Genomic DNA, 72,089 nt, shown 5'->3' on the forward strand with positions numbered 1-72,089 from the left:
ACTGGCATCTCCTGGGTAGAGCAAAGAATGCTGCTAAGATTCATCAATAAACAAGACAGCCTCCCACAGCAAAGAGCTATCCAGCCGCAAATGTCCAAAGAGCCTAGGTTGAGAAAACCTAGCATAGAGCAGTATAGGGATACAGTGTAAGGAACTCAACTCCGCCTGGTCCTAAGATGGTGGAAGATTTATCAGGGGAGCAGGTGATGCTTGAAGTTTCAGGAAAAATGAGTAAATAGCATCCTGAGTATCCAAAAGAACCAATAGGTGAGAGTCACATGAAATAGTCTATTGTACAGATATCTGTAATTTGATCTAAGCTGAAGGTGACTCTTCAATGAAGTGGAACCATTGATGGTATTAATCAGAGAGGTGTCGGCTCATGCACTCAATAGTTTGTTATATTAGTGTTGAGCAGAAGATCTCAAACTTCATTTGGGGTATGAATAAAAAATACAGATTCCAAATCTACCAACATACACACACATGCACAAATATCCTGATGCAGGAACACAGTAGGTCTAGGGTAGAGCCCTGAAACCAGTACTTTTTATAAGTACTCCGTGCAATTCTAAAGCAGGTAATCCAACTCCTCACTGGTATACAGAATATATTTGACAGTGGTAAAATTGCAAACTCAAAGAAAATAAAAAGGAATTTCAGAAAGAGACTAACTAAGTAGACTAATTCTTTTCTCTGTTCTGAACTGGGTGCTTATATAGGAATCTACTGCTTTAGTACAAGTCACATGGCAGGAGAGCTACTCTTCCTGGATTCCTGGGATGAGAGAAGCACTGAAGAAGTGCACACTCCATGTGACACTTTCTGGGCAGTTCTTGGGGATCCCAATTGCTTCTCCAACTTGAAAAATTCTATGTCCCCAAACCTTGCAGACACAGAAGTACTTGCTTCCTGTCCCCAAAGAGACTCATCCCTGGGATTGCCCATCAGTCATACCATGAGAGCTTGGGTAGTTTTGTTAGCTCTTTCCCTTAGTCGTCTCATCTATGTTCTCTGATAACGATATGGGAAATTATAGAAGCCCAAATAGGATTTTTAAAATAGAAAGAAAAGAATAGTAAAGAATCTACAAGACAGGACCCTGAAATCTGACAGATGGGACTCAGAGGTTGGGTGTCTTGCCCAAGGCCACAAAGAGGAAAAAAGCTTCAAACTCATTCATGTTGATGTATGGCAAAACCAATACAATATTGTAAAGTAATTAGCCTCTAATTAAAGTAAATTTACCATGTCCCACAGGTTTTGGGTTGTTGTGTTTTCATTTTCATTTGTTTCTGTGCAAATTTTTATTTCTTTCTTGATTTCTTCTGTGATTTGTTGGTTATTCAGCAGAGTGTTGTTCAGCCTCCATATGTTGGAATTTTTAATAGTTTTTCTCCTGTAGTTGAGATCTAATATTACTGCATTGTAGTCAGAAAAGATGCTTGGAATGATTTCTATTTTTTTGAATTTACCAAGGCTAGCTTTATGGCCGAGGATGTGATCTATCCTGGAGAAGGTTCTATGTGCGCTTGAGAAAAAGGTGAAATTCATTGTTTTGGGATGAAATGTCCTATAGATATCAATTAGGTCTAACTGGTCTATTGTATCATTTAAAGTTTGTGTTTCCTTGTTAATTTTCTGTTTAGTTGATCTATCCATAGGTGTGAGTGGGGTATTAAAGTCTCCCACTATTATTGTGTTATTGTTAATGTTTCCTTTCATACTTGTTAGCATTTGTTTTACATACTGCGTTGCTCCCATGTTGGGTGCATATATATTTATAATTGTTATATCTTCTTCTTGGAAACTATAAAACTCCTAGAGGAGAACATAGGCAAAACACTCTCTGACATACATCACAGCAGGATCCTCTATTACCCACCTCCCAGAATATTGGAAATAAAAGCAAAAATAAACAAATGGGACCTAATTAACCTTAAAGGCCTCTGCACATCAAAGGAAACTATTAGCAAGGTGAAAAGGCAGCCTTCAGAATGGGAGAAAATAATAGCAAATGAAGCAACTGACAAACAACTAATCTCAAAAATATACAAGCAACTCCTACAGCTTAACTCCAGAAAAATAAATGACCCAATCAAAAAATGGGCCAAAGAACTAAATAGACATTTCTCCAAAGAAGACATACAGATGGCTAACAAACACATGAAAAGATGCTCAACATCACTCATTATCAGAGAAATGCAAATCAAAACCACTATGAGGTACCATTTCACACCAGTCAGAATGGCTGAGATCCAAAAGTCTACAAATAATAAATGCTGGAGAGGGTGTGGAGAAAGGGGAACCCTCTTACACTGTTGGTGGGAATGCAAACTAGTACAGCCACTATGGAGAACAGTGTGGAGATTCCTTGAAAAACTGGAAATAGAACTGCCTTATGATCCAGCAATCCCACTGCTGGGCATACACACTGAGGAAACCAGAAGGGAAAGAGACACATGTACCCCAATGTTCATTGCAGCACTGTTTATAATAGCCAGGACATGGAAGCAACCTAGATGTCCATCAGCAGATGAATGGATAAGAAAGCTGTGGTACATATACACAATGGAGTATTACTCAGCCATTAAAAAGAATACATTTGAATCAGTTCTAATGAGGTGGATGAAACTGGAGCCTGTTATACAGAGTGAAGTAAGCCAGAAGGAAAAACATAAATACAGTATACTAACGCATATATATGGAATTTAGAAAGATGGTAACAATAACCCTGTGTACGAGACAGCAAAAGAGACACTGATGTATAGAACAGTCTTATGGACTCTGTGGGAGAGGGAGAGGGTGGGAAGATTTGGGAGAATGGCATTGAAACATGTAAAATATTATGTATCAAACAAGATATCAGTCCAGGTTCGATGCACGATACTGGATGCTTGGGACTAGTGCACTGGGACGATTCAGAGGGATGGTATGGGAGGCAGGAGGGAGGAGGGTTCAGGATGGGGAACACATGTATACCTGTGGCAGATTCATTTTGATATTTGGCAAAACTAATACAATTATGTAAAGTTTAAAAATAAAATAAAATTTACAATATTGAAAAAAAAATAAAATCTAAAATAAATAAATAAATTTAAATTAAAAAAAAACTCAGATTTTCTGATTTTCAGTTTATGGTTGCTTTCATTGCACAAGAGTGAAGAGTCAGAAATGTTAATTTTGTTGTGGAAACGATCCAAAACCTTACCCTGTAACCCTAGAAAGAAAGAACAAGTCATATCAGAACTGTAAAGAAAATTTTCCAAACTAAGTTTACCTTAGAAAATAAATAGAAATAAATCAGAGGAGAGAGGCCCCGCTGAGATCACGGAACCCCTCAAGTTAGAAGTCATCCAGAGATGCCAATGGCAAACTTACTGACCAGGCTCTGTAGTCCGTTGGAGTTCAAAGTGGACTTGGAGCCCTCAGTGAGAAGGAGGAAAGAAAATGCGTTTTCATCCTTTGGCCATGTGCTATCTTAGGGTCTTTAGTTTTACCAAGTTTTACAATTGCCTTCACAAAGACAATAATGCCTGTTTCCTATGTAGTTTATTTAAGTAAACAAGAAGGAGACAGAAAGTTACCTTTGTGAAACAAGACTTTAAAATTTCTATCTAAAGAAAGAAAGCAAGAGATCTGTTCTTTGCACTGTTCCATAAGATAAGTTCATTAAGATAAATAGTTCTAGTTTGACCTCAGTTCTGCTTGGCAAATGGCTCCCTTTCCCACCACCCACCCACGTCGTGAACATCAAAGTTTTTAAGTGAATAAAAATGTTTCCAAACAGTTTCTTGAACTGATCCTATTCTCATCAATGGGTCACTACAGAGGTTCTGTGGGAAGGTGATTGTATGTTTTTTCTGGCAAAACCAGCTTGTCCAAACCCAGAGTTTATTCTGTTGTGACTGTAAATTCCTATGAGCAACAGAAAGAGTGCATATCATCTGAACACAGAAACGATAATGCACAGGAATTAGGAGGTAATCTTTAAACAGGCTTTGGTTCTAGTTTCACCTATTTCCAAATGGTGACTTCCCCAAACAAGTCACTTAATCTCTTCATTTGTATATCAACACTGTCTGACATCTACTTGTTGGATTACTTATGAGTATTGAATAAAAAATAAACCTATAAAAAGTATATAAGAATAGAATACAAATTAAGTGTTCAATAAATATGTGTTTCTTATTAGGTAAAGCCATTGCAGAGCCTACAGGAGGCCCACCACCCAAAGAATCCTGGAAAAATGCAAATAATAAATGAATAATTATTTAGTTACAACTAAATAACTAATGTACTTAGCACTAAATATCTGGACACTTTGAAGCAATCCATTTGAATAATATCTCAGCTTTCAAGTTTATATCTGACTTCAGTGTAGAGTCATCCTTGTATTTGTTTACTTATTTGGCAAAAACTTTCCTTACTCATTCACACAATTACTGATGCTATTTTTAGGAACTAATGAGGGATTTTCTAGTTAACCTGATCCTGGTAAATCCAATGTGAAAGCTTGCTTACACTGAGTGAGGCCCCAAACAGGACATTTCTAAAGAAATCCAGAATGGACTGGGACTGCCTTTATCAGTTTAGTTCAGTTCAGTCGCTCACTCGTGTCCGACTCCTTGTGACTCCAAAAATTGAAGCACACCAGGCCTCCCTATCCATCACCAACTCCCGGAGTTCACCCAGACTCATGTCCATCGAGTCAGTGATGCCATCCAGCCATCTCATCCTCTGTCATCCCCTTCTCCTCCTGCCCCCAATCCCTCCCAGCATCAGAGTTTTTTCCAATCAATCAACTCTTCACATGAGGTGGCCAAAGTACTGGAGATTCAGCTTTAGCATCATTCCTTCCAAAGAAATCCCAGGGCTGATCTCCATCAGAATGGACGGGTTGGATCTCCTTGCATTCTTTCTTAATATTGAGCTTTAAGCCAACTTTTTCACTCTCCCCTTTCACTTTCATCAGGAGGCTTTTGAGTTCTTCTTCACCTTCTGCCATAAGGGTGGTGTCATCTGCATATCTCAGGTTATTGATATTTCTCCGGGCATTCTTGATTCCAGCTTGTGTTTCCTCCAGTCCAGCATTTCTCATGATGTACTCTGTATATAAGTTAAATAAGCAGGGAGACAATATACAGCCTTGACGAACTCCTTTTCTTATTTGGAACCAGTCTGTTGTTCCATGTCCAGTTCTAACTGTTGCTTCCTGAGCCGTATATAAATTTCTCAAGAGGCAGATCAGGTGGTCTGGTATTGCCATCTCTTTCAGAATTTTCCACAGTTTATTGCGATCCACACAGTCAAAGGCTTTGGCATAGTCAATAAAGCAGAAATAGATGTTTTTCTGGAACTCTCTTGCTTTTTCCATGATCCAGCAGATGTTGGCAATTTGATCTCTGGTTCCTCTGCCTTTTCTAAAACCAGCTTGAACAACTGGAAGTTCACGGTTCACATATTGCTGAAGCCTGGCTTGGAGAATTTTGAGCATTACTTTACTAGCGTGTGAGACGAGTGCAATTGTGCGGTAGTTTGAGCATTCTTTGGCATTCCCTTTCTTTGGGATTGGAATGAAAACTGACCTTTTCCAGTCCTGTGGCCACTGCCGAGTTTTCCAAATTTGCTGGCATATTAAGTGCAGCACTTTCACAGCATCATCTTTCAGGATTCAAAATAGCTCCACTGGAATTCCATCACCTCCACTAGCTTTGTTCCTAGTGATGTTTTCAAAGGCCCACTTGACTTCACATTCCAGGATGTCTGGCTCTAGGTCAGTGATCACACCATCGTGATTATCTGGGTCGTGAAGATCTTTTTTGTACAGTTCTTCTGTGTATTCTAGCCATCTCTTCTCAATATCTTCTGCTTCTGTTAGGTCCATAGCATGTCTGTCCTTTATTGAGCCCATCTTTGCATGAAATGTTCCCTTAGTATCTCTAGTTTTCTTGAAGAGATCTCTAGTCTTTCCCATTCTGTTGTTTTCCTCTATTTCTTTGCATTGATCGCTGAAGAAGGCTTTCTTATCTCTTCTTGCTATTCTTTGGAACTCTGCATTCAGATGCTTATATCTTTCCTTGTCTCCTTTGCTTTTCGCTTCTATTCTTTTCACAGCTATTTGTAAGCCCTCCGCAGACAACCATTTTGCTTTTTTGCATTTCTTTTCCATGGGGATGGTCTTGATCCCTGTCTCCTGTACAATGTCACGAACCTCATTCCACAGTTCATCAGGCACTCTATCTATCAGATCTAGGCCCTTAAATCTATTTCTCACTTCCACTGTATAATCATAAGGGATTTGATTTAGGTCATACCTGCATGGTCTAGTGGTTTTCCATACTTTCTTCAACTTAAATAAGGAGTTCATGATCTGAGCCACAGTCAGCTTCTGGTCTTGTTTTTGCTGACTGTATAGAGCTTCTCCATCTTTGGCTGCAAACAACATAATCTTATTTCAGTGTTGACCATCTGGTGATGTCCATGTATAGAGTCAATTGAGGAAATATGTCAGATCAGCCTCCTATCTTAACACTCAGTCCAAGGTCATTCAGTGTCGTTGAACTGAGCAAACTAATTTCTTTCAACTGGGTAGGCAATTTCCCCAGTGCCTTTCAGTTGTTCCCCTTCCCCCAGTATCTTTCAACTGGGGACCAGATACCTATTCAGATCAGATCAGTCGCTCAGTCGTGTCTGACTCTCTGCGACCACATCAATCGCAGTACACCAGCCCTCCCTGTCCATCACCAACTCCCGGAGTTCACTCAGACTCATGTCCATCAAGTCAGTGATGCCATCAAGCCATCTCATCCTCTGTCATCCCCTTCTCCTCTTGCCCCCAATCCCTCCCAGCATTAGAGTCTTTTCCAATGAGTCGACTCTTCGCATGAGGTGGCCAAAGTACTGGAGTTTCAGCTTTAGCATCATTCCTTCCAAAGAAATCCCACGGCTGATCTCCTTCAGAATGGACTGGATGGATTTCCTTGCAGTCCAAGGGACTCTCAAGAGTCTTCTCCAACACCACAGTTCAAAAGCATCAATTCTTCGGTGCTAGCCTTCTTCACAGTCCAACTCTCACATCCATACATGACCACAGGAAAAACCATAGTTTTGACTAGATGAACTTTTGTTGGCAAAGTAGTATCTCTGCTTTTGAATATGCTATCTAGGTTGGTCGTAACTTTCCTTCCAAGGAGTAAGCATCTTTTAATTTCATGGCTGCAGTCACCATCTGTAGTGATTTGGAGCCCAGAAAAATAAAGTCTGACATTGTTTCCACTGTGTTTCCAAGGCAGGCTTCAGCAATATGTGAACCGTGAGCTTCCAGGTGTTCAAGCTGGTTTTAGAAAACGCAGAGAAACCAGAGATCAAATTGCCAACATCTGCTGGATCGTCGAAAAAGAGAGTTCCAGAAAATCATCTATTTCTGCTTTATTGACTATGCCAAAGCCTTTGACTGCATGGATCACAATAAACTGTGGAATATTCTGAAAGAGATGGGAATACCAGACCACCTGATCTGCTCTTGCGAAATTTATATACAGGTCAGGAGGCAATAGTTAGAACTGGACATGGAACAACAGACTGGTTCCAAATAAGAAAAGGAGTTCGTCAAGGCTGTATATTGTCACCCTGCTTATTTAACTTATATACAGAGTACATCATGAGAAACGCTGGATTGGAAGAAACACAAGCTGGAATCAAGATTGCCCGGAGAAATATCAATAACCTGAGATATGCAGATGACACCACCCTTATGGCAGAAAGTGAAGAGGAACTCAAAAGCCTCTTGATGAAAGTGAAAGAGGAGAGTGAAAAAGTTGGCTTAAAACTCAACATTCAGAAAACGAAGATCATGGCATCTGGTCCCATCACTTCATGGGAAATAGATGGGGAAACAGTGGAGACAGATACCTATTATAGACCACCAAATAGAACTCAAGATCATCAACCTACAAGCGAGATGCAAGAACCAAGAGAGACTCACTCTAAATCATCTGAACTCGCTGAGAAGTTGGATGGGCACAGAAGGTCTCTATTGGTACAACCTCGGCTTCTTCATAAAGTTCATAAGAGGGCAACAAGTCTGCTCTGGGTCTCTTTGTTGATTGCCAAAGTTGTCAAAAAAAAAAAGCACCATGTGAGAGCTGTGAGTTAAGTTTTACTTGAGACATAATGAGAACTATAGCCCAGGGTTCAGCCTCTCGGATATCTCTGAGGAACTGTTCTGAAAAGTAGGCAAGGGATGTCAATATATATGTGATTTTAGTGAAGGGGGATACGTGAAGTCAAGCAAACACTTTGGCAGAGGGTTTCCACTAGTCTCAGAAAGATTGCTGCTATTCATGTGGAACAGATGTCCAATAATAGTCTTAGTGATTTTCTAGATATAAGTAAAAGCAAGAAATTGGGCTAATAAAATCTTCTCCTGAAAATATCCAACTATGCAAAAACCAGAGCAACGAATGCTTCATTCCTAATCTCTGCCCTGAACTCCTTGCAAGGTCTATTGAAGGGCAGTGACTGCAGTAACTGGGGACTCTTGTAGTGCCAGGTGGCGAGTGACAATTTTTAGTTGGCAAAGGAAAAACAAAAAGGTTCGTTTTATAGATGAAGGAATGTTTTATAGTAATTTAATTGGCTCCTATAGCTGAACCATTTCTTGGTTAGAAGTTTGGGCATAAGTTCAGTTCAGTGCAGTCACTCAGTCGTGTCCGACTCTTTGCTACCCCATGAATCACAGCACACCAGGCCTCCCTGTCCATCACCAACTCCCGGAGTTCATTCAGACTCACGTCCATTGAGTCAGTGATGCCATCGAGCCATCTCATCCTCTGTCGTCCCCTTCTCCTCCTGCCCGCAATCCCTCCCAACATCAGAGTCTTTTTCAATGAGTCAACTCTTCACATGAGGTGGCCAAAACGCTGGAGTTTCAGCTTTAGCATCATTCCTTCCAAAGAAATCCCAGGACTGATCTCCTTCAGAATGGACTGGTTGGATCTCCTTACAGTCCAAGGGACAATCAAGAGTCTTCTCCAACACCACAGTTCAAAAGCATCAATTCTTTGGTGCTCAGCTTTCATCACAGTCCAACTCTCACATCCATACATGACCACTGGAAAAACCATAGCCTTTACTAGTCGGACCTTTGTTGGCAAAGTAATGTCTCTGCTTTTCAATGTGCTATCTAGGGTGGTCATAATTTTCCTTCCAAGGAGTAAGCGTCTTTTAATTTCATGGCTGCAGTCACCATCTGCAGGGATTCTGGAGGCCCCCCAAAATAAAGTCTGACACTGTTTCCACTGTTCCCCCATATATTTCCCATGAAGTGATGTGACCAGATGCCATGGTCTTCGTTTTCTGAATGTTGAGCCAAGCCAGCTTTTTCACCCTCCACTTTCACTTTCATCAAGACGCTTTTGAGTTCCTCTTCACTTTCTGCCATAAGGGTGGTGCCATCTGCATATCTGAGGTTATTGATATTTCTCCCAGCAATTTTGATTCTAGCTTGTTTTTCCTCCAGTCCAGCGTTTCTCATGATGTACTCTGCATATAAGTTAAATAAGCAGGGTGACAATATACAGCCTTGACGTACTCCTTTTCCTATTTGGAACCAGTCTGTTGTTCCATGTCCAGTTCTAACTGTTGCTTCCTGACCTGCATATAAATTTCTCAAGAGACAGATCAGGTGGTCTGGTATTTCCATCTCTTTCAGAATTTTCCAGTTTATTGTGATCCACACAGTCAAAGGCTTTGGCATAGTCAATAAAGCAGAAAGAGATGTTTTTCTGGAACTCTCTTGCTTTTTCCATGATCCAGCAGATGTTGGCAATTTGATCTCTGGTTCCTCTGCCTTTTCGAAAACCAGCTTGAACATCAGGAAGTTCATGGTTCACATATTGCTGAAGCCTGGCTTAGAGAATTTTGAGCATTACTTTACTAGCGTGTGAAATGAGTGCAATTGTGCGGTAGGTTGAGCATTCTTTGGCATTCCCTTTCTTTGGGATTGGAATGAAAACTGACCTTTTCCAGTCCTGTGGCCACTGCCGAGTTTTCCAAATTTGCTGGCATATTAAGTGCAGCACTTTCACAGCATCATCTTTCAGGATTTGGAATAGCTCCACTGGAATTCCATCACCTACACTAGCTTTGTTCATAGTGATGTTTTCTAAGGCCCGCTTGACTCCACATTCCAGGATGTCTGGCTCTAGGTCAGTGATCACACCATCGTGATTATCTGGGTCATGAAGATCTTTTTTTGTACAGTTCTTCTGTGTATTCTAGCCATCTCTTCTTAATGTCTTCTGCTTCTGTTAGGTCCATAGCATTTCTGTCCTTTATCAAGCCCATCTTTGCATGAAATGTTCCCTTAGTATCTCTAGTTTTCTTGAAGAGATCTCTAGTCTTTCCCATTCTGTTGTTTTCCTCTATTTCTTTACACGGATCACTAAAGAAGGCTTTCTTATCTTTTCTTGCTATTCTTTGGAACTCTGCATTCAGATGCTTATATCTTTCCATTTCTCCTTTACTTTTCGCTTCTATTCTTTTCACAGCTATTTGTAAGCCCTCCGCAGACAGCCATTTTGCTTTTTTTCATTTCTTTTCCATGGGGATGGTCTTGATCCCTGTCTCCTGTACAGTGTCATGAACCTCATTCCATAGTTCATCAGGCACTCTATCAGATCTAGGCCCTTAAATCTATTTCTCACTTCCACTGTATAATCATAAGGGATTTGATTTAGGTCATACCTGCATGGTCTAGTGGTTTTCCATACTTTTTTCAATTTAAATCTGAATGTGGCAATAAGGTGTTCATGATCTGAGCCACAATCAGCTCCTGGTCTTGTTTTTACTGACTGTATAGAGCTTCTCCATCTTTGGCTGCAAAGAATATAATCAATCTGATTTCGCTGTTGATCATCTGGTGATGTCCATGTATAGTCAATTGAGGAAATGTGTCAGCCTCCTATCTTAACACTCAGTCCCAGGTCATTCAGTGTCATTGAACTGAGCAAACTAATTTCTTTCAACTGGGTAGGCAATTTCCCCACTGTCTTTCAGTTGTCCCCCTCTCCCCAGTATCTTTCAAATGGGGGCCAGATACCTATTATAGACCACCAAATAAAACTCAGGATCATCAACCTACAAGCGAGATGCAAGAACCAAGAGAGACTCACTTTAAATTCATTCGAACTCTCTGAGAAGGTGGATGGGCACAGAAGGTCTCTATTGGTATCAACCTAGGGTTCTTCATAAAGTTCAGAAGAGGGCAACAAGTCTGCTCTGGGTCTCTTTGTTGATTGCCAAAGGTGTCAACAACAACAAAAAAAGCATCATGTGAGAGCTGTGAGTTAAGTTTTACTTGAGACAAAATGAGAACTATAGCCCAGGGTTCAGCCTCTCGGATATCTCTGAGGAACTGCTCTGAAAAGTAGGCAAGGGAGGTCAATATATATGTGATTTTAGTGAAGGGGGATACGTGAAGTCAAGCAAACATTTTGGCAGAGGGTTTCCACTAGTCTCAGAAAGATTGCTGCTATTCATGTGGAACAGATGTCCAATAATAGTCTTAGTGATTTTCTAGATATAAGTAAAAGCAAGAAATTGGGCTAATAAAATCTTCTCCTGAAAATATCCAACTATGCAAAAACCAGAGCAACGAATGCTTCATTCCTAATCTCTGCCCTGAACTCCTTGCAAGGTCTATTGAAGGGCAGTGACTGCAGTAACTGGGGACTCTTGTAGTGCCAGGTGGCGAGTGACAATTTTTAGTTGGCAAAGGAAAAACAAAAAGGTTCGTTTTATAGATGAAGGAATGTTTTATAGTAATTTAATTGGCTCCTATAGCTGAACCATTTCTTGGTTAGAAGTTTGGGCATAAGTTCAGTTCAGTGCAGTCACTCAGTCGTGTCCGACTCTTTGCTACCCCATGAATCACAGCACACCAGGCCTCCCTGTCCATCACCAACTCCCGGAGTTCATTCAGACTCACGTCCATTGAGTCAGTGATGCCATCGAGCCATCTCATCCTCTGTCGTCCCCTTCTCCTCCTGCCCGCAATCCCTCCCAACATCAGAGTCTTTTTCAATGAGTCAACTCTTCACATGAGGTGGCCAAAACGCTGGAGTTTCAGCTTTAGCATCATTCCTTCCAAAGAAATCCCAGGACTGATCTCCTTCAGAATGGACTGGTTGGATCTCCTTACAGTCCAAGGGACAATCAAGAGTCTTCTCCAACACCACAGTTCAAAAGCATCAATTCTTTGGTGCTCAGCTTTCATCACAGTCCAACTCTCACATCCATACATGACCACTGGAAAAACCATAGCCTTTACTAGTCGGACCTTTGTTGGCAAAGTAATGTCTCTGCTTTTCAATGTGCTATCTAGGGTGGTCATAATTTTCCTTCCAAGGAGTAAGCGTCTTTTAATTTCATGGCTGCAGTCACCATCTGCAGGGATTCTGGAGGCCCCCCAAAATAAAGTCTGACACTGTTTCCACTGTTCCCCCATATATTTCCCATGAAGTGATGTGACCAGATGCCATGGTCTTCGTTTTCTGAATGTTGAGCCAAGCCAGCTTTTTCACCCTCCACTTTCACTTTCATCAAGACGCTTTTGAGTTCCTCTTCACTTTCTGCCATAAGGGTGGTGCCATCTGCATATCTGAGGTTATTGATATTTCTCCCAGCAATTTTGATTCTAGCTTGTTTTTCCTCCAGTCCAGCGTTTCTCATGATGTACTCTGCATATAAGTTAAATAAGCAGGGTGACAATATACAGCCTTGACGTACTCCTTTTCCTATTTGGAACCAGTCTGTTGTTCCATGTCCAGTTCTAACTGTTGCTTCCTGACCTGCATATAAATTTCTCAAGAGACAGATCAGGTGGTCTGGTATTTCCATCTCTTTCAGAATTTTCCAGTTTATTGTGATCCACACAGTCAAAGGCTTTGGCATAGTCAATAAAGCAGAAAGAGATGTTTTTCTGGAACTCTCTTGCTTTTTCCATGATCCAGCAGATGTTGGCAATTTGATCTCTGGTTCCTCTGCCTTTTCGAAAACCAGCTTGAACATCAGGAAGTTCATGGTTCACATATTGCTGAAGCCTGGCTTAGAGAATTTTGAGCATTACTTTACTAGCGTGTGAAATGAGTGCAATTGTGCGGTAGGTTGAGCATTCTTTGGCATTCCCTTTCTTTGGGATTGGAATGAAAACTGACCTTTTCCAGTCCTGTGGCCACTGCCGAGTTTTCCAAATTTGCTGGCATATTAAGTGCAGCACTTTCACAGCATCATCTTTCAGGATTTGGAATAGCTCCACTGGAATTCCATCACCTACACTAGCTTTGTTCATAGTGATGTTTTCTAAGGCCCGCTTGACTCCACATTCCAGGATGTCTGGCTCTAGGTCAGTGATCACACCATCGTGATTATCTGGGTCATGAAGATCTTTTTTTGTACAGTTCTTCTGTGTATTCTAGCCATCTCTTCTTAATGTCTTCTGCTTCTGTTAGGTCCATAGCATTTCTGTCCTTTATCAAGCCCATCTTTGCATGAAATGTTCCCTTAGTATCTCTAGTTTTCTTGAAGAGATCTCTAGTCTTTCCCATTCTGTTGTTTTCCTCTATTTCTTTACACGGATCACTAAAGAAGGCTTTCTTATCTTTTCTTGCTATTCTTTGGAACTCTGCATTCAGATGCTTATATCTTTCCATTTCTCCTTTACTTTTCGCTTCTATTCTTTTCACAGCTATTTGTAAGCCCTCCGCAGACAGCCATTTTGCTTTTTTTCATTTCTTTTCCATGGGGATGGTCTTGATCCCTGTCTCCTGTACAGTGTCATGAACCTCATTCCATAGTTCATCAGGCACTCTATCAGATCTAGGCCCTTAAATCTATTTCTCACTTCCACTGTATAATCATAAGGGATTTGATTTAGGTCATACCTGCATGGTCTAGTGGTTTTCCATACTTTTTTCAATTTAAATCTGAATGTGGCAATAAGGTGTTCATGATCTGAGCCACAATCAGCTCCTGGTCTTGTTTTTACTGACTGTATAGAGCTTCTCCATCTTTGGCTGCAAAGAATATAATCAATCTGATTTCGCTGTTGATCATCTGGTGATGTCCATGTATAGTCAATTGAGGAAATGTGTCAGCCTCCTATCTTAACACTCAGTCCCAGGTCATTCAGTGTCATTGAACTGAGCAAACTAATTTCTTTCAACTGGGTAGGCAATTTCCCCACTGTCTTTCAGTTGTCCCCCTCTCCCCAGTATCTTTCAAATGGGGGCCAGATACCTATTATAGACCACCAAATAAAACTCAGGATCATCAACCTACAAGCGAGATGCAAGAACCAAGAGAGACTCACTTTAAATTCATTCGAACTCTCTGAGAAGGTGGATGGGCACAGAAGGTCTCTATTGGTATCAACCTAGGGTTCTTCATAAAGTTCAGAAGAGGGCAACAAGTCTGCTCTGGGTCTCTTTGTTGATTGCCAAAGGTGTCAACAACAACAAAAAAAGCATCATGTGAGAGCTGTGAGTTAAGTTTTACTTGAGACAAAATGAGAACTATAGCCCAGGGTTCAGCCTCTCGGATATCTCTGAGGAACTGCTCTGAAAAGTAGGCAAGGGAGGTCAATATATATGTGATTTTAGTGAAGGGGGATACGTGAAGTCAAGCAAACATTTTGGCAGAGGGTTTCCACTAGTCTCAGAAAGATTGCTGCTATTCATGTGGAACAGATGTCCAATAATAGTCTTAGTGATTTTCTAGATATAAGTAAAAGCAAGAAATTGGGCTAATAAAATCTTCTCCTGAAAATATCCAACTATGCAAAAACCAGAGCAACGAATGCTTCATTCCTAATCTCTGCCCTGAACTCCTTGCAAGGTCTATTGAAGGGCAGTGACTGCAGTAACTGGGGACTCTTGTAGTGCCAGGTGGCGAGTGACAATTTTTAGTTGGCAAAGGAAAAACAAAAAGGTTCGTTTTATAGATGAAGGAATGTTTTATAGTAATTTAATTGGCTCCTATAGCTGAACCATTTCTTGGTTAGAAGTTTGGGCATAAGTTCAGTTCAGTGCAGTCACTCAGTCGTGTCCGACTCTTTGCTACCCCATGAATCACAGCACACCAGGCCTCCCTGTCCATCACCAACTCCCGGAGTTCATTCAGACTCACGTCCATTGAGTCAGTGATGCCATCGAGCCATCTCATCCTCTGTCGTCCCCTTCTCCTCCTGCCCGCAATCCCTCCCAACATCAGAGTCTTTTTCAATGAGTCAACTCTTCACATGAGGTGGCCAAAACGCTGGAGTTTCAGCTTTAGCATCATTCCTTCCAAAGAAATCCCAGGACTGATCTCCTTCAGAATGGACTGGTTGGATCTCCTTACAGTCCAAGGGACAATCAAGAGTCTTCTCCAACACCACAGTTCAAAAGCATCAATTCTTTGGTGCTCAGCTTTCATCACAGTCCAACTCTCACATCCATACATGACCACTGGAAAAACCATAGCCTTTACTAGTCGGACCTTTGTTGGCAAAGTAATGTCTCTGCTTTTCAATGTGCTATCTAGGGTGGTCATAATTTTCCTTCCAAGGAGTAAGCGTCTTTTAATTTCATGGCTGCAGTCACCATCTGCAGGGATTCTGGAGGCCCCCCAAAATAAAGTCTGACACTGTTTCCACTGTTCCCCCATATATTTCCCATGAAGTGATGTGACCAGATGCCATGGTCTTCGTTTTCTGAATGTTGAGCCAAGCCAGCTTTTTCACCCTCCACTTTCACTTTCATCAAGACGCTTTTGAGTTCCTCTTCACTTTCTGCCATAAGGGTGGTGCCATCTGCATATCTGAGGTTATTGATATTTCTCCCAGCAATTTTGATTCTAGCTTGTTTTTCCTCCAGTCCAGCGTTTCTCATGATGTACTCTGCATATAAGTTAAATAAGCAGGGTGACAATATACAGCCTTGACGTACTCCTTTTCCTATTTGGAACCAGTCTGTTGTTCCATGTCCAGTTCTAACTGTTGCTTCCTGACCTGCATATAAATTTCTCAAGAGACAGATCAGGTGGTCTGGTATTTCCATCTCTTTCAGAATTTTCCAGTTTATTGTGATCCACACAGTCAAAGGCTTTGGCATAGTCAATAAAGCAGAAAGAGATGTTTTTCTGGAACTCTCTTGCTTTTTCCATGATCCAGCAGATGTTGGCAATTTGATCTCTGGTTCCTCTGCCTTTTCGAAAACCAGCTTGAACATCAGGAAGTTCATGGTTCACATATTGCTGAAGCCTGGCTTAGAGAATTTTGAGCATTACTTTACTAGCGTGTGAAATGAGTGCAATTGTGCGGTAGGTTGAGCATTCTTTGGCATTCCCTTTCTTTGGGATTGGAATGAAAACTGACCTTTTCCAGTCCTGTGGCCACTGCCGAGTTTTCCAAATTTGCTGGCATATTAAGTGCAGCACTTTCACAGCATCATCTTTCAGGATTTGGAATAGCTCCACTGGAATTCCATCACCTACACTAGCTTTGTTCATAGTGATGTTTTCTAAGGCCCGCTTGACTCCACATTCCAGGATGTCTGGCTCTAGGTCAGTGATCACACCATCGTGATTATCTGGGTCATGAAGATCTTTTTTTGTACAGTTCTTCTGTGTATTCTAGCCATCTCTTCTTAATGTCTTCTGCTTCTGTTAGGTCCATAGCATTTCTGTCCTTTATCAAGCCCATCTTTGCATGAAATGTTCCCTTAGTATCTCTAGTTTTCTTGAAGAGATCTCTAGTCTTTCCCATTCTGTTGTTTTCCTCTATTTCTTTACACGGATCACTAAAGAAGGCTTTCTTATCTTTTCTTGCTATTCTTTGGAACTCTGCATTCAGATGCTTATATCTTTCCATTTCTCCTTTACTTTTCGCTTCTATTCTTTTCACAGCTATTTGTAAGCCCTCCGCAGACAGCCATTTTGCTTTTTTTCATTTCTTTTCCATGGGGATGGTCTTGATCCCTGTCTCCTGTACAGTGTCATGAACCTCATTCCATAGTTCATCAGGCACTCTATCAGATCTAGGCCCTTAAATCTATTTCTCACTTCCACTGTATAATCATAAGGGATTTGATTTAGGTCATACCTGCATGGTCTAGTGGTTTTCCATACTTTTTTCAATTTAAATCTGAATGTGGCAATAAGGTGTTCATGATCTGAGCCACAATCAGCTCCTGGTCTTGTTTTTACTGACTGTATAGAGCTTCTCCATCTTTGGCTGCAAAGAATATAATCAATCTGATTTCGCTGTTGATCATCTGGTGATGTCCATGTATAGTCAATTGAGGAAATGTGTCAGCCTCCTATCTTAACACTCAGTCCCAGGTCATTCAGTGTCATTGAACTGAGCAAACTAATTTCTTTCAACTGGGTAGGCAATTTCCCCACTGTCTTTCAGTTGTCCCCCTCTCCCCAGTATCTTTCAAATGGGGGCCAGATACCTATTATAGACCACCAAATAAAACTCAGGATCATCAACCTACAAGCGAGATGCAAGAACCAAGAGAGACTCACTTTAAATTCATTCGAACTCTCTGAGAAGGTGGATGGGCACAGAAGGTCTCTATTGGTATCAACCTAGGGTTCTTCATAAAGTTCAGAAGAGGGCAACAAGTCTGCTCTGGGTCTCTTTGTTGATTGCCAAAGGTGTCAACAACAACAAAAAAAGCATCATGTGAGAGCTGTGAGTTAAGTTTTACTTGAGACAAAATGAGAACTATAGCCCAGGGTTCAGCCTCTCGGATATCTCTGAGGAACTGCTCTGAAAAGTAGGCAAGGGAGGTCAATATATATGTGATTTTAGTGAAGGGGGATACGTGAAGTCAAGCAAACATTTTGGCAGAGGGTTTCCACTAGTCTCAGAAAGATTGCTGCTATTCATGTGGAACAGATGTCCAATAATAGTCTTAGTGATTTTCTAGATATAAGTAAAAGCAAGAAATTGGGCTAATAAAATCTTCTCCTGAAAATATCCAACTATGCAAAAACCAGAGCAACGAATGCTTCATTCCTAATCTCTGCCCTGAACTCCTTGCAAGGTCTATTGAAGGGCAGTGACTGCAGTAACTGGGGACTCTTGTAGTGCCAGGTGGCGAGTGACAATTTTTAGTTGGCAAAGGAAAAACAAAAAGGTTCGTTTTATAGATGAAGGAATGTTTTATAGTAATTTAATTGGCTCCTATAGCTGAACCATTTCTTGGTTAGAAGTTTGGGCATAAGTTCAGTTCAGTGCAGTCACTCAGTCGTGTCCGACTCTTTGCTACCCCATGAATCACAGCACACCAGGCCTCCCTGTCCATCACCAACTCCCGGAGTTCATTCAGACTCACGTCCATTGAGTCAGTGATGCCATCGAGCCATCTCATCCTCTGTCGTCCCCTTCTCCTCCTGCCCGCAATCCCTCCCAACATCAGAGTCTTTTTCAATGAGTCAACTCTTCACATGAGGTGGCCAAAACGCTGGAGTTTCAGCTTTAGCATCATTCCTTCCAAAGAAATCCCAGGACTGATCTCCTTCAGAATGGACTGGTTGGATCTCCTTACAGTCCAAGGGACAATCAAGAGTCTTCTCCAACACCACAGTTCAAAAGCATCAATTCTTTGGTGCTCAGCTTTCATCACAGTCCAACTCTCACATCCATACATGACCACTGGAAAAACCATAGCCTTTACTAGTCGGACCTTTGTTGGCAAAGTAATGTCTCTGCTTTTCAATGTGCTATCTAGGGTGGTCATAATTTTCCTTCCAAGGAGTAAGCGTCTTTTAATTTCATGGCTGCAGTCACCATCTGCAGGGATTCTGGAGGCCCCCCAAAATAAAGTCTGACACTGTTTCCACTGTTCCCCCATATATTTCCCATGAAGTGATGTGACCAGATGCCATGGTCTTCGTTTTCTGAATGTTGAGCCAAGCCAGCTTTTTCACCCTCCACTTTCACTTTCATCAAGACGCTTTTGAGTTCCTCTTCACTTTCTGCCATAAGGGTGGTGCCATCTGCATATCTGAGGTTATTGATATTTCTCCCAGCAATTTTGATTCTAGCTTGTTTTTCCTCCAGTCCAGCGTTTCTCATGATGTACTCTGCATATAAGTTAAATAAGCAGGGTGACAATATACAGCCTTGACGTACTCCTTTTCCTATTTGGAACCAGTCTGTTGTTCCATGTCCAGTTCTAACTGTTGCTTCCTGACCTGCATATAAATTTCTCAAGAGACAGATCAGGTGGTCTGGTATTTCCATCTCTTTCAGAATTTTCCAGTTTATTGTGATCCACACAGTCAAAGGCTTTGGCATAGTCAATAAAGCAGAAAGAGATGTTTTTCTGGAACTCTCTTGCTTTTTCCATGATCCAGCAGATGTTGGCAATTTGATCTCTGGTTCCTCTGCCTTTTCGAAAACCAGCTTGAACATCAGGAAGTTCATGGTTCACATATTGCTGAAGCCTGGCTTAGAGAATTTTGAGCATTACTTTACTAGCGTGTGAAATGAGTGCAATTGTGCGGTAGGTTGAGCATTCTTTGGCATTCCCTTTCTTTGGGATTGGAATGAAAACTGACCTTTTCCAGTCCTGTGGCCACTGCCGAGTTTTCCAAATTTGCTGGCATATTAAGTGCAGCACTTTCACAGCATCATCTTTCAGGATTTGGAATAGCTCCACTGGAATTCCATCACCTACACTAGCTTTGTTCATAGTGATGTTTTCTAAGGCCCGCTTGACTCCACATTCCAGGATGTCTGGCTCTAGGTCAGTGATCACACCATCGTGATTATCTGGGTCATGAAGATCTTTTTTTGTACAGTTCTTCTGTGTATTCTAGCCATCTCTTCTTAATGTCTTCTGCTTCTGTTAGGTCCATAGCATTTCTGTCCTTTATCAAGCCCATCTTTGCATGAAATGTTCCCTTAGTATCTCTAGTTTTCTTGAAGAGATCTCTAGTCTTTCCCATTCTGTTGTTTTCCTCTATTTCTTTACACGGATCACTAAAGAAGGCTTTCTTATCTTTTCTTGCTATTCTTTGGAACTCTGCATTCAGATGCTTATATCTTTCCATTTCTCCTTTACTTTTCGCTTCTATTCTTTTCACAGCTATTTGTAAGCCCTCCGCAGACAGCCATTTTGCTTTTTTTCATTTCTTTTCCATGGGGATGGTCTTGATCCCTGTCTCCTGTACAGTGTCATGAACCTCATTCCATAGTTCATCAGGCACTCTATCAGATCTAGGCCCTTAAATCTATTTCTCACTTCCACTGTATAATCATAAGGGATTTGATTTAGGTCATACCTGCATGGTCTAGTGGTTTTCCATACTTTTTTCAATTTAAATCTGAATGTGGCAATAAGGTGTTCATGATCTGAGCCACAATCAGCTCCTGGTCTTGTTTTTACTGACTGTATAGAGCTTCTCCATCTTTGGCTGCAAAGAATATAATCAATCTGATTTCGCTGTTGATCATCTGGTGATGTCCATGTATAGTCAATTGAGGAAATGTGTCAGCCTCCTATCTTAACACTCAGTCCCAGGTCATTCAGTGTCATTGAACTGAGCAAACTAATTTCTTTCAACTGGGTAGGCAATTTCCCCACTGTCTTTCAGTTGTCCCCCTCTCCCCAGTATCTTTCAAATGGGGGCCAGATACCTATTATAGACCACCAAATAAAACTCAGGATCATCAACCTACAAGCGAGATGCAAGAACCAAGAGAGACTCACTTTAAATTCATTCGAACTCTCTGAGAAGGTGGATGGGCACAGAAGGTCTCTATTGGTATCAACCTAGGGTTCTTCATAAAGTTCAGAAGAGGGCAACAAGTCTGCTCTGGGTCTCTTTGTTGATTGCCAAAGGTGTCAACAACAACAAAAAAAGCATCATGTGAGAGCTGTGAGTTAAGTTTTACTTGAGACAAAATGAGAACTATAGCCCAGGGTTCAGCCTCTCGGATATCTCTGAGGAACTGCTCTGAAAAGTAGGCAAGGGAGGTCAATATATATGTGATTTTAGTGAAGGGGGATACGTGAAGTCAAGCAAACATTTTGGCAGAGGGTTTCCACTAGTCTCAGAAAGATTGCTGCTATTCATGTGGAACAGATGTCCAATAATAGTCTTAGTGATTTTCTAGATATAAGTAAAAGCAAGAAATTGGGCTAATAAAATCTTCTCCTGAAAATATCCAACTATGCAAAAACCAGAGCAACGAATGCTTCATTCCTAATCTCTGCCCTGAACTCCTTGCAAGGTCTATTGAAGGGCAGTGACTGCAGTAACTGGGGACTCTTGTAGTGCCAGGTGGCGAGTGACAATTTTTAGTTGGCAAAGGAAAAACAAAAAGGTTCGTTTTATAGATGAAGGAATGTTTTATAGTAATTTAATTGGCTCCTATAGCTGAACCATTTCTTGGTTAGAAGTTTGGGCATAAGTTCAGTTCAGTGCAGTCACTCAGTCGTGTCCGACTCTTTGCTACCCCATGAATCACAGCACACCAGGCCTCCCTGTCCATCACCAACTCCCGGAGTTCATTCAGACTCACGTCCATTGAGTCAGTGATGCCATCGAGCCATCTCATCCTCTGTCGTCCCCTTCTCCTCCTGCCCGCAATCCCTCCCAACATCAGAGTCTTTTTCAATGAGTCAACTCTTCACATGAGGTGGCCAAAACGCTGGAGTTTCAGCTTTAGCATCATTCCTTCCAAAGAAATCCCAGGACTGATCTCCTTCAGAATGGACTGGTTGGATCTCCTTACAGTCCAAGGGACAATCAAGAGTCTTCTCCAACACCACAGTTCAAAAGCATCAATTCTTTGGTGCTCAGCTTTCATCACAGTCCAACTCTCACATCCATACATGACCACTGGAAAAACCATAGCCTTTACTAGTCGGACCTTTGTTGGCAAAGTAATGTCTCTGCTTTTCAATGTGCTATCTAGGGTGGTCATAATTTTCCTTCCAAGGAGTAAGCGTCTTTTAATTTCATGGCTGCAGTCACCATCTGCAGGGATTCTGGAGGCCCCCCAAAATAAAGTCTGACACTGTTTCCACTGTTCCCCCATATATTTCCCATGAAGTGATGTGACCAGATGCCATGGTCTTCGTTTTCTGAATGTTGAGCCAAGCCAGCTTTTTCACCCTCCACTTTCACTTTCATCAAGACGCTTTTGAGTTCCTCTTCACTTTCTGCCATAAGGGTGGTGCCATCTGCATATCTGAGGTTATTGATATTTCTCCCAGCAATTTTGATTCTAGCTTGTTTTTCCTCCAGTCCAGCGTTTCTCATGATGTACTCTGCATATAAGTTAAATAAGCAGGGTGACAATATACAGCCTTGACGTACTCCTTTTCCTATTTGGAACCAGTCTGTTGTTCCATGTCCAGTTCTAACTGTTGCTTCCTGACCTGCATATAAATTTCTCAAGAGACAGATCAGGTGGTCTGGTATTTCCATCTCTTTCAGAATTTTCCAGTTTATTGTGATCCACACAGTCAAAGGCTTTGGCATAGTCAATAAAGCAGAAAGAGATGTTTTTCTGGAACTCTCTTGCTTTTTCCATGATCCAGCAGATGTTGGCAATTTGATCTCTGGTTCCTCTGCCTTTTCGAAAACCAGCTTGAACATCAGGAAGTTCATGGTTCACATATTGCTGAAGCCTGGCTTAGAGAATTTTGAGCATTACTTTACTAGCGTGTGAAATGAGTGCAATTGTGCGGTAGGTTGAGCATTCTTTGGCATTCCCTTTCTTTGGGATTGGAATGAAAACTGACCTTTTCCAGTCCTGTGGCCACTGCCGAGTTTTCCAAATTTGCTGGCATATTAAGTGCAGCACTTTCACAGCATCATCTTTCAGGATTTGGAATAGCTCCACTGGAATTCCATCACCTACACTAGCTTTGTTCATAGTGATGTTTTCTAAGGCCCGCTTGACTCCACATTCCAGGATGTCTGGCTCTAGGTCAGTGATCACACCATCGTGATTATCTGGGTCATGAAGATCTTTTTTTGTACAGTTCTTCTGTGTATTCTAGCCATCTCTTCTTAATGTCTTCTGCTTCTGTTAGGTCCATAGCATTTCTGTCCTTTATCAAGCCCATCTTTGCATGAAATGTTCCCTTAGTATCTCTAGTTTTCTTGAAGAGATCTCTAGTCTTTCCCATTCTGTTGTTTTCCTCTATTTCTTTACACGGATCACTAAAGAAGGCTTTCTTATCTTTTCTTGCTATTCTTTGGAACTCTGCATTCAGATGCTTATATCTTTCCATTTCTCCTTTACTTTTCGCTTCTATTCTTTTCACAGCTATTTGTAAGCCCTCCGCAGACAGCCATTTTGCTTTTTTTCATTTCTTTTCCATGGGGATGGTCTTGATCCCTGTCTCCTGTACAGTGTCATGAACCTCATTCCATAGTTCATCAGGCACTCTATCAGATCTAGGCCCTTAAATCTATTTCTCACTTCCACTGTATAATCATAAGGGATTTGATTTAGGTCATACCTGCATGGTCTAGTGGTTTTCCATACTTTTTTCAATTTAAATCTGAATGTGGCAATAAGGTGTTCATGATCTGAGCCACAATCAGCTCCTGGTCTTGTTTTTACTGACTGTATAGAGCTTCTCCATCTTTGGCTGCAAAGAATATAATCAATCTGATTTCGCTGTTGATCATCTGGTGATGTCCATGTATAGTCAATTGAGGAAATGTGTCAGCCTCCTATCTTAACACTCAGTCCCAGGTCATTCAGTGTCATTGAACTGAGCAAACTAATTTCTTTCAACTGGGTAGGCAATTTCCCCACTGTCTTTCAGTTGTCCCCCTCTCCCCAGTATCTTTCAAATGGGGGCCAGATACCTATTATAGACCACCAAATAAAACTCAGGATCATCAACCTACAAGCGAGATGCAAGAACCAAGAGAGACTCACTTTAAATTCATTCGAACTCTCTGAGAAGGTGGATGGGCACAGAAGGTCTCTATTGGTATCAACCTAGGGTTCTTCATAAAGTTCAGAAGAGGGCAACAAGTCTGCTCTGGGTCTCTTTGTTGATTGCCAAAGGTGTCAACAACAACAAAAAAAGCATCATGTGAGAGCTGTGAGTTAAGTTTTACTTGAGACAAAATGAGAACTATAGCCCAGGGTTCAGCCTCTCGGATATCTCTGAGGAACTGCTCTGAAAAGTAGGCAAGGGAGGTCAATATATATGTGATTTTAGTGAAGGGGGATACGTGAAGTCAAGCAAACATTTTGGCAGAGGGTTTCCACTAGTCTCAGAAAGATTGCTGCTATTCATGTGGAACAGATGTCCAATAATAGTCTTAGTGATTTTCTAGATATAAGTAAAAGCAAGAAATTGGGCTAATAAAATCTTCTCCTGAAAATATCCAACTATGCAAAAACCAGAGCAACGAATGCTTCATTCCTAATCTCTGCCCTGAACTCCTTGCAAGGTCTATTGAAGGGCAGTGACTGCAGTAACTGGGGACTCTTGTAGTGCCAGGTGGCGAGTGACAATTTTTAGTTGGCAAAGGAAAAACAAAAAGGTTCGTTTTATAGATGAAGGAATGTTTTATAGTAATTTAATTGGCTCCTATAGCTGAACCATTTCTTGGTTAGAAGTTTGGGCATAAGTTCAGTTCAGTGCAGTCACTCAGTCGTGTCCGACTCTTTGCTACCCCATGAATCACAGCACACCAGGCCTCCCTGTCCATCACCAACTCCCGGAGTTCATTCAGACTCACGTCCATTGAGTCAGTGATGCCATCGAGCCATCTCATCCTCTGTCGTCCCCTTCTCCTCCTGCCCGCAATCCCTCCCAACATCAGAGTCTTTTTCAATGAGTCAACTCTTCACATGAGGTGGCCAAAGTACTGGAGTTTCAGCTTTAGCATCATTCCTTCCAAAGAAATCCCAGGGCCGATACCCTTCAGAATGGACTGGTTGGATCTCCTTGCAGTCCAAGGGACTCTCAAGAGTTTTCTCCAACACCACAGTTCAAAAGCATCAATTCTTTGGTGCTCAGCCTTCTTCACAGTCCAACTTTCACATCCATACATGACCACTGGAAAAACCATAGCCTTTACTAGACGGACCTTTGTTGGCAAAGTAATGTCTCTGCTTTTCAATATGCTACCTAGGGTGGTCATAACTTTCCAAGGAGTAAGCGTCTTTTAATTTCATGGCTGCAGTTATCATCTGCAGTGATTTTGGAGCCCCCCAAAAATAAAGTCTAACACTGTTTCCACTGTTTCCCCATCTATTTCCCATGAAGTGATGTGACCAGATGCCATGGTCTTCGTTTTCTGAATGTTGAGCTTTACACCAACTTTTTCACTCTCCTCTTTCACTTTCATCAGGAGGCTTTTTATTTCCTCTTCACTTTCTGCCATAAGGGTAGTGTCATGTGCATATCTGAGGTTATTGATATTCTCCTGGCAATCTTGATTCCAGCTTGTGTTTCCTCCAGTCCAGATTTCTCATGATGTACTCTGCATGTAAGTTGAATAAGCAGGGTGACAATATACAGCCTTGACGTACTCCTTTTCCTATTTGGAACCAGTCTGTTGTTCCATGTCCAGTTCTAACTGTTGCTTCCTGACCCGTATATAAATTTCTCAAGAAGCAGGTCAGGTGGTCTGGTATTCCCATCTCTTTCAGAATTTTCCACAGTTTCTTGTGATCCACACAGTCAAAGGCTTTGGCATAGTCAATAAAGCAGAAAGAGATGTTTTTTTCTGGAACTCTCTTGCTTTTTCAATCATCCAGCGGATGTTGGCAATGTGATCTCTGGTTCCTCTGCCTTTTCTAAAACCAGCTTGAACATCTGGGAAATTCATGGTTTACATATTGCTGAAGCCTGGCTTGGAGAACTTTGAGCATTACCATACTAGTGTGTGAGATGAGTGCAGTTGTGCAGTAGTTTGAGCATTTTTTGGCATTGCTTTACTTTTAGATTGGAATGAAAACTGATCTTGTCCCGTCCTGGAAAAGGACTGCTTTTCCACATGGCCACTGTTGAGTTTTCCAGTTAATCACTGCTGTTTTCCAAATTTGCTGGCATATTGAGTGCAGCACTTTCACAGCATCATCTTTCAGGATTTGAAATAGCTCCATTGGAATTTCATCGCCTCCACTAGCTTTGTTCATAGTGATGCTTTCTAAGGCCCACTTGACTTCACATTCCAGAATGTCTGGCTCTAGGTGAGTGATCACACCATGGTGATTATCTGGGTCGTGAAGATCCACTTTGTACAGTTCTTCTGTGTATTCCTGCCACGTCTTCTTAATATCTACTGCTTCTGCTAGGTCCATACCATTTCTGTCCTTTATCAAGCCCATCTTTGCATGAAATGTTCTCTTGGTATCTCTAATTTTCTTGAAGAGATCTCTCTTCTTTCCTATTCTGTCCTCTGACCGCGGACCTGGGGTAGTTCGTCTCGGGCACGCTCTCTGCGCCGTCGCAGCCGCCCACGCTCTGTGCCCCATTGCGGCCGCCCACGCTCTGCTCTGCACTTTGCTGAAGCAGCCGTGAAGAGATACCCCACGTCCAAGGTAAGAGAAACCAAAGTAAGACGGTAGGTGTTGCAAGAGGGCAGACACACTGAAACCATAATCACAGAAAACTAGTCAATCTAATCACACTAGGACCACAGCCTTGTCTAACTCAATGAAACTAAGCCATGCCCATGGGGCCACCCAAGATGGGAGGGTCATGGTGGACAGGTATGACAGAATGTGGTCCACTGGAGAAGGGAATGGCAAACCACTTCAGTATTCTTGCCTTGAGAACCCCATGAATAGTATAAAAGTTTGGGCATATAACCAGATTAAAATGAGGATATTTTCCACTGTTTTTGTAGCACCACTCAATTGTCCTTGAAAAATAGGTTTATTTACCAAATATTATCCTAGATCACATGAATCTGGAAAACATTTGGGTTAGTTTCTATATTTCTGTTAGTGCACTTGATTTGTATATTTCTTGTTGAACTTCAAGTCAATTACTGGAGCCTTTAAAAATAACTTTGGAAATATCATTCAGAAATACAAAAAATTCACTATAACATATAGATAGAGAAAGAAATAAACAGATATGATAATATGAAACTCAGGGGTTTATAAAAGAAGATTTGGGTCCATTGTGATTCTGGAAGATGGAGTAAATCAAGGTTATCTGCTCAGATAGTTTTTAACTAATATTTCCAAGTGAAATTTTAAGATGTTTCCTACTCCTAATTATCAAAATGGACTTTTTTCTTTCCTTCTTATGAGATTCTTTTGTATCCTAGAGAAGACTATGTAGAATATTTATATCTCAAAGACACAAAGAAAGAATGGAAGTTGCACCAAGGACTTTTGTTCCTTAAGTTCATAACTTTTAGAACATCTGCAAACATTTTGAGAAGAAAAGGGTACATTTGGGCATGGGTAAAAAGGAAAAGTGGGCTTGAATTCTTCCTAGAGCCTCCTTTGCCTTTATAATAAACGCCTGGTTTGTAAGATAATATAGGTTTCCTTAATTCCTCAAAGAATTGAGTGGCAACTTGAACAATATGGAGGACATCCCACCCATCCATCTTTATTATCCTCAGTTTGCTTCTTTACATCAGGGAGAAGATCTGCAAGTAAGATGGAAATCAAAAGATTCCTATGTTCTCAACCTAGAGGGGTGGGATGGGGAGGGAGAAGGGAGGGAAGTTCAAAAGGGAGGAGATATATATATATATACCTTTCATGTTTTGGTTTGACAGAAAACGACAAAATTCTGTAAAGCAATTATCTTTCAGTAAGAAAATATACTATATATAAAAAAAGATTCCTATGTTCTTGATTTAGAATTGTATGTCTTTGGAGCATTTTGGTAAGTCCATCCACAAAAAGTTCTGAGTTTTTCTTCAAGGGTTTTCTGAATCTGACCCACATTCTACAGTGAAACAAGGCAGTTTGTTCCAGAGTGGGGAGAATGGGAAAGGAAGTTAGGCATCAGGCTGGCACCCTTGGGCACAAGGTGCTGGAGTGTGTGCAGGCTTCTGAGATGGAAAAATGACAGACATCCTGAGCAGCAGAAGTTGGGGCAGTTCCAGGGACATCATTCATGAACAAAAAGCTCCCAAATCTCTCTTAGGTTCTCCTCTGGTACCTCAGGCAGGCATTCTCCAGGTCAGCCAGGAAGCCAGGAATTCCATTCTGCAAAGAAAAGGAGATTGTCATTACTCTGTCCTCACAGCAACTACTCTTCATTCTCAGGATGTGGCAAGGGTGAAGGAAGATGCCTTGGGGAATAATAAATAAGACAATAGGGCTCCTGGTAAGATTTCAACAGAATGTTGGCACTGATGATGAAAAAGGTAAGACTCAGGGCACAGGTAATGTAGGGGCCACAGTTTTCAGACCTTGCATATTTTAGCTTTTGCTAGTAGAAAGCTCAGACAATTCTAAGACACTATTTTTGAAAAGAAAAAGAAAATTCAGAAAATGGGACTGGGCTGGGCTGTGTGTTATTCCAAAAAGATGAAAGAAAGGACTTGCTTTACAAAATTGAAAATTGGTAAGAATTGGGAGCAAGAGGCAGGATATGTCATCCCTTAGTGTTGAACATTGCCAAGACTTTCCCCAAATGTTGTTTTGGTTACTCCTTCTCTACATTGTGGAAATATCCATCCCCATTTTTTGGAGGGGAGAAACTGATAGCTTCCTTAGATTACACAGTCGGAAGTAGGGACCAGAATTCAAAGTATGATGTGTTTTACTCAAGTTTGTGTACTTTCTTACTCTCCCTGTGAATTGGTGAGCCCACCAACCCGTAAGTAGGACCTCACAAAGCAGACTGAATGGTCTCCAGGAGTGATCTGCATACCACTGAAGTCCCTTCTCCTTATAGGAAGAAAACACAAAAATGAAAGTGGAGGCTTCCCCAGGCTTGAGCATATCTCATTGTCTCCCAAGCCATGTTGGCCTAACTCCTGCATAAGCAGATACAGGGTCCACAGGCACCCTTGTTCCTACAAGGACCAGGTTATTGTCCAAAGGTTCCAGAGACTGATGCTGGTGGGATCTTGGTGGGAAAGTAGTGGGGAGCTGATATACCGGGTGAAGAGTTTGGTCTTTTGTCCCAGCCTCAGTCCTGGGTGTTGGCAACCCCAGTCCTAACCAGAGTCAGTCAACCATGCTGCTTCGTAAAAGAGCATCATGAGGCCTGAGATTGCACATCTCTTCAGGCTAACAGCCCCACAGGGTAAGTCAATATTTGTCAAGCACGCTTCCCCCCTGCCTCAGGGAGTCTCACCTTGACAAGCAAGTTGATAAGCCAGGATGGAATCCAGCCACCAGGGTTTACGAAGCAATAAATAAATACTAGAGAGGGAAAGAAGGGACAATTCAAAAGGAGGAAAAATACAGCAGCAAACATCCAGGTTTACATTCAGGCCAAAAATTAAGGAGAGAGGTAACACACAATTCAAGTGGACTCTCCCATCTCCATTATGGGACACTTATATACACACTTTGGCAAACAGTCAAGGCACATTCTGCTGCTATTTATTTAACCCATGGCAAGTGCTAGATGGGGAGGGCATGGCAATCCACTCCAGTATTCTTGCCTGGAGAATCCCCATGGACAGAGGAGCCTGGGGGGCTACAGTCCGTAGAGTTGGACATGACTGAAGTGACTTAGCATAGTATTGCATAGCATAGCATAAGTGCTAGATATTTGGATATGTATCTCAGTTATTGCTCTCAATTATCTTCATTATAAAAGTTGATAAAATTAAACTCCAGTTTATAAATGATAAAATTGAGACTTAGGAGAGTGGGGTGATACATCCAAGGCGGCAGATCTAACACACACCAGAACAATGTTCAGATTTCCCTGCAGTCTCCAGGCCATACCCATTCCAGTCCAGCAGGTGGCCACACAAACCCCTCCCAGATTCTCTCCTGAGTATGGAACTCAAGGCAGACAGGTCCTGAGTCCCTTAGTTTTTGCTGAGTGAGAGGTACCTTCTCAGAGATGGTCCCACTAGCCTTCCTGCTCACCTCCAGCCAGAATGTGCAGAACAAGAGCAGCCTGAAGTGAATTCCTAAACCTTTTGGTTCACGTCGATGTTCTGATTTCATTTGCACAATGCAAGAGTAAGTAAAAAATAGATTGATCAGATTTAAACATCCACCTTGCATTGTAGCCAAACTTCAGGGGTGGATTGAGTCTCCTCTGTTTCCTCTGAAGTCATGCCCAGTTCTCTGACCTCAGGGGAAATGCATCCTGCATATTCTGAGCCTCACAGTCACCGCAGCCCTCACAGGGCGCACCATACACCAACCACTGCCTTCGTTTTACCTTTGCTCCGGTTATGGCCAGCACTCTCCACAGCCAGCTTCACCTGGCACTGGCTCACCCGGATGAAGCCTGGTCTCTCTGGAAACTGTGGCAGCGAGGTGCCCTTGGCCAGGACCACCTGAATCTTCCGCCCTCTGAAGTCCAGTTCTCGCCGCTGCTTCACATAGACGCACTACACTGCCAGTCAAGGCAAGGCCAGGGTCAAACCTCTCAGATGGATAAAAGGAAAGCCCACAAGTCAGAAGCAAAAGGCAATTGTTTTGTTGCCTCCACTTGGTGTTTGCTCCCTTAATCTGCCAGTTCACTTCCTGCTTGGTCTGCCTAACTTCCCTGCAGAGCCCTGTCACCTCCCACCTGGTGTTCTCTTTTCATAGCAGGCATGGTGTACATACTCAGTTCCCAGTGGTGTCTGACTCTTTGTGACCCCGTGGACTGTAGCCTGACAGGTTCTTCTGTCCATAGGATTCCCAGGCAAGAATACTGGAGTGGGTTGCCATGTCTGCTCCAGGGAATCTTCCTGACCCAGGGCTCAAACCCACAGCTCTCCTGCATATCTTGTACTGGCAGGCAGATTCTTCACCACTGAGCCACCCGAGAAGCTCAAGAGCATGCATTACCCACCTATCAGTGATTCTTTGCTGCTCTAATTATGAGGGGAACCCACTCCTCCTTCCTCCAATAAAGCAATGAGATCTCAGAAGATTTGTCATTTATCAGCTGTGATCCTGGGTAACTTAATTTTTCTGAGATTCGGCTTCACTGTGCAAGAACAGAGAGGAACACTGCCTGTAGACAGGCTTGGTGGGGGCATTGGAGAAAGACTGGAGCAGAATCTCACGCAGGAAGCAATGGTTCCTGTCATTGCTCTCTGTTGTCCCCGTAAGCCCTAATCATTGACCTCTGGGCACAGAAGATGCTCAGGCAAGGTTACTTATACCTGGTGACCACAGGAAGATATGTGGACATCGAAATAGTAGTAGGCAAATGTCCTCACTGGTTCTGGTTCACCAAGAGTAATATAATCATTTCATCGCAATAAAGATTCTCAGACCAGCCACCATGTCTATGGCACTATTACAGGGAAGGTAATTCAATGTTAAGAAACTGAGCAGGAAACACACACTCACAGGGTCCAGAGCCAATGATGGGGGAGGAGGGGCGGTGGAGAGAGCTGGAAATGCGGGGCCTGAGTTCCATCCCCGAGTCAGCTGCTCACCGCCTGATTGTGCGCCTCGATCACCTTAACTCTCTGGGGCCCGGCTTCCTCCTCTACAGACTGAGGGAGTGTATTGAATTATCTGAAGGAAAAGTTGTTTTCAGGTCCCCAAATCTGGGGTACAAGAATTTTCTAGGAAAAATCTCGGGAAAGTATGAGCTGCCTTCCCACAATTATAGATGTTCCATGTCGTCAGACCCAGAAATCACACTGAGATCTCTGAAAGCTACACAAGAAGTGACAGCTTTAGCAGATGCTTATGCAAGAGTCAAAGACAATGTTGTCCACCTTCTGGATATACTGCCATTGAGTCATGGCCATGAAGAACAAAGACACTTAGAAAGCTGAATAATAGTATGCATTCGAAAAGGATACATCTCTGCTGGACACAAAAAAAGGGAACTCCATTTTCATGTAGGTCACTGTTTCTCCATTGCATTCTGTTTCATAGGCTTCTATTAGACAAAGCAAAACAAACAAACAAAAAACAACACAAAAGACGTTATTGCATCTGGAAGTTCCTTTGGCTTCAATTCACAAGAAGCTTTGATATGACAACCTTGTAGGGTGATAAACCACTAACTCACGAGGCATTGAATTTTAGAGAAAGTCAGATATTTAGAACCACTGAAATCTTGTTGTCCAGGGACAGTGTCTGGTAGATAGAATAACACAGTAGAAATAAAAGAACCCAACAAAACTTGTTCATTGTATACCACAAACAACATTCTAAGACAGAATGCAGTGAAACAAAATTAGGCATCCAAAAATAAATTTTCAAGTTCTAAAATCATTGTAATCATCAGATGACACTACAGTGCCAATAATTTTTCTGTTGTGACCTTTCTCCTCATCTTAAATTTTGTGACATATTACAGGTGTCCTGGAAATGAGCAACCCAGCTTAGAAATGAAGTTTCAAGAGAGGTTAGGTGTCCTTCTGAAAAAGCTAGAAAGTGGCTGAACTATGTTAACTGTAAGATGCTTGCCTCTCTCCCGTGTTGCTTTATATCATAGTTACAGGGACCAAATCTCCTTAACACCCACCATGCTACTGTATGCAAATAGCATCAGCTCTTGGAGAGAGAGAGCAAAGCAATGCTTTGAAGTGCACAGCATATGCCCTCAAGCTGTGTGGGAAGCTTCTACCCTTTAGAAGAGGAGCCAAGCCTAAGCTTCTGAAGGAACCAAGAGAATCCCTAGAGAAGGTGCTGACAGCACAGAAATGTGTTATTTAATTCAGCTTTTGAAAGAAAGAAAATCTATTAGAAGCAGAACATGGAGTAAAGAATTTATCAGTCCATTACTACAAGAGGTTGAAGATGACCTTGAAAGAAAAGGAATGAGTGGACATCTGCTGCTTTTGCCTGCTCTGCTATGACTCTCCCCTTCTTGCACCAGAATCTCATTCTCCTTCAGAGCATCACCTTTTACCTTCTTCCCCACTATGTAGTTTAAGCAGGACTGTTCAATTCAGTTCAGTAGCTCAGTCGTGTCTGACTCTGAGACCCTATGGACCGCAGCACGCCAGGCCTCCCTGTCCATCATCAACTCCCAGGGTTTACTCAAACTCATGTCCATTGAGTTGGTGATGCCATCCAATCATCTCATCCTCTGTCATCCCCTTCTCTTCATGCCCTCAATCTTTCCCAGCATCAGGATCTTTTCAAATGAGTCAGCTCTTCGCATCAGGTGGCCAAAGTATTTGAGTTTCAGCTTCAACATCAGTCCTTCCAAGGAACACTCAGGAATGATCTCCTTTAGGATGGACTGGTTGGATCTCCCTGCAGTCCAAGGGACTCTCAAGAGTCTTCTCCAACACCACAGTTCAAAAGCATCAATTCTTCGGTGCTCAGCTTTCTTTATAGTCCAACTCTCACATCCATACACGACTACTGGAAAAACCATAGCTTTGACTATGTGGACTTTTGTTGGCAAAGTAATGTCTCTGCTTTTTAATATAATGTCTACGTTGGTCATCACTTTCCTTCCAAGGAGTAAGCGTCTTTATATTTCATGGCTGCAGTCACCATCTGCAGTGATTTTTGGAGCCCCCCAAAATAAAGTCAGCCACCGTTTCCACTGTTTCCCAATCTATTTTCCATGAAGTGATGGGGCCAGATGCCATGATCTTCACTTTCTGAATGTTGAGCTTTAAGCCAACTTTTTCACTCTCCTCTTTCACCTTCATCAAGAGGGTCTTTAGTTCTTCACTTTCTGCCAGAAGGGTGGTGTCATCTGCATATCTGAGGTTATTGATATTTCTCCCAGCAATCTTGATTCCAGCTTGTGCTTCATCCAGCCCAGCATTTCTAATGATGTACTCTGCATATAAGTTAAATAAGCAGGGTGACAATATACAGCCTTGACATACTCCTTTCCCAATTTGGAACCAGTCTCTTGTTCCATGTCCGGTTCTAACTGTTGCTTCCTGACCTGCATACAGATTTCTCAAGAGGCAGGTCAGGTGGTCTGGTATTCCCAGACTGACTCAGTGTTAATTTCAGGGCTGGGAAAATGAGCAGAACATGGTCACAGTGATTAGTTCAGGGAAGGCATATGTGGACAGAATCCTGGCTTGCCACTCTCGCAAGTTTAGGCCCAAAAGTGGCTTTGTGAAGTTCTCAGGTAGCTTATAGAAGATCTGGGAGGACCAGAGTTAGGTTAAGAACCTCAGGATGATTCCAGAAAAGTCAAACTACTGCAGCCTCTGGACTATACTCCATAGTGTGGACTGTTGATAGCAAGTACCACACATCAGAGGCTTTGTAAATGGCTACAGCACATGACTGAATCACAACTGGCAGGGAGATGGCCAGAGAACACCTGGCTTCTCCCTCGAATATACGGCACCACCATTCCCCATAAAGTAAGAGTAGCTGAAAATAGTATGTGGCCCTAAACCATGACAAGCATGCTGAAGGAAATAATATATGATCCAGGCTGAGGCGATAAGAGCCAATCCTGAGACTCTGGATGCCATCAGTAGGAAAGTTCCTGTTCCTCTGGGGTTGTGTACTCGGTTAGAATGTTAGCCTGCATCTTCTGGTGGCCTCTCTGCATGACACAGAATCTGCCTGAGAATCTGGTCAATACAGAAGAAGGCAGAGTCCAGCTGGAGAAATGAACTATTATGTGCAGCTATCCTGGAAGCCAGACAGCCGTGGATTTTCAATGTCATGAACCAATAAATGTTTTTGCCTTTCATTACACTGAAATTTGCTAGCTTTTCTTCCTTGCAACCAGCATTCCTAACCACAGCAAGTGCCTGTCAGGGTTTCTGGCCCCTGGGCTAGCTGTGTCTGGTCCATTGTGCCTGGGACAGCAGAGATCACTCCCCACTCTAAGTGCCAGAAATATCCCCTATTTAATGCCACTCATAATTCTCAATCATTTCTGGGAAAAAATCTAAGAAGTGTAGCCAGGTGACCAGCCTAGGCCCTTGGGTCTCTGGACTCTCCTCCCAGGTTAATTCCAGATTCTGCTACCCCAACAACCCAAAAGCACCCAACTGCTCACAGATTAAAAAAAAAAAAATCATATTGTTTCATGCCTTCTTCATTTTACTCATACTGTTTCCTGGGCCAAACGTCCTTAACCCACTCACCCTTCACTTTTCACCTCACCATGTATATATATTCTTGCTGTTTATAAAACTTTGGTTCAATTTGTCAAACAAAGCTCAGACACCACTTTCTCCAAGAAGTCTTCCATGCTCTTCCAGGTGTGTGTGTGTGTGTGTGTGTGTATGATGACAACAAACTTGTAGTAAGTTCAAACAGGAGCAAATAGGAGAGTGAATCTATTAAAGTATAAAAAGGAAGTCCTAGAAATATTGAAGGCATATTTCAGCACAGCACCTCAGAATTTAAGCCAAAATTTAAAACGAAACATAGTATAATAGAAAGTAAACCTATTGATTTCTGCTGGTTAGAGAAAATAGCAATAGATTCTACCTTCTAACCGATTTTTTCTAAGGAATACATGTCACTCACCTGTAACTTGTGGGATCTGCCGTCTTATATAGCCTAAATCCATACAGATATCTACAAGTAGATCTGGTGGAGCTCTCAGGGTACCAATGAACTTATACTCATAAAGTCCAGTTGGCTGTAAAATGAGAACAGACAGAAACAGCCTATTGATTCCCCAGTTGCTATTACACAGCATATGAAAAATAGTTGCTTGTGCCATCTCACTACTGGGCATCTCCTCTGCAGTCTTGGAAATGCAATGGTGAAAGAACAGGTGAAGATCTTGCTGATCTTGCTCTCATAGTTCTATTTGTTCTTTACCACAGGGGCTGGTGACAGGTACCCAGGTAATTTAAGTAGGATAAAAGGAGGTGATGTGATAAATGGTGTCTAGTTTTGGGGGGCTGGTGGTTTGTTGTATATCACCAGGTGTTCAGGGAATGTCTCTATGAGGGATTTATCAGAAGAGTTTCTTCTGAGTATTAGAAGGACCTGGCCATAGGTAGATGAGAAATGTCCATTCCTGGTAGGGAGAAGGCCCACAGGCTGATGGATTGGTTGTCTTCCTCAAAGAACAGAAAGTCAGGGAGACCAGAGAACTGTGATGGGGAAAAGTGATAGGAGCTGCTGTCAGAGAAGTAGTGGGGGCGGGGTCCAGAGGGCTTTGTGAACCAAGGCAGTGGGCAAAAAGATTTTATTCTAGTAACTATGGAAAGCCAGTCAATAACTTAAAATAGGGAAATTGTTTTCTTTTTTAATAGTTCTTGCTTCTTGGTAGAAAATAGAACATAAATGAGTAAGGAGATGGGTTAGAAGACCAGTACAATGATCCAGAGAAGAGAGGTTGATGATTGGCTAGAGTGGTAACAATAGTGATGGGGAGAAGTCAGTAATTTAGGGTAACATTTTGCAAGTAATGTCAACAGAAATTGCTGACAGATTGGCTGTAGAGACAGAGATAGCTAGAACAAATCTTTTAACATTTGCTTAAACAACCAGGTAGATGGGATATCCATTTCCTGAGAGAGAGAAAGCTTGCAGAGGTGGTGACCTGTGGGCTGACCGAGAGTTCTACTTTGAGCATGCTGAGTTTGAAGTGCTTATTAAACACTCATGTGGAAATGTCACATAGGCAGAGTTCAGACTATTTTAGATAACCATGGGCCATAATGAAACCCCAAACATTATTGTTTTACCAATTCCAAGATGGAATTTTTCAGCAACTGTTTTTTTTTTTCTATAAAAAACTTGTGTATAAAAGAATGAAAAAGGATACATGTAGATAGAGAGCAGATTTGTGGATACAACAGAAGAAGGAGAGGGTGGGACAAATTGAGAGAGTAGCATTGAGCATATACATTAACATATGTGAAATAGAAAGCTGGTGGAAGCTGTTGTATAACGCAGGGAGCTCAGCCTAGTGCTCTGTGACAACCTAGAGGCAGGGGTCGGGGGGGTGGGGTGAAAGGGGAGGATGGAGGAGACCTACAAGAGGGAGGGGATATATGTATGCTTATGGTTGATTCATGCTGTTGTATTGTATTGCAGAAACCAACACAATATTGTAAAGCAATTATCCTCCAATTAAAAATTTTTAAAAAGATTTAAAAAAGAACGAAATGGGGAAAGAAACACCAGCTTCAAATCACAGTCGTTTTTATTCAGAAAAAAAAGATCATTTCTAAATGTCTAAGTACAAGAGATTTTCCTTGTTTTCAAGCCATATTCTGTGAGGATGTAGGCTGGAGGGGATACACTTCACTCGCTGTACAATGGCAACTAATTCCTGACACCCCTGCCAAAAAGTTTATTGTACAATTCCTGACCCTCTTGGCAAAGGGTTCTTTGTTAGGATTAAACTAATGACTTAGTTCCAGTACAGAAACAAACACAAGAAACAAAAATGAACCTTTTAAATGTACCTCTACTTCCAGGTGCTAACGCAGTCCTAATGGCTAACCCCAGAGGAATGAACCTACATTCTTAAACATTGTTCCAAGAACTTATGTGAAGTCAAGGTGTAAACGTGAAAATCTGTCTAGAGATCCTGAGGCTTCAAGGGTCTCCTGACTTAGGTGGCATAACCATAATTCTCAGTTTAGGAATCTCAGATGTCTGTGAAAGTACCTGGAGGAAAAAGGAAAGTAAAGTTGAAACTGAATTCATACGGGTGTTTCAGCTCTGAGAGCACGTGGCATTATACCAAGAGTTTCCAATGAGCAAATGAGAGACTGGTAGGTCTGACCTCCACGCATGCTGTGCCATGGAACCCCACAGGAGGGAGGGAGTCAAGAGAAAAGTCCTCCTCCTCCTGTCTCCTCCCATCAACTTCACAGAGGATGAGGCTTTATACCAGCACATATCTACACCCACACACGTTTTAGTTAGCTTGGGAAGACAAAGAATTACCTTCTGTTCAGGAATAGTGTGGCCCCGTTATCTATACACAGTGAGCAAAAAGGATAGCTATGTGTAGAGATTGTGATCTCCCCAACTTCACATGAATTAGCTTTGGTTATCTGGATAAATGAAGGCAAACTGCTTCCTGGAACTAGTTCCCAGCCCTCCTGCATGTATCGATCATTTGAGCCCTTAGGGACTTCAGTCCTGTAATATTACAGAAAAGAAAAAAGAAAGCCCTCAAGGAAGAGAAAAATAAAACAGTGTGATTTATGTGAATACCCAAGAATGAACTATCATGACAACTTTCTTTAAACACTGTCTTCATGGCAGGACTGAAAAATGCCAGAACACCAGAGGACAAATTGTGGGATGACACCTTTCCTTGTCCATCAATAAAATGTTCTTTACAGGTGTTTAGCAGCCCCATCTGAATTCTTGCATCAAAGAATCATTTCCTTTGAAAGAGGACCTCAGCAAACATATTCACAACTTCATTTTGTCTTTGAAACAATAAAGTGAATTTTTATAACTATAAGAATAATTCATATTAATTAAGAAAAACTATAAAATGTGAAGAAAATTTAAATGGCATGTAATGCTAAAATCCACAAATCCCTAATTGCAATATATGATATATTGCTTCTCTTTTTACCATTTTTTATTGAAGTATAGTTGATTTACAGTGTTGTATTAAATTCTGCTGTTTAGTAAAGTGACTCAGTTATAGATATACATACCTTCTTTTCCATGGTCTTTTCCATTATGTTTTAATTTATCACAGGATATTGAATGTAGTTCCTGAGCTATACAGTAGGATTTTTTGTTCACCCATCTTACATGTAAAAGTTTGCATCTGCCAGACCCACACTCCCAATCCTTCACACCCCCGCTCTATCTCCCCCAGGCAACCACAAGTCTGTTCTCTATATCTGTTAGTCTGTTTTCGTTGCATAAACATGCTCATTTGTGTCCTACTTTAGATTCCATATATAAGTGATAGCATATCACTTATATGCTGAAGGACTGATGCTGAAGCTCCAACACTTTGGCCACCAGAGGCGAAGAACCGATTCCTTAGAAAAGACTCTGATGCTGGGAAAGATCGAAGGCAGGAGAAGAAGGGGATGACGAAGGATGAGATAGTTGGATGGCATCATGGACTTATGGACATGAGTTTGAGCAAACTCCAGGGTTGGTGATGGACAGGGAGGCCTGGCGTGCTGCAGTCTATGGGGTCTCAAAGAGTCGTACACGACTAAGTGACTGAACTGAACTGATTTTCTATACAGTGCGCAAAAGGGATAATTATGTATGGAAAAAAAGATCTTCTCAGCTTCCATGAGTTAGCTTTGGTTATCTGGACACATGAAGACAAAGTGTTTCCTGGAATAAGTCCCCTTCCCTTTTGAATGTAGTTTCTGCTCTTAGTGACTTCACTCCAGTAATACCACAGAAAACAGAAAGCCCTCTAAAAGAGAAAAAGAGAGTGATGCGACTTACGTGAATACCCAAGAAGGAACTACTATGACGACTGCCTTTAAACAGTCCCTTCACGGCAGGACTGAGAAATGCCGGAACACCGGAGAAGCAAAGTGCTTGGTGACACCTTTGCTAGTCCGTCCATAAAATGCTCTTTTCAAGCACCGAGTAGCCCCACTCAAATTCCGGGTCAAAGCAATTTTTACCCCTCATTCCTTTCAAAAGAAGGGGTTTGTTTCAAAAGAAACAAACTCACATTTTCATTATGTCTCTTAAAAATGAAATTTTCATAATTATAAAAGTAAGTCATATTCATTGAGAAAAATTAGAAGATGCCAAAAATAATAAAGAAAACTAAAACATGTAACTTCATAATCCTCAAATACCAACTGAATATTTTGCATATTTTTTGAGTAAATAAATATTTCTATGTGTTATACAATGGGAGTAAGATAGTATAAACAGACTGTATTCCTATTTTTAATGACATCATTTTGAAACTGAGTGATCAGCTAATTTTATTATTCTGTAAGTTATTTCTGTTTCCATATATTTTCACAATTATGAACATTGCTGGAAAAATTATTCCAAATGGACAAACCTGGTTCCTAATTCTAACTTCCTCATTAGGCAAGCAAAATGCCTCTTCAGAGATCAATTTTAGGGTCAATGACATTAACATTTTAATGCTCTTTATACTTTTTATAAATCTTTAAGAAAGAATTTTACCTATTTATACTCTCACCAGTAGCAAAGAAACATCTCACCAGGACTGGGTACCACTGTTTGTACAAATAATTTAGTAGGAGGATGCATAAATCTTAGTTTTATTTGGGCAATGTACTGATGTGTAATTCTCTTTCAAATTAGAGATATAATTCTGGTGCAAAATTTTTTGCAGATACGTTTTGAAATTCTAACATTTCAATAAATGACTAAACAAGTATACTCAAAAGGTGCTTGGCTTTTCCTGAAGGTCCTCCAGAAAAACACTTTTAAGAATGGCTCAATTTCTTTATCCAAAGTAAAATGCAATGCATGCTTTTCTTTTTTACATTACTTTTAGGGTTAGTTTCTACTGTATAGCACAGTGAACCACTTGTATAAATATCCACTATTTTTTAAGACCCTGATGTCAGAAAGATTGAGGGCAGGAGGAGAAGGGGGAGACAGAGGATGAGATGGTTGGATGGCATCATCGACTAAATGGACATGAGTTTAAGCAAACTTTGGAAGACAGTGAAGGATAGGAAAGCCTGGCGTGCTGCAGTCCATGGGGTCACAAAGAGTTGGACACGACTGAACAACCGAAAAACAACATACTTTTCTAATGACGCACTGATTACAGGATACTGTAATTTCCTACACTACAGGTGGTAAAAGAATTAGTCAATGGTAGAGAATCAGTTGATACCATGTGTAGAATATAATTCCCAGAAGAAACGGGAGATTCATTATAGCATATACTCTCTTTCTTACTAAGAAAATTGCACAGCTGATAATTTTCCTCATCTCTTTTACAGGTAGAGGCAGCCATAAGACGATTCTTTCTTCTTTTGAATATGGGTATGATTCTAGAGCTGAAGCAGCTATTTTGTGATTAAGAGACAATAAAAATGAGAAAGCAGAGTGAAAATATTCAGAGTTTTACTGACATTGTTGATCAACTGATTCAACGCCAGCAACTGCTAACCTCTGGACTACCTGCTAGGTGAGAAATAGAAACCCCTCTTTGGGGACTTCCCTGGTGACTCAGCTGGTAAAGAATCTGCCCGCAATGCAGGAGACTGGGTTCGATCCCTGGATTGGGAAGATCCCCTGGAGAAGGGAATGGCTACCCACTTCAGTATTCTGCCCTGGAGAATTCCATGGACTGTATAGTCCAGGGGGTCCAAAGAGTCGGACACGACTGAGTAACTTTCACTTTCCCTTTTCACTTGTTTAAGACTTTGTTAATCCAGTTTTCTGTTACTTGCAGCTACAAGCAATCCTACTCATTACAAGTGGTTCTTATTGAGAATTTTATTTGAGCTCTGCGATCCTGAAAAACAACAGAGATTAAGAAACTCTCCCATGCTTTGTGTTTCAAAAAACAGCTATCACAAAAGAATCACTTTTACACACACACACACACACCCTTTGTTTACCTATCACAAGGCCAGACACAACACCTCTAAATTCCCTTTGACGGTCCCACAAATGATCCTCTAAGCTACTTATTTCAAGGATCAATAGGCACAAAACGCTTGTTCACCAAACTAGTTAAGCATCTCCTTCCTCCAGACTCTAAATTTTGGCCCAGCCTCAGTCTAAGCAGCATCCAGCCCTGCTGAGAATGAACTGGCCTCAGGGTAAGACATTCTGTTCTATTCTTCAGCAGACCACCTTCACCTCACTTCCCCACAAGCGGTTTCAGTCTTGCTGACTCCTCTCTCTCTGGGAAAAAAAAAAAGACCTTTCTGCCTCTCCCCTGAGAAACTCACGGATCTTATGGTCAAAGTATTCTTCCTAATACAATGTCCTCCAATCTAAGTCCAGGTTTGCTTCTTATTTGGCATTAAAGTAGACTGACAAAACAGTACTGATCAGACTTCTGAACATTTCCAAGCATGTGAGACTGTGTGATTCATTATGGAGTTCATTAAAATAGCACACAATACTACACTATGTAATTCATTAAAATAGTACAAAAATACATAAGCATTACTAAAACGAATAGTTAAGGAAGAGAATAAGAGATAATGGACACAATTAATGGACATTAAACTGCAGCATATTTAATTCTGCATAGAAATCTGAAACTTCACACACTCTATTACAGAAAGTTCCACCTCCTTCTACTATGTACCACAGGAAAAAAAAAAACACAGCAACAACCACCATGGGCCCACTATATTCTTGGGCCTGAGAAAACAGTCAGGCAAGGTTTACACTTGGCTTTTCAGCTTGGAATGGATTTGCCTTGGTGATCTGTCAGCATCACTACAGCTGCCATGCATTCTGCGCTGGAAGCTGTCCAATCACTCTGACCTGCTATAAACTCTTTCAATAATACGAACATTCATTTCTCTAAACACAGTGCAGGTTCTAGTTTTAGGTTCACTATCTTGTGTAATCTCAATAGAGCCCTGTGGTATCAATAGGGACACTGGTGTCACGTCCCTATGACATGAAGCTCAGAGAGGTGACATACTTGCTCGAGTTCTACAGTTAGCTCTGGGGACAGCCAGAGAGAGGAGGGCACCGTCCCCTTCTTCTCCCCACGACGGCTCCTAATATGGCTCTACTCTCTCTGCACACTTGCTCCAAGCCACTGTTCCAAACGACAAGCTAAAGATGTCAATAAAGATGGCACAGGCTCTCAGAGCTGGAAGGAGTCTTAGATCCTTATGAAAAAAATGACAGCAACGCATCAAAAGGCAGCTGATGACTCCTGCTGGCAAAACCTGGATGGGAAACTTTCCTTCCAGTCCCTAACCCAGTGTTCCTGCCCCAGACTACCCAGAAAAATGCAAATCTGCAGAGACACCAAGTAGCTTGGTGGCTGTCTAAGACTGGGAACGGAAACAGGGGATGACTACAAATGGGGAACAGGTTTCTTTGGGGATAACACAAATATTCGAAAATTAGACTCGGGGAAGGATGTGTGACTCCATAAACTTACTAAAAATTAGTGAACTATACACTTAAAATGAGTAAATTTTGAGGTACTTAAATGATACCTCAAGAAATACAGCTGTTAAAACTAGAAGATTATGAAACTCACTTAAGGTCACACAAGTAATGAGCTTGACCTGAAGCTCATTCGTTGCAAAAGAACCTGGACCTGAAGCCAGCGATGTGACGGCAGAGTTCACAGCCTATGATCCCGCCTCCAAGCGTCACTGGCCTCTCCCAACATATTATTAGAGAAACAACAAGCCGTCAGAGTAGACAGAGCTCTGGCCAAGGCGACCATGTGATTGAACATTCTAGTGGACAGTTCTGAGTGAAAGAGCTTTGTCATATGTTTCACCAGGACAAACATAATGCAGGTCTTGAAGGGTAGAGTAGAACAGAGATCACCCTACTCACAGCAAACACCATTTAATTTACTAGGGGCTTCAAAATGTATCCTCTCATTGGATCCCTGGCACAACTCTGGCAGAAAAGGAATTATCTCCAGCTTACAGATGAGGAAGCTGAGACTCAGCTAGGGCCCTAGGTTCATAAATCCCAAAACCTCAGAGCAATTAAGCATCAGAACTGTATTTTAGACCAGGAGTTACTGAATCTGTCATGCTGTCTATTTTTCACAGTCCACAGCTAACAATAGTTTTTTAGATTTCAAAGTGGTTATGTAAGTCAATATACAGCCTCTTAGTCTATAAAGCCTAAAGTAGTTTCTATTTGGCTCTTTACAGGAAAAAAAAAAAAAAATTTGCAATCCCTGCTTTAGACCATTGCCGCCACCACTTCTAAAAACATACAGTCCAGAAAAGCTCTGGATTACTAGAGTCATACTGCTACTCCACATGCAAGAGAGGAATCTTTGCATTATAAACCCCAAATATATTATATTTTATTTTAAATCACATGTGGCTTTACCATTTAAGCTCAGACCACTCTTCAAAGTAAATCTGCTGATCTTGAGCACACCATACAGGATAAGCAACAACACTCTTAAACAAAACATATTCAAACCCAGAAAACCAAAGAGAAAAAGAAAATCTTAAAAGAAGCTGTCAGGAAGGAAAGGGCCATCACTCTACTTATAGAGGAATACCGATGATAATTAGAGCAGACATCTCATCAGAAACCACTCTGCAAAAAGAGAAAAGGTAGGGTGAAATATACACTAAATCAATCACTGACCTAGAATTCTATACCCAATGAACCCATCCTTCAAAAGTGAAGAAGAAATACAAACTTTTTCAGACAAACAGAAACAGGGAATTCATCAGCAGCAGACCTGGCTCTGGAAGAAATGTTAAAAGAAGCTTTTCAGGGAGAAAAACATATGCTATAGGTCAGGAACTCAGATAGACATTGCATAAAAGGTGCCTGTTTTATTGTCTTAAAGTTTCTGGAAGGTATGAACTTTCTGTCTGATGAATACATCAGGCATCACCAAAATGCAGGCACACAGTAAGTTCTGAAACACTGCTTGAATGGGTCATGAAGCAGTATTTTGGAGGTTTCTTCTTACTAGGGTGTATTCAAACAGCCCCAAACCAGCTGTGCAATACAAAGTCTGACTTACACCCGCAGACAGGCCTGGGGGATCCTGCTCCCCCCTCCCCGCTAAGGCATGCCTTCAAATCTTGGACCAGCACCTTGTGATCAGTCAGCATCTTCATGCTGCCTCACACCACAGGCTCGTCCTGAGAGAAGTGAGGAGAGAGAGCTGAGGCTCCAACATTATCTATCCAGTTACACTGAGGGGCGATGGGGCAGGAGAGAGACAGAGAGAGCGAGCAGACCTGCACCAGTGGCAGCAAGTAGAGGAAGGCTGCACATGCTGCTCAGCTTTAGCCACGGTGGTCCTACCCACTCGTACATATGGCTCTGTAGGTGTCCCCAATGCATCAACTGCTCCATCGATCATGTTAGTACCTAGTAGGATGGGAAAAGGGAGAAGAGTCCTTCACCCAGAAGTGAAGAGGTCCGTGATGCAAGTCAGATTACCATCCCATCTGGGAAATCAGAGTGAAGCTTCTCACCACTGAGGTAATCCGTTTCCATGGCAGTTTAATCACTGCTTCCTTCCAAAAGGCCAAGCTATCTCTCGACACAGCACGGCTGAACCCAGTTTTCCAGTAAGGCCAGGCTCTCAGTAGTTCAGTAGGGCAACAGCACAGGAAAGAACAGTCCCTGGGAAAGTACTGTCTTCTCTTGACCAAACTCACTGATGAGAAGACCTTTGCAAGGACAAAGGCAGCCGCTTCACACAGGGCCAGACACTTGGTTTCAAATCATAAGAAGTCAAGCCCTCAGTCAGATCTTTCCAGACCAACATTTTCTTGGTCTAAATCAATGATGTGAGCTCTGCATGCCAGTTTCACTCCATCTACAGGCAGGTCACAGTGTCTACTGGCATAGTATCCAGCCTAAAGCTCCAGGGAGACCTGACTGCAGATCTCTGGGAAAGCTTTTGCAAATGACCCATGACCCTTCTCTCCAAGGGAACCTTCTCCCTGCTGTTCAGGGGACCACATGCACTCCCAAGTGGACACTGAAAAACCAGGAAGAGTTGGTCTTCACGTGGACATGACTTCCACCTTAAGATAGTCCTCCTTTTCGCTCTTCCCTCTCCTGCCTCTCGGTGCCACCACGTGGGGTGGTGCACCTCGAGCAGCACGTGAGAAGCTCCCCTTACATCAGTGGTTCGCAAAGTATAATCCATGGAGCTTCAGTATCACGTGGCCATTCGGTAAAAACAAAATGTTAAAAAGGAGGAGGAGGAGAAGTAAAGAAATGTAAAGCCAACTCTCAAGTCCCACCCAGATCCACTGAATCTGAAACGGAGCAGGATATTAACTGTGAATTTTAACAGGCTTTGCAGATGAATGTTAACAGGCTTTGCAGATGAGTCTAGTGTATGCTCAAGGTCAAGAATTACTCTGCCATGGATCATTTCATTCAATGTTTGTCAGAAACCAATGATCCTAAAAAGCAAGAATTAGACTTGTTTTGCAAATGAGGAAGCTGAGATTTTAAATGAAACAGCAGCCGGCCTATATCCCCCAAGTAGTAAGTGGGGGCCACTCTCCAACACCAGGTTCACCCTGGTCCTGTGTCCTTCTGGCCCCTCCTGGAAAAGGAAGGAAGGTCAGCCTGGCTCTGGAACTTAGCACTCAGCGTTCCCTCTACTGCAATGGTTTATAACACAGCACGCTCATTACAACTTCTTGGAAAGCTTTCACATGAAAAAACAAAAAGAAGCAACAAAAACATATTTTATTTTTAAGCATTTCAAACACACCAACGGAGAAGGAAATGGCACCCCACTCCAGTACTCTTGCCTGGAAAATCCCATGGGCGGAGGAGCCTGGTAGGCTGCAGTCCATGGGGTCACTAAGAGTCGGACACGACTGAGCAACTTCAGTTTCACTTTTTCTCTTTCATGCATTGGAGAAGGAAATGGCAACACACGCCAGTGTTCTTGCCTGGAGAGTGCCAGGGGCAGGAGAGCCTGGCGGGCTGATGTCTATGGGGTCACAGAGAGTCGGACACGACTGAAGTGACTTAGCAGCAGCAGCAGCAAACACACCAAAGTAGACAGGACAGAATAATCAGCCTCTAGGCGAAAGGGGAACTTCTCAAAAGGACCATCCAAGCTCCACTTCAACTCTGTTCACGATGGGGCTCTAATAGGGCTGAGAGGTGACCTGAGAGCTCCCCAGGCAGCTCTTGAGCTTTGAGGAACACTCTCTGGTCCATTTCTCCTCTGATATTGGCAGGGCGCAATCTCTTCTTTCATTTATATCTCCACTCAATTGTTAACCTCTGGAAGAGGGTTTTTCCAGATTCCCTGTATCTAAAGCACACCTGGATATCCCCACCTCTGCCATAACATCTCTGTATCCCTTCATCCCACTTTACTGTTTCTGTAGCATTTTTCAGCTGCCATTTCATTATATACTATGTTTATTATCATCAGTGAGTACTGTTTATTGTTTAAGAAGCTCATTCACTGAACCAGCAGCTCCAACTGCCTGCTCCCTGCTCATGCCCAGTGTCTGTCAGGGCACTCCCACATGGGAGGCACGCAGTGAACATCTCCTGAATAAATGAATGACAGCGGAACAGAGCAGAGACTGCAACTCAACACTGTCTGCCTCCAAAATCCATGCTCTTTTCCACAGCACCACATAGACTAGCATAGCACACAGCAGTGTTGCCCTAGCTTGGCTTTCAGGTCAGTTCAGTCTTTGCGACCCCATGGACTGCAGCACGCCAGGCCTCCCTGTCCATCAGCAGCTCCCAGAGCTTACTCAAACTCACGTGCATCGAGTCGGTGATGCCATCCAACCATCTCATCCTCTGTCATCCCCTTCTCCTCCCGCCTTCAATCTTTCCCAGCATCAGGGTCTTTTCCATTGAGTCAGTTCTTCATATCAGGTGGCCAAAGTATTGGAATTTCAGCATCAGCATCAGTCCCCGCAATGAATATTCAGGACTGATTTCCTTTAGAATTGACTGGTTTAGCTTTGCTTAGCTTGGAGAAAAAGAATGTAGTTCTGAATTGAAGCAAGCTATATATTTGGTACTGAGTTTATCCAAGTACACTGGTTCGTGTCTAATTACTAGCTATGAGGGCTTGTGTGGCTCGCTCTGGGTCTTACTGCCATCCATAAAATAGGAAAATAAACCTGTCTCTACCTATCTTCTATATTTGTTGAGAGGGATAAATGAAAACTTACGTGTAATAGCATTTTGTATATTAAGGGGCCATGTAAAGATAAGTTAGCACTACACTTGGGGAGAGAAAAAGAAGGTGAGACTACAGAAACAGAGTAGGCAAAGAAAGCAGGAAGAAAGAAAAAAGAAAGGGTGATGGGAATTGGACAGAATGGTTGCAAAGAGACTTTCTAAGTCTATAATTCTGTGATTTAATAGGAAAAGAGAAAATGGAAAAGTATCAAAAGTAGCCATTTGTCAAGAACAAGATTCAGAATTATTCGAATCTACTAAAAAGAAGCCACAATTTTTTTTACTTTAAAATACAATTTATCTGTCATACTACAAACTCTCTCAAGTACATCTATGCTTATGTCAGTCTTTTCAAATCATGTGATAGTAACTTTGTTACAGCATCATTTTTAGATCATGATCACTCCTCCCTGCTTCAGACTCACAGCAGGTTATTCCCTGTGGAACAGCCATCCGGGTTCAACTGGATAAAAGTCACTGAAAAGTCTGAGAAGGGGGCCTGTCTGATTCTTCTTATTCCATAAATTCCAAATGGTACACCCCTGATGAAACAGCTAATATGCTTTGTATGCAAACCATGATGGACTGCCTTTACCATAATCAGGACATTCATCCATTGAACATGTCCCTTACTCAACAAAGATTTAGCAAGAACTTTGATGAAAAGCGTTATTTTTGTATGGGTACCAAACATAACCTTACTGAAACAAAATCAAGCATTTCAAGAAGCCTTATCGGATTACCTGTCTCACCTTCTGCTCATGGGTTTCACATTAACAAGAAATAGGAAGAGATAGGAAGAATCAAGGGACTCATTCCAGCAGGGTGGAAATCTGTAGATGGTTATTAGGAAATAAGGTGAATAATGTGTCTATTGATGGGACTGAAGGAAAGGTCTTAATGCAACTCCATCAAAAGTCAGGTGGATCAATAAGACCCTCTGCTAGTCCCCTAACATTAAAGGGCCCCAAACAAGTCCACTCTGTACACCAGTCGGAAGAATTGAAAAAGCCAGATGATAACAATTGCAATGAAAAACCTGACCTGGAATGACCTGGGCAATAGTCTGGTATGTAAACCAAGGTGAACATTAACAGAGGGGCCAGGATTTTCTGGTTGGACCTCCAGTCAGGGACCTGGGGACCCAAGGCCATATGCACAATGGCTCTAGGCAGGAAAGTGTGGGGAAGAGGAAACAGAGTCACATAATATCAACAGCATGCATGGTGGATGAAACCACACTGGATCACCAGACAGAAGAGGGCACAGGGTGTTAGGGGAGATAAGTGCAGGTCTAGGCAGGGTAGGACAAGCCGAATTCACTGGACGTGGAGTGGCATTCAGAAGACAAGATTTACTAACTGATGGATTCAAGGGAATTCTCTTCCAGGAGGAAAGTAAAGGATGGGAGTCAACCTGGAAAGAAAATGCGGCTCTAGCAAAATGGGTCAGGCAGCAAATAACACTGGATGTGCAACTAAGGCTCTAGGAAAGGGCTCGCACCTGACACAGCAGGGTCCCTAGACACTGAATGCAGGTGCAGATCACAGTGGCCATGGGCAGTGGCCCCCAGCCTAGCTGCTGGGGCTCAAGGCCAGCATATGGCCTCCAACTTACGGGAGCTCTCTGGAAAGACTTGTAGCTTACATCAATGTATTATAACTGCCCTCATGCCCAGAACAGGTGGAAATAAGACTTATATCATGGTTCAGAGGGATAGGAACAGTTCTGAATACCCATCCTCCCCCCAGGAGGGAGGTGGGCCCTGCTGCATGTCAATACACAATGGAAACAATACAAAGCCAGACATTCGGCCTCAGCTTAGGCAGCGGCTGCTGTGGGATAAAAGGCACAGCCCTTCAGGGGATGTGAGGGGAGTGGTCAGGGCTGATGGGAGGACAGGACCGGAGTGGAGGAGCCATGGGCCCTGGACCAGCCTAGTCCCCTGAGCACAGCCCACCTGGCATACTTGCCCTCTCAGAGTCAGTGGAGGAGTGTATCATAGCGTAGGTCTGGAGCTAGAAAACTGAGTTCCAACCCCAGAGTGAGTCTTGAGCCTTCAATTTAATCTTTCCATATATCCATTTTCAAATTGGTAATAAGGTGATGGTCTATATAGTGCCTGACAACCTGGCACCGATGTGAGGACTAAGTCAGTGTCTGCAGAGCACTTAACCCTGCCTGGAGCATAAGACAGCATGCAATGAGTAGGCTATTACTGTAGGTTTTATTTGTTACGCAATCAACAGGGCCATTGGAAGGGGAACAATAAGATCACAATCTCTTTCAGGTGCTTGATTTCAGGTGTGCAGGATGGAAGGGAAAGGGTGGAAGGCCAAGAAGCAAGTCAGAAGATCACTGCGATTCTAGGGAAGAGGTGGCAGTCAGAGTGACAGGGGTCAGGGAAAAAAGGGAAGGGGAAGGGGCCAGACATCAGATACATCTGAGCAGTGAATTGCCAACATTTGGCAAATGCCTGGAAGTGGCCGGTGTGGAAAATGAAACAATTTTATCCAGAAGATCAAAGGAGTTTTTCTGAAAACATGTCCATTTTTGCAGCCAGGTAAATGCTTAAACGACACTCAGAAATTAATTCTGCCTGCTCTACACTGAGCTTCCTGCTCATCCTGTTGTACCCAGTGACCCTGGGACACACAGACTCAGAGTTCCTCCCTACTCTAACAGTTTCATACTCTGGTCTCTGCCAGGAAACAGGCACTTCACTTCCCTTGCCTAAAGGCGACTTTTAAGCTAGTTACCACGCAGCAGCTAGCACACAGAGCAACCCATGACAGGCCATCATTCCACCTGGCCGGTTACCTGGCTCCAAAGGCCTGCCGCCACACCCGCAACTCCATTCCTCCTACCCTTCAACTTTTCCCCAGACTTTTTCTCAGGCTAAAGCTATTCGGTGCAATTTACAAGGAATGGGGCAGCATTCAAAGGAGCAAGTTAGTGAAATGACTAGAGTCGACGGTAGGTCCCTTCTCAGCAACATTCCTCACACCACACATACCACCCTGAACATCCACTCTCTGAACAGCTCAGTCGCTTATCTTCCTGGATTCAATCTGAACATACTCCCCGCCACACAGATACCACTGGCACCCACCCGGGAGAGAGGCTCACGTCCCTTGCAGGCAAGTGGGTGGGCCTAAGCAAGAATCCGCAGACCCACGTTTTCACTCTGCCATCAACTTGTAACACTTGCCCTGTCTGGTCCCCCCACCCCAGGCCCCCGGGAGCACCTCCCACTCCCACCCTCACCCCCCAGAAGCACCCCCCACCCTGCCCCCCGCAGACGGCCGCCCGGCGGTCCTCTAGGGGCGGACAGCTACCTGGTTCAGCAGCCCGTAGACGCTGATACCCTGGGTCTCCATCAGCAGCTCCCAGGCGGCCCCGGAGAGTGCGGGCCGCTGGAGCTCGGCGCAGGCCTCCCTGAATTGCTCCTCCGAGAAGGTGCCGGTCCCAGGCTCCATCCTTCTGCAGCGGCTGCCCCGGGGCCCGGAAGGAAGAGGGGATAGGTGGGGCTCATGCTCGGAGACTGGACGAGGAGTGGCCCAGCGAAATTTGGCAGGGACCAGAGAGAGACCCGGACGCGGCTGGGGGCGGGGCCCATAGGGGCGGGGCCTTGAGGGCCTCGAGGGGACGGGGCCTCGAGGGGTCGGCCTGGAGGATTGGGCGGACCCAGAGCTGCGCTGGAACGCACAGCAAATAGAACTAGAGAAAGGTCGGACTTGATCTGCATAAAGGTGGAGGGCTTAGGAAATGGGGAGGCTTTCAACAGGAAGAGAAAAAGAAGACACTACTACAATCTCAGAAACACAATTTCCAAATTGCATAATTTCCAAACTGCTTACCTGTCTCTCCTTTACTTTCTCTGAAGAAGGTTAGGGAAGGTCTCAGAGCAGTTGAGTACAAGTGGGTGGTGAGATGGACAGAGTGGAAATGCTTGAAAATCTCAGGGGTCAGATGCTACAGCAATGTTCCATTTGCTCTGTTATGCATTTTAAAACATTGTTCTGAGAAGAGGTCCATGGGATTCCCCAGAAGGCTAAATTAGGGGTCCATGGTACAAAAAAGATTAAGAACCCTATTCCATAATAGTACAGTGCCACCACCGGGAGGGTGAAAGATGATCTCAAAAGGTATCACGGTGTCCATCCAAGACTTCTGCTGCTTGTATAATTTAGATCTTTTGTAACTCAAAGACGTTTTTGTTCCCTCAAGTCCCTTTGTTTTACTATATTTCTTACCGCCACATTGTACTTTGGTTTGGATAAAGTGGACAGTTTAAATGTCAAATCAGATAACACCGCACGGATGCCAGAAAACTCGCAACCCTTTCCCAATCTGTAAAATGGGGTAAAATTCTGCCACCAGTTAGAACTGAGGAGGTGACCACATAAGATAAACATAGAACATGTTTGCACAGTGCCTATCAAAGTAAATGTTTATAAAAATTTCCACTTGCCTTACATGACAATACTGAAATGTTTCTCTTTCTATACTTGAAAGGAAGACTTGGAAGTTGATGGCAAACTCTACATTTATGCCCATTTCCAAGAAGAGAAATAAAATGAGACGTGGCAGAATAAATGAATTACACCTTTATTCAATTCAATGCTGGTTCTGTTCTGTTTCATGAGGATGGAAAGAGGGATGTGGTAGTTCCTGACACAAAATGCATGAAAGATCAGAGACTACTGTTTTGATAATGCCTTTTAAGTTTAGTTGTTTTATTTTAAAAGATATTTAGACTAAATTTCAATTGTTTTGAAAAAGGAATTTCTTCAAAAGCCATTGACTATGAAGTATTTTCATATATTGTCAAGGAATTCTATTTTTAAGGTGGGTGTTGATGAGGCTCCACCTTTATATTTTATACCAATTGGTTAATGAAGACAACCATGAGGGTATAAATAGTATTATGAAAGATATAAGGTAGGAAGTTTAAATTGTATTTATTACACGTGTTTAAAAGTGTGCTTATCTACTAAATTCAGAAGGTGAATGTCTATATATTTGAGTATACTGAGATTTACAACAATGTTTATTTTCTTACAGATAATGAAGGAAAGAATCATATTATAAAATAATTTCTATTTTGTGACAAAAGTCTGAAAAAGACTTGGAAGGGGGTCCAGAAAGACCTGTTTTTCTCCAGGACTTTTCTGTTGTAATAGGCCAGCCTGTTTCCTTTGTGAAAAACACTTTGTAGAGGAATTTCCAACAACAAGGCAAGTGAAGAATAATATATTTGGGGTTGTCGGGTGGCTCAGATGGTAAAGAATCCGCCTCAATGCAGGAGACTCAGGTTCAATCCCTGGGTTGGGGAGATCCCCTGGAGAAGGCCATGGCAACCCACTCTAGTATTCTTGCCTGGGAAATCCCATGGACAGAGGAGCCTGGCAGGCTACAGAACCTGGGGTTGCAAAGAGTCAGACACAACTAAGGGACTAACGTTTTCACTGTTGAAAATCCCAAAGGACAAAAGTTCAAGGGCTGGAGTCAGGGTTCTAATACTCTCACTGTGGGCTAGAGATGTAGTGCTGGGCCACAGTGGTGGAAATCTGGCCCAGGGACTCCTTCATAAAGCCTGGCTCCTCTAGGAGCTGCCCCTTCCATTCTATGAAACCAGAAAATTCCCTGCCTGTAGACCATGGAGCCTTCAAGGAAACTCATGCTTTCCTCGAAGCTGTAAGGAGAAAGAAACAGAAAGGCAACTAGGGGAAATCACACCCCAAGCCTATGCCAGAGATGGAATTCAAATTTACATTACCAGTGACTGTATGGGAGTCACAGGAGATAAATTAACGCAAACGACCTTTGAAACCCCTGAGACTCTGCCAGAATCAAAGCCAGTACTAGGACCCATGAAATTATCCAAGAGAAAACAATACCCACAGAAGGTGCATGTACAAAAAGTGAGTTACAAAGAACTGAGGGAACAACTGTCCATGTCAGAAAGTTAGAAGATGTGCCAACGGAACTGTCAGAACCAAAGAACCATGATAACAGACCGATATGAGAGTAATTACTGAATATGTATTCATAATATACATAAATTCATTTAAGAGGTAAAAGAAGATCTAGAAATAGAACACTAACAGAAAGATAAATGAATCTAAAAATGAACCAAAAGAACCAAATATTGCCTACAAATGAAACTTCCGCAATTAGAAGTGTGAAAGAGGAGGTAATATAGTTGTCCTGCCACAGTTCAAGAGGGAAATAAGAAGGTGACTATAAGAAAATTCCCCAGAAAGCAACACAGAAATACGACACGGAGATATAAAGAACTGGAAAACATGAAAGATTAATTAAGAGACATGAAGGTCACACTGATAGGTAAAACATTTCTGACTGCAGTTTCACAAAAAGAGAACAGAGATGTTAGGATGGATGGGTGGGGAGGTAGATAAATAGACACATGGAAACAAAGTGAAACTAAAATTTCAAACAGCAAAAAAGCAGAAGTAAGGTGGGCAGGGCGGGCGGAGGGCAAAGTCAGGGTTTTGTTTAGAAGTGGATAAGAGATATTAACTAATTAAGTCTCTTGTGAATGTTACATTTAATGGAATAATTTCTTGAAATGCGGTAATAAAACAAGGCAGTAAAAATGGGCAAAAGATTTAAACAGACATTTCACCAAAGAATGTATACTGATGGCAAATACCTGAAAAGATAGTCAACATCATTCATTATCAGGATAATATAAGTTAAAATCACATATGAAATATGAATATGCACCTTTTAGATAGCTGAAATTAAAAAGATTGACCAAAGTAAGTGTTGGCAAGGATGTGGAAGAAATGGAACTCTCCTGCATTGCTGATGGGAATGGAAATGGAAAAATCACTGTGGAAAACAGTTTGACAATTTCTTTAAGACAGCCTTCAGAATGGGAGAAAATAATAGCAAATGAAGCAACTGACAAAAAATTAATCTCAAAAATATACAAGCAGCTCACACAGCTCAATACTAGAAAAATAAATGATTCAATTAAAAAAAAGGGGGCCAAAGAACTAAACAGACATTTCTCCAAAGAAGACATACAGATGGCTAATAAACACATGAAAAGATGCTCAACATCTCTCATTATTAGAGAAATGCAAATCAAAATCACAATGAGGTACCACCTCACACCAGACAGAATGGCTGCTATCAAAAAGTCTACAAAGAATAAATGCTGGAGAGGGTGTGGAGAAAAGGGAACCCTCTTACACTGTTGGTTGGAATGCAAACTAGTACAGCCACTATAGAGAACAGTGTGGAGATTCCTTAAAAAGCTGAAAATAGAACTGCCAAGTTCAGTTCAGTTCAGTTGCTCAGTCGTGTCCGACTCTCTGCGACCTCATGAATCGCAGCACGCCAGGCCTCCCTGTCCATCACCAACTCCCGGAGTTCACCCAGACTCACGTCCATCGAGTCAGTGATGCCATCCAGCCATCTCATCCTCTGTCGTCCCCTTCTCCTCCTGCCCCCAATCCCTCCCAGCATTAGCATCTTTTTCAATGAGTCAACTCATCGCATGAGGTGGCCAAAGTACTGGAGTTTCAGCTTTAACATCATTCCTTCCAAAGAAATCCCAGGGCTGATCTCCTTCAGAATGGACTGGTTGGATCTCCTTGCAGTCCAAGGGACTCTCAAGAGTCTTCTCCAACACCACAGTTCAAAAGCATCAATTCTTTGGCACTCAGCCTTCTTCACAGTCCAACTCTCACATCCATACATGACCACAGGAAAAACCATAGCCTTGACTAGATGAACCTTTGTTGGCAAAGTAATGTCTCTGCTTTTGAATATGCTATCTAGACAACCCAGCAATCCTACTGGGCATACACACTAGGTAAACCAGAATTGAAAGAGACACGTGTACCCCAAATGTTCATCGCAACACTGTTTACAATAGCTAGGACATGGAAGTAACCTAGATGTCCATTGGCAGACAAATGGAAAAGAAAGCTGTAGTACATAAACACAATGGAATATTACTCAGCTATTGAACACGTTTGACTCAGTTCTAATTAGGTAGATGAAACTGGAGTCTATTATACTGAGTGAAGTAAGTCAGAAAGAAAAACACCAACACAGTGTATTAACACATATATATGGAATTTAGAAAGATGGTAACGATGACCCTATATGTGAGACAGCAGAAGAGACCCAGATATAAAGAACAGACTTTTGGACTCTGTGGGAGAAGGCAAGTGTGGGATGATTTGAGAGAATAGCATTGAAACATGCATATTATCATATGTGGAATAGGTCACCAGTCCAGGTTCAATGCAGGAGACAGGGCACTCAGGGCCAGTGCACTGGGATGACCCTGAGGGATAGGATAAGGAGGGAGGTGGGAAGGGGATACAGGATGGGGAACACATGTACATCCATAGCTGATCCATGTATGGCAAAAGCCACCACAATATTGTAAAGTAATCAGCCTCCAATTAAAATAAATTTAAAAAATAGTTAAACATACAACCTACCATAAAATGTAGCCATTCCATTCCTAGATATTTATCCAAGAAAAAAAACTACCACTGCTCATATTGACATAAATGTTCATACCATCTTAAGTTGTAATAGCCAAAAACTGGAAGCAACTAAAATGTCCTTCAATGGGTGAATTGATAAAAACAAATTGTGATATATCCACCAATGAATTATTACTCAGCAATACACTTTTAAATGATTAATATATATGTATGAGTTCATTCCAATCATTAAGAAAGGCAATGCCAAAGAATGCTCAAACTACTGCACAACTGTGCTCATCTCACATGCTACCAAGTAATGCTCAAAATTCTCCAAGCCAGGCTTCAGCAATACATGTACAATGAACTTCCAGATGTTCAAGCTGGTTGTAGAAAAGGCAGAGGAACCAGAGATCAAATTGCCAACATCCAGCAGAGATGTATCCTTTTCGAATGCATACTATTATTCAGCTTTCTAAGTGTCTTTGCTCTTCATGGCCGTGACTCAATGGTGGTATATCCAGAAGGTGTGGACAACATTGTCTTTGACTCTTGCATAAGCATCTGCTAAAGCTGTTACTTCTTGTGTAGCTTTCAGAGATCTCAATGTGATTTCTGGGTCTGACAACATGGAGTGTCTATAATTGTGGGAAGGCAGCTCATACTTTCCTGAGATTTTTCCTAGAAAATCCTTGTACCACAGATTTGGGGGCCTGAAAACAACTTTTCCTTCAGAGTATTCACTACACTCCCTCAGTCTGTAGAGGAGGAAGCCGGGCCCCAGAGAGTTAAGGTGACCGAGGCGCACAATCAGGCGGTGAGCAGCCAACTCAGGGATGGAACTCAGGCCCCGCGTTTCCAGCTCTCTCCACCGCCCCTCCTCCTCCAGCATTGGCTCTGGACCCTGTGAGTGTGTGTTTCCCGCTCAGATTCTTAAAATTGAATTACCTTCCCTGTAATAGCGCCATAGATGTGGTGGCTGGTCTGTGAATATTTATTGTGATGAAATGATTATATTACTCTTGGTGAACCAGAACCAGTGAGGATATTTGCCTACTACTATTTGGATATCCACATATCTTCCTATGGTCACCAGGTGTAAGTAACCTTGCCTGATCATCCTCTGTGCCCAGAGGTCAATGATTAGACTTAAGGGGACGACAGAGAGCAATGACCCCATTGTTTCCTGAGTGAGATTCTGCTCCAGTCTTTCTCCAATGCCCCCACCAAGCCTGTCTACAGGCAGTATTCCTCTCTGTTCTTGCACAGTGAAGCCAAATCTCAGAAAAATTAAGTTACCCAAGATCACAGCTGATAAATGATCAATCCTCTGAAATCTCATTGCTTTATTGGAGAAAGGAGGAGTGGGTTCCCCTCATACTTAGAGCAGCAAGGAATCATTGACAGGTAGGTAATGCATGCTCTTGAGCTTCCCAGGTGGCTCAGTGGTGAAGAATCTGCCTGCCAGTACAAGATATGCAGGAGAGCTGTGGGTTTGAGCCCTGAATCAGGAAGATTCCCTGGGGAGGGCATGGCAACCCACTCCAGTATTCTTGCCTGGGAATCCTATGGACAGAAGACCCTGTCAGGCTACAGTCCATGGGGTCACAAAGAATCAGACACCAGCTGGAAACTGAGTATGTACACCATGCCTGCTATGAAAAGAGAAGGTGGGAGGTGACAGGGCTCTGCAGGGAAGTTAGGCAGACCAAGCAGAAAGTGAACTGGCAGATTAAGGGAGCAAACACCAAGTGGAGGCAACAAAACAATTGCCTTTTGCTTCTGACTTGTGGGCTTTCCTTTTATCCATCTGAGAGGTTTGACTCTGGCCTTGCCTTGACTGGCAGTGTAGTGCGTCTATGTGAAGCAGCGGCGAGAACTGGACTTCAGAGGGCGGAAGATTCAGGTGGTCCTGGCCAGGGGCACCTCACTGCCACAGTTTCCAGAGAGGTTCCAGGCTTCATCCGGGTGAGGGATCATCCTGGGATTCATCCTGGCTGTAACCGGAGCAAAAGTAAAACAAAGGCAGCGGTTGGTGTGCTGGCGTGCCCTGTGAAGGCTGCGGTGACTGTGAGGCTCAGAATATGCAGGATGCGTTTCCCCTGAGGTCAGAGAACTGGGCATGGCTTCAAAGGAAACAGAGGAGACTCAATTCACCCCTGAAGTCTGGCTACAATGCAAGGTGGATGTTTAAATCTGATCAATCTATTTTTTACTTACTCTTGCATTGTCCGAATGAAATCAGAACATTGAAGTGAACCAAAAGGTTAGGAATTCACTTCAGGCTGCTCTTGTTCTGCACATTCTGGCTGGAGGTGAGCAGGAAGGCTAGTGGGACCATCTCTGAGGAGGTACCTCTCACTCAGCAAAAACTAAGGGACTCAGGACCTGTCTGCCTTGAGTTCCATACTCAGGAGAGAATCTGGGAGGGGTTTGTGTGGCCACCTGCTGGACTGGAATGGGTGTGGCCTGGAGACTGCAGGGAAATCTGAACATTGTTCTGGTGTGTGTTAGATCTGCCGCCTTGGATGTATCACCCTACTCTTCTAAGTCTCAATTTTATCATTTATAAACTGGAGTTTAATTTTATCAATGTTTATAATTAAGATAATTGAGAGAAATAACCAAGTGAGATACATATCCAAATGTCTAGCACTTATGCTATGCTATGCAATGCTATGCTAAGTCACTTCAGTCATGTCCAACTCTACGGACTGTAGCCCCCCAGGCTCCTCTGTCCATGGGGATTCTCCAGGCAAGAATACTGGAGTGGATTGCCATGCCCTCCCCATCTAGCACTTGCCATGGGTTTAATAAATAGCAGCAGAATGTGCCTTGACTGTTTGCCAAAGTGTGTATATAAGTGTCCTGTAAAGGAGATGGGAGAGTCCGCTTGAATTGTGTGTTACCTCCCTCCTTAATTTTTTGCCTGAATGTAAACCTGGATGTTTGCTGCTGTATTTTTCCTCGTTTTGAATTGTCCTTTCTTTCCCTCTCTAGTATTTATTTATTGCTTCGTAAACCCTGGTGGCTGGATTCCATCCTGGCTCATCAATTTGCTTGTCAAGGTGAGACCCCCAGAGGCAGGGGGGAAGCGTGCTTGACAAATGTTGACTTACCCTGTGGGGCTGTTAGACTGAAGAGATGTGCAATCTCAGGCCTCATGATGCTCTTTTACGAAGCAGCATGGTTGACTGACTCTGGTTAGGACTGGGGTTGCCAACACCCAGGACTGAGGCTGGGACAAAAGACCAAACTCTTCACCTGGAATATCAGCTCCCCACTACTTTCCCACCAAGATCCCGCCAGCATCACTCTCTGGAACCTGTGGACAATAACCTGGTCCATGTAGGAACAAGGGTGCCTGTGGGCCCTGTATCTGCTTATGCAGGAGTTAGGCCAACATGGCTTGGGAGACAATGAGATATGCTCAAGCCTAGGGAAGCCTCCACTTTCATTTTTGTGTTTTCTTCCTATAAGGAGAAGGGACTTCAGTGGTATGCAGATCACTCCTGGAGACCATTCCGTCTGCTTTGTGAGGTCCTACTTACGGGCTGGTGGGCTCACCAACTCACAGGGAGAGTAAGAAAGTACACAAACTTGAGTAAAACACATCATACTTTGAATTCTGGTCCCTACTTCCGACTGTGTAATCTAGGGAAGCTATCAGTTTCTCCCCTCCAAAAAACAGGGATGGATATTTCCACAATGTAGAGAAGGAGTAACCAAAACAACATTTGGGGAAAGTCTGGGCAATGTTCAACACTAAATAAGGGATGACATATCCTGCCTCTTGCTCCCAATTCTTACCAATTTTCCAATTTTGTAAAGCAAGTCCTTTCTTTCATCTTTTTGGAAGAATCGCACAGCCCAGCCTAGTCCCATTTCCTGAGTTTTCTTTTTCTTTTCAAAAATAATGTCTTAGACTTGTCTTAGCTTTCTACTAGCGAAAGCTAAAATATGCAAGGTCTGAAAACTGTGGCCCCTGCCTTACCTGTGCCCTGAGTCTTACCTTTTTCGTCATCAGTGCCAACATTCTGTTGAAATCTTACCAGGAGCCCTATTGTCTTATTTATTATTCCCCAAGGCATCTTCCTTCACCTTTGCCACATCCTGAGAGTCAAGAGTAGTTGCTGGGAGGACAGAGTAATGACAATCTCCTTTTCTTTGCAGAATGGAATTCCTGGCTTCCTGGCTGACCTGGAGGATGCCTGCCTGAGGTACGAGGGGAGAACCTAAGAGAGATTTGGGAGCTTTTTGTTCATGAATGATGTCCCTGGAAGTGCCCCAACTACTGCTGCTCAGGATGTCTGTCATTTTTCCATCTCAGAAGCCTGCACACACTCCAGCGCCTTGTGCCCAAGGGTGCCAGCCTGATGCCTAACTTCCTTTCCCATTCTCCCCACTCTGGGACACACTGCTTTGTTTCACTGTAGAATGTGGGTCAGATTCGGAAAACCCTTGAAGAAAAACTCAGAACTTTTTGTGGATGGACTTACCAAAATGCTCCAAAGACATACAATTCTAAATCAAGAACATAGGAATCTTTTCTTATATATCATATATTTTCTTATTGAAAGATAATTGCTTTACAGAATTTTGTCGTTTTCTGTCAAACCTTAACATGAAAGGTGTATGTGTATATGTATATCTCCTCCCTTTTGAACTTCCCTCCCTTCTCCCTCCCCATCCCACCCCTCTAGGTTGAGAACATAGGAATCTTTTGATTTCCATCTTAGTTGCAGATCTTCTCCCTGATGTAAAGAAGCAAACTGAGGATAATAAAGATGGATGGGTGGGTTGTCCTCCATATTGTTCAAGTTGCCACTCAATTCTTTGAGGAATTAAAGAAACCTATATTATCTTACAAACCAGGCCTTTATTATAACTGAAAAGGGGGCTGTAGGAAGAATTCAAAGCCCACTTGTCCTTTTTACCGGTGCCCAAATGTGCCCTTTTCATCTCAAAATGTTTGCAGATATTCTAAAAGTTATGAACTTAAGGAACAAAAGTCCTTGGTGCAACTTCCATTCTTTCTTTGTGCCTTTGACATATAAATATTCTATATAGTCTTCCCTAGGATACAAAGGGATCTCATAAGAAGGAGAGAAAAAAAGTCCATTTTGATAATTAGGAGCAGGAAACATCTTAAAAGTCTCACTCGGAAATATTAGTAAAAAACTATCTGAGAAGATAACCTTGATTTACTCCATCTTCCAGAATCACAATGGACCCAAATCTTCTTTTATAAACCCCTGAGTTTCATATTATCATACCTGTTTATTTCTTTCTCTATCTATATGCTCTAGTGAATTTTTTTATTTCTGAATGATATTTCCAAAGTTATTTTTAAAGGCTCCAGTAATTGACTTGAAGTTCAACAAGAAATACACAAATCAAGTGTACTATCAGAAATATAGAAACGAATCCAAATCTTTTCCAGATTCATGTGATCTAGGATAATATTTGGTAAATAAACCTATTTTTCAAGGACAATTGAGTGGTGCTAGAAAAACACTGAAAATACCCTCATTTTAATCTGGTTATATGCCCAAACTTTTATACTATTCATGGAGTTCTCAGGGCAAGAATACTAAAGTGGTTTGCCATTCCCTTCTCCAGTGGACCACATTCTGTCAGACCTCTCCACCATGACCTGCCCGACTTGGGTGGCCCCACAGGCATGGCTTAGTTTCATTGAGTTAGACAAGGCTGTGGTTCTAGTGTGATTAGACTGACTAGTTTTCTGTGATTATGGTTTCAGTGTGTCTGCCCTCTTGCAACACCTACCATCTTACTTTGGTTTCTCTTACCTTGGACGTGGGGTATCTCTTCACGGCTGCTCCAGCAAAGTGCAGAGCAGAGCCCGGGCGGCTGCGACGGCACACAGAGCACGTCCAAGAGGAACTACCCCACGTCCGAGGTCAGGGGACAGAATGGGAAAGATGAGAGATATCTTCAATAAAATTAGAGATACCAAGGGAACATTTCATGCAAAGATGGGCTCAATAAAGGACAGAAATGGTATGGACCTAGCAGAAGCAGTAGATATTAAGAAGAGGTGGAAGGAATACACAGAAGAACTGTACAAAGTGGATCTTCACGACCCAGAAAATCACCATGGTGTGCTCACCTAGAGCCAGACATTCTGGAAAGTGAAGTCAAGTGGGCCTTAGAAAGCATCACTACGAACAAAGCTAGTGGAGGTGATGGAATTCCAATGGAGCTATTTCAAATCCTGAAAGATGATGCTGTGAAAGTGCTGCACTCAATATGCCAGCAAATTTGGAAAACAACAGTGGCCACCTGGAAAATTCAGCAGTGGCCACCTGGAAAAGCAAAAGGTCAGTTTTCATTCCAATCCCAAAGTAAAGCAATGCAAAAGAATGCTCAAACTACCGTACAATTGCACTCATCTCACACGCTAGTAAAATAATGCTCAAAATTCTCCAAGCCAGGCTTCAGCAATATGTGAACCATGAACTTCCAGATGTTCAAGCTGGTTTTAGAAAAGGCGGAGGAACCAAATATCAAATTGCCAACATCTGCTGGATGATCGAAAGAGCAAGAGAGTTCCAAAAAAAAAAAAAAAAAAAACCATGTATTTCTGTTTTATTGACTATGCCAAAGCCTTTGACTGTGTGGATCACAATAAACTGTGGAAAATTGTGAAAGAGATGAGAATACCAGACCATCTCACCTGCCTCTTGAGAAATCTGTATGCAGGTCAGGCAGCAACAGTTAGAACTGGACATGGAACAACAGACTGGTTCCAAATAGGAAAAGGAGTATGTCAAGGCTGTATATTGTCACCCTGCTTATTTAACATCTATGCAGAGTACATCATGAGAAATGCTGGGCTGGAAAAAGCACAAGCTGGAATCAAGATTGCCGGGAGAAATATCAATAACATCAGATATGCAGATTACACCACCCTTATGGCAGAAAGTGAAGAGGAACTAAAAAGCCTCTTGATGAAAGTGAAAGAGGAGAGTGAAAAAGTTGGCTTAAAGCTCAACATCCAGAAAATGAAGATCATGGCATCTGGTCCCATCACTTCATGGGAAATAGATGGGGAAACAGTGGAAACAGTGGAAGACTTTATTTTTGGGGGGTTCCAAAATCATTGCAGATGGTGACTGCAGCCATGAAATTAAAAGATGCTTACTCCTTGGAAGGAAAGTTATGACCACCCTAGATAGCATATTGAAAAGCAGAGACATTACTTTGCCAACAAAGGTCCGTCTAGTCAAGGCTATGGTTTTTCCAGTGATCATGTATGGATGTGAGAGTTGGACTGTGAAGAAAGCTGAGCACCGAAGAATTGATGCTTTTGAACTGTGGTGTTGGAGAAGACTCTTGAGAGTCCCTTGGACTGCAAGGAGATCCAAGAAGTCCATTCTGAAGGAGATCAGCCGTGGGATTTCTTTGGAGGGAATGATGTTAAAGCTGAAACTCCAGTACTTTGGCCACCTCATGTGATGAATTGACTCATTGAAAAAGACTCTGATGCTGGGAGGGATTGGGGGCAGGAGGAGAAGGGGACGACAGAGGATGAGATGGCTGGATGGCATCACTGACTCGATGGACGCGAGTCTGAATGAACTCCGGGAATTGGCGATGGACAGGGAGGCCTGGTGTGCTTCGATTCATGGGGTCCCAATGAGTCGGACACGACTGAGTGACTGCACTGAACTGAACTATGCCCAAACTTCTAACCAAGAAATGGTTCAGCTATTGGAGCCAATTAAATTACTATAAAACATTCCTTCATCTATAAAACTAATCTTTTTTTTTTTTTCCTTTGCCAACTAAAAGTTGTCACTCACCACCTGGCACTACAAGAGTGAAGTCCCCAGTTACAGCAGTCACTGCCCTTCAATAGACCTTGCAAGGAGTTCAGGGCAGAAATTAGGAATGAAGCATTCGGTGCTCTGGGAAATTCTGGCAAAACAGATTTTTGCATAGTTGGATATTTTCAGAAGATTTTACTAGCCCAATTTCTTGCTTTTTCTTATATCTAGAAATTCACTAAGACTATTATTGGACATCTGTTCCACATGAATAGCAGCAATCTTTCTGAGACTAGTGGAAACCCTCTGCCAAAATGTTTGCTTGACTTCATGTATCCCCACTCACTAAAATCACATATATATTGACCTCCCTTGCCTATTTTTCAGAGCAGTTCCTCAGAGATATCTGAGAGGCTGAACCCTGGGCTATAGTTCTCATTTTGTCTCAAGTAAAACTTAACTCACAGCTCTCACATGGTGCTTTTTTTTTTTTTTGACAACTTTGGCAATCAACAAAGAGACCCAGAGCAGACTTGTTGCCCTCTTCTGAACTTTATGAAGAAGCCGAGGTGGTACCAATAGAGACCTTCTGTGCCCATCCACCTTCTCAGAGAGTTCAGATGAATTTAGAGTGAGTCTGTCTTGGTTCTTGCATCTCGCTTATAGGTTGATGATCCTGAGTTCTATTTGGTGGTCTATAATAGGTATTTGGCCCCCATTTGAAAGATACTGGGGGGAGGGGGGCAACTGAAAAACACTGGGGAAATTGCCTACCCAGTTGAAAGAAATTATTTTGCTCAGTTCAAAGACACTGAATGACCTGGGACTGAGCGTTAAGATAGGAGGCTGATCTGACACATTTCCTCAATTGACTCTATACATGGACATCACCAGATGGTCAACACTGAAATCAGATTGATTATGTTGTTTGCAGCCAAAGATGGAGAAGCTCTATACAGTCAGCAAAAACAAGACCAGGAGCTGACTATGGCTCAGATCATGAACTCCTTATTGCCAAATTCAGACTTACATTGAAGACAGTAGGGAAAACCACTAGACCATTCAGGTATGAACTAAATCAAATCCCTTATGATTATACAGTGGAAGTGAGAAATAACTTTAAGGGCCTAGATCTGATGGATAGAGTGCCTGTGAACTATGGAATGAGGTTTGTGACGTTATACAGGAGACAGGGATCAAGACCATCCCCGTGAAAAAGAAATGCAAAAAAGCAAAATGGCTGTCTGCGGAGGCCTTACAAATAGCTGTAAAAAGAAGAGAAGCAAAAAGCAAATGAGAAAAGGAAAGATATAAGCATCTGAATGCAGAGTTCCAAAGAATAGCAAGAAGAGATAAGAAAGCCTTCTTCAGCGATCAATGCAAAGAAATAGAGGAAAACAACAGAATGGGAAAGACTAGAGATCTCTTCAATAAAATTAGAGATACTAAGGGAACATTGCATGCAAAGATGGGCTCGATAAAGGACAGAAATGGTATGGACCTAACAGAAGCAGAAGATATTAAGAAGAGATGGCTAGAATACACAGAAGAACTGTACAAAAAAGATCTTCACGACCCAGATAATCACGATGGTGTGATCACTGACCTAGAGCCAGACATTCTGGAATGTGAAGTAAAGTGGGCCTTAGAAAGCATCACTACGAGCAAAGCTAGTGGAGGTGATGGAATTCCAGTTGAGCTATTCCAAAGCCTGAAAGATGATGCTGTGAAAGTGCTGCACTTAATATGCCAGCATATTTGGAAAACTCAGCAGTGGCCACAGGACTGGAAAAGGTCAGTTTCCATTCCAATCCCAAAGAAAGGCAATGCCAAAGAATGCTCAAACTACTGCACAATTGCACTCCTCTCACATGCTAGTAAAGTAATGCTCAAAATTCTCCAAGCCAGGCTTTAGCAATACATGAACCGTGAAATTCCAGATGTTCAAGCTGGTTTTAGAAAAGGCAGAGGAACCAGAGATCAAATTGCCAACATCCGCTGGATCATGGAAAAAGCAAATGAGTTCCAGAAAAACATCTGTTTCTGCTTTATTGACTATGCCAAAGCCCTTGACTGTGTGGATCACAACAGAGTGTGGAAAATTCTTCAAGAGATGGGAATACCAGACCACCTGATCTGCCTCTTGAGAAATTTATATGCAGCTCAGGAAGCAACAGTTAGAACTGGACTTGGAAGAGCAGACTGGTTCCAAATAGGAAAAGGAGTACGTCAAGGCTGTATATTGTCACCCTGCTTATTTAACTTATATGCAGAGTACATCATGAGAAACGCTGGACTGGAAGAAACACGAGCTGGAATCAAGACTGCCCAGAGAAATATCAGTAACCTCAGATATGCAGATGACACCACCCTTTTGGCAGAAAGTGAAGAGGAACTAAAAAACCTCTTGATGAAAGTGAAAGTGGAGATTGAAAAAGTTGGCTTAAAGCTCAACATTCAGAAAACCAAGATCATGGCATCCAGTCCCATCACTTCATGGGAAATAGATGGGGAAACAGTGGAAACAGTGTCAGACTTTATTTTTCTGGGCTCCAAAATCACTTCAGATGGTGACTGCATCCATGAAATTAAAAGACACTTACTCCTTGGAAGGAAAGTTATGACCAACCTAGATAGCATATTGAAAAGCAGAGACATTACTTTGCCAACAAAGGTTCTTCTAGTCAAGGCTATGGTTTTTCCTGTGGTCATGTATGGATGTGAAAGTTGGACTGTGAAGAAGGCTGAGCCCTGACGAATTGATGCTTTTGAACTGTGGTGTTGGAGAAGACTCTTGAGAGTCCCTTGGACTGCAAGGAGATCCAACCAGTCCATTCTGAAGGAGATCAGCCCTGGGATTTCTTTGGAAGGAATGATGCTAAAGCTGAAACTCCAGTACTTTGGCCACCTCATGTGAAGAGTTGACTCATTGGAAAATATTCTGATGCTGGGAGGGATTGGGGGCAGGAGGAGAAGGGGACGACAGAGGATGAGATGGCTGGATGGCATCACTGACTCGACGGACGTAAGTCTGAGTGAACTCTGGGAATTGGTGATGGACAGGGAGGCCTGGCGTGCTGCGATTCATGGGGTCGCAAAGAGTCGGACACGACTGAGCGACTGAAATGAACTCAACTGAACTGTGCAAATATGTTCTATGTTTATGTGGTCACCTCCTCAATTCTAACTGGTGGCACAATTTTACCCCATTTTACAGACTGGGAAAGGGTTGCAAGTTTTCTGGCATCCATGCGGTGTTATCTGATTTGACATTTAAACTGTCCACTTTATCCAAACCAAAGTACAATGTGGCGGTAAGAAATATAGTAAAATAAAGGGACTTGAGGGAACAGAATCGTCTTTGAGTTACAAAAGATCTAAATTATACAAGCAGCAGAAGTCTTGAATGGACACCGAGATGCCTTTTGAGATCATCTTTCACCCTCCTGGTGGTGGCACTGTACTATTATGGAATAGTTTTCTTAATCCTTTTTGTACCATGGACCCCTAATTTAGCCTTCTGGGGAATCCCATGGACCTCTTCTCAGAACAATGTTTTAAAGTGCATAACAGAGCAAATGGAACATTGCTGTAGCATCTGACCCCTGAGATTTTCAAGCATTTCCACTCTGTCCATCTCACCTCCCACTTGTACTCAACTGCTCTGAGACCTTCCCTAACCTTCTTCAGAGAAAGTAAAGGAGAGACATGCAAGCAATTTGGAAATTATGCAATTTGGAAATTATGTTTCTGAGATTGTAGTAGTGTCTTCTTTTTCTATTCTAGTTGATCAGATCAGATCAGATCAGTCACTCAGTTGTGTCCGACTCTTTGCGACCCCATGAATCGCAGTAGGACAGGCCTGCCTGTCCATCACCAACTCCCGGAGTTCACTGGGACTCACGTCCATCGAGTCAGTGATCCCATCCAGCCATCTCATCCTCTGTTGTCCCCTTCTCCTCCTACCCCCAATCCATCCCAGCATCAGAGTCTTTTCCAATGAATCAACTCTTCGCCTGAGGTGGCCAAAGTACTGGAGTTTCAGCTTTAACATCATTCCTTCCAAAGAAATCCCAGGGCTGATCTCCTTCAGAATGGACTGGTTGGATCTCCTTGCAGTCCAAGGGACTCTCAAGAGTCTTCTCCAACACCACAGTTCAAAAGCATCAATTCTTCGGCGCTCACCCTTCTTCACAGTCCAACTCTCACATCCATACATGACCACAGGAAAAACCATAGCCTTGACTAGAGGAACCTTTGTTGGCAAAGTAATGTCTCTGCTTTAGAAGCCTCCCCATTTCCTAAGCCCTCCACCTTTATGCAGATCAAGTCCGACCTTTCTCTAGTTCTATTTGCTTTGCATTCCCGGGCAGCCCTGGGTCCGCCCAGTCCTCCAGGCCGACCCCTCGAGGCCCCGCCCCCTTGAGGCCCTCAAGGCTCCGCCCCTATAGGCCCCGCCCTCAGCCGCGTCCCGGACCCTCTCTGGTCCCAGCCAGTCGCTCTGGGCCACTCTCTCGTCCCGCCTCCGAACGTGAGCCCCACCTATCCCCTCTTCCTTCCAGGCCCCGGGGCAGCCGCTGCAGAAGGATGGAGTCTGGGACCGGCACCTTCTCGGAGGAGCAATTCAGGGAAGCCTGCGCCGAGCTCCAGCGGCCCGCACTCTCCGGGGCCGCCTGGGAGCTGCTGGAGGAGACCCAGGGCATCAGCGTCTACCGGCTGCTGGACCAGGTAGCTGTCCGTCCCTAGAGGACCGCCGGGCGGCCGTCTGCGGGGGACAGGGTGGGGGGTGCTTCCAGGGGGTGGGGGTGGGACTGGGAGGTGCTCCCGGGGGATGGGGGTGGGAAGTGCTCCCGGGGGGCGGGGGTGAGGGGACCAGACAGGGCAAGTGTTTTGCCAAAAGTTGATGGCAGAGTGAAAACGTGGGTCTGCGGATTCTTGCTTAGCCCCACCCACTTGCCTGCAAGGGACGTGAGCCTCTTTCCCACGTGGGTGCCAGTGCTATCTGTGTGGCGGGGAGTATGTTAAGATTGAATCCAGGAAGAAAAGCGACCGGGGTGTTCAGAGAGTGGATGTACAGGGTGGTATGTGTGGTGTGAGGAATGTTGCTGAGAAGGGACCTACCGTCCACTCTAGTCATTTCACTAACTTGCTCCTTGGAGTGCTGCCGCTTTCCTTGTAAACTGCACCGAATAGCTTTAGCCTGAGAAAAAGTCTGGGGAAAAGTTGAAGGGTAGGAGGAATGGAGTTGCGGGTGTGGCGGCAGGCCTTTGGAGCCAGGTAACCGGCCAGGTGGAATGATGGCCTGTCATTGGGTGTGTCCCAGGGTCAATGAGCAGGAAGCTCAGTGTGGAGCAGGCAGAATTAATTTCTGAGTGTCATTTAAGCATTTACCTGGCTGCAAAAATGGACATGTTTTCAGAAAAAATCCTTTTATCTTCTGGATAAAATTGTTTCATTTTCCGCACAGGCCACTTCCAGGCATTTGCCAAATGTTGGCAATTCACTGCTCAGATGTATCTGATGTCTGGCCCCTTTCCCTTCCCTTTTTCCCCTTGACCTTTGTCACTCTGAGTGCCACCTCTTCCCTAAAATTGCAGTGATCTTCTGACTTGCTTTTTGGCCTTCCACCCTTTCCCTTCCATCCTGCACACCTGAAATCAAGCACCTGAAAGAGATTGTGATCTTATCATGCCCCTTCCAATGGCCCTGTTGATTGTGTAAAAAATAAAACCTACAGTAATAGCCTACTCATTTCATGCTGTCTTACGCTCAAGGCACCGTTAAGTGCTCTGCAGACACTGACTTAGTCCTCACATCGGTGCCATGTTGTCAGGCACTATATGGACTATCACCTTATTACCAATTTGGAAATGGATATATGGAAAGATTAAATTGAAGGCTCAAGACTCACTCTGGGGTTGGAACTCAGCTTTCTAGCTCCAGACCTACGCTATGATACACTCCTCCACTGACTCTAGAGGGCAAGTATGCCAGGTGGGCTGTGCTTGGGGGACTAGGCTGGTCCAGGGCCCATGGCTCCTCCACACTGGTCCTGTCCTCCCATCAGCCCTGACCACTCCCCTCACATCCCCTGAAGGGCTGTGCCTTTTATCCCACAGCAGCCCCTGCCTGAGCTGAGGCCGAATGTCTGGTTTTGTATTGTTTCCATTGTGTATTGACATGGAGCAGGGCCCACCTCCCTCCTGGGGGGAGGATGGGTATTCAGAACTGTTCTTATCCCTCTGAACCATGATATAAGTCGTATTTCCACCTGTTCTGGGCATGAGGGCAGTTATAGTACATTGATGTAAGCTACAAGTCTTTGCAGAGAGCTCCCGTAAGTTTGAGGCCATAGGCGTGGCCTTGAGCCCCAGCAGCTAGGCTGGGACCACTGCCCATGGCCACCGTGATCTGCACGTGCATTCAGTGTCTAGGGACCCTGCTGTGTCAGGTGCGAGCCCTTTCCTAGATCCTTAGTTGCACATCCAGTGTTATTTGCTGCCTGACCCATTTTGCTAGAGCCGCATTTTCTTTCCAGGTTGACTCCCATCCTTTACTTTCCTCCTGGAGGAGAATTCCATCAAATCCCTCGGTTAGTAAATCTTGTCTCTGAATGCCACTCCATGTCCAAGTGAATTCAGCTTGTCCTACCCTGCCTAGACCTGCACTTATCTCCCCTAAAACCCTGTGCCCTCTTCTGTCTGGTGATCCAGTGTGGTTTCATCCACCATGCATGCTGTTGATATTATGTGACTCTGTTTCCTCGTCCACCCACTTCCCGGCCCAGAACCGTTATGCATATGGCCTTGGGTCCCCAGGTCCCTGACTGGAGGTCCAACCAGAAAATCCTGGCCCCTCTGTTAATGTTCACCTTGGTTTACATACCAGACTATTGCCCTGGTCATTCCAGGTCAGGGTTTTCATTGCAATTGTTATCATCTGGCTTTTTCAGTTCTTCCGACTGGTGTACAGAGTGGACTTGTTTGGGGCCCTTTAATGTTAGGGGACTAGCAGAGGGTCTTATTGATCCACCTGACTTTTGATGGAGTTGCATTAAGACCTTTCCTTCAGTCCCATCAATAGACACATTATTCATCTTATTTCTTAATAACCATCTACAGATTTCCACCCTGCTGGAATGAGTCCCTTGCTTCTTCCTGTCTCTTCCTATTTCTTGTTAATGTGAAACCCATGAGCAGAAGCTGAGACAGGTAATCCTATAAGGCTTCTTGAAATGCTTGATTTTGTTTCAGTAAGGTTACGTTTGGTACCCATACAAAAATAACCCTTTTCATCAAAGTTCTTGCTAAATCTTTGTTGAGTAAGGGACATGTTCAATGGATGAATGTCCTGATTATGGTAAAGGCAGTCCATCATGGTTTGCATACAAAGCATATTAGCTGTTTCATCAGGGGTGTACCATTTGGAATTTATGGAATAAGAAGAATCAGACAGGCCCCCTTCTCAGACTTTTCAGTGACTTTTATCCAGTTGAACCAGGCTGGCTGTTCCACAGGGAATAACCCGCTGTGAGTCTGCATTAGGGAGGAGTGATCATGATCTAAAAATGATGCTGTAACGAAGTTACCATCACATGATTTGAAAAGACTGACATAAGCATACAGGTACTTGAGAGAGTTTGCAGTATGACAGATAAATTGTATTTTAAAGTAAAAAAAATTGTGGCTTCTTTTTAGTAGACTCGAATAATTCTGAATCTTGTTCTTGCACAAATGGCTACTTTTGATACTTTTCCATTTTCTCTTTTCCTATTAAATCACAGAATTTTAGACTTAGAAAGTCTCTTTGCAACCATTCTGTCCAATTCCCATCACCCTTTCTTTTTGCTTTTGTCCTGCTTTCTTTGCCTACTCTGTTTCCTTGTTCTCACCTTCTTTTTCTCTCCCCAAGTGTAGTGCTAACTTATCTTTACATGGCCCCTTAATATAAAAAATG

At 42.8% G+C, this 72,089-nt stretch overlaps 2 protein-coding genes across 2 annotated transcripts in view; one reads left to right on the forward strand and one right to left on the reverse strand.

Annotated features, from left to right (window-relative positions):
* Window positions 1–26,908: 26,908 nt before the first annotated feature.
* On the reverse strand, window positions 26,909–51,475 carry LOC109573829 (phosphatidylcholine transfer protein-like). The gene is made up of 6 exons (XM_070772494.1): window positions 51,199–51,475; window positions 35,585–35,699; window positions 31,966–32,045; window positions 30,375–30,546; window positions 29,325–29,392; window positions 26,909–28,225 (listed from the first exon to the last, which is right to left on the reverse strand). The coding sequence occupies exons 1-6, from the start codon at window positions 51,337–51,339 to the stop codon at window positions 28,160–28,162; spliced, it is 642 nt and encodes a 213-aa protein (XP_070628595.1). The 5' UTR covers window positions 51,340–51,475; the 3' UTR covers window positions 26,909–28,159.
* Window positions 51,476–68,680: 17,205 nt separating this feature from the next.
* LOC109574399 (phosphatidylcholine transfer protein-like) overlaps window positions 68,681–72,089 on the forward strand; it is a 24,079-nt gene continuing 20,670 nt past the window's right edge. Inside the window, exon 1 of the mRNA XM_019982413.2 lies at window positions 68,681–68,861. Within this exon, the coding sequence (XP_019837972.2) occupies window positions 68,721–68,861 (141 nt within the window). The 5' untranslated portion in view covers window positions 68,681–68,720. The remainder of the gene's footprint in view (window positions 68,862–72,089) is intronic.

Source organism: Bos indicus, chromosome 19 (genome assembly GCF_029378745.1).
Source record: "Bos indicus isolate NIAB-ARS_2022 breed Sahiwal x Tharparkar chromosome 19, NIAB-ARS_B.indTharparkar_mat_pri_1.0, whole genome shotgun sequence".
NCBI classification, from domain to species: Eukaryota; Metazoa; Chordata; class Mammalia; order Artiodactyla; family Bovidae; genus Bos; species Bos indicus.

What these genes read in the sequence shown, in the direction of transcription:
- LOC109573829 (XM_070772494.1), bottom strand. Translation starts at nt 51,339, where the DNA reads ATGGAGCCTGGGACCGGCACCTTCTCGGAGGAGCAATTCAGGGAGGCC. An exon ending in GCAGATCCCACAAGTTACAG is followed by an intron (nt 32,046 to 35,584) that starts GTGAGTGACATG and finishes TTTGTCTAATAG; the next exon opens with AAGCCTATGAAACAGAATGC. An exon ending in TTTTTGTGTCCAGCAGAGAT is followed by an intron (nt 30,547 to 31,965) that starts GTATCCTTTTCG and finishes CTGGCAGTGTAG; the next exon opens with TGCGTCTATGTGAAGCAGCG.